Raw genomic sequence first — 60,948 nt, forward strand, 5'->3', positions numbered from 1 at the left:
GTGTGTACCACCAAGCCCAGCAATTGAATTGCTTTTATTGAGGGAGTTACAGAGGAGACTGAGGTTTAGTGAGATTAAGTTCAAATTGATGGTTGTTTGCCTGATCAATCATAACAGTGACGGCTCCTCTTTATTGAATTATTGTCACACTGTAAGTAGCACACAATATGTGGTCTCATTTAATCCTCCCAACAACCCTGTGAGGTAAGTACTGTAATTATCACTTCATCTTTTCAGGTGGACAGAGGGAAGCTTTAAAAGTCTGGGTACCCAGCCCAAGGTACCTAGCACAGTTAGCAAATGGTGGGCCTGGGGCTGGTGCCCAAGCAGTGAGCTCCAGACAACTTGTCTAGCCTCTTTGCCACAGTGCCTTCTTGTTGTGACAAAACATTACCAGGACCCACCCCCAATGGGCCCTTTGTGGAGGCCAGGTCCCTTCCTCTTGGTACAGACAGGATTGGCTCTGGTGGAATTCCCGGGCTGCACACATGCACACAGGTGGCACCCAGCGAATGTCTGCAGGGTCTGAATCATCCAAACCCCATTTCCATCTGTCTGTCAGGCACCCCAGCCTACAAGGCAAATGAGGAAATCTTCCTAAGAAGGAGTTGGCTGCCATCGACGGCTGAGGTTCCCTCATCCTGCTTTTCACTTCTGTTTTGGATGCTGCAGACTGGCTGAAAGGACATCCCAGTCAGGCAGGGAGCTAGACTGGCTCCCAGCACTGCCATGAATCACTTCCAGGCCATTCTGCCCTGCGTCCGGAGACTGCTCTTGGATCAGCAGCCCAGGCAGGTTCAGGCACTCCTGGACAGCCTGCTGGAGGCCCAGCTCCTCTCCCAGGAGTACCATGATGCCCTGCTTCAAGAGCCAGATGGTGAGGCTCTAGCCAGGAAGATCTCCCTGAGCCTTGTGGAGAAAGGGGACCTGGACTTGGCCCCCTTGGGTTGGGCCTGGAGCTGGCTGCAGGCCCCACTGATCGAGTGGGGCCCTAGCTACCAGAATCATGGTGGTAAGTTGGCATCCCTTGGACCAGGGCCAATGACAAAGGGTGGGCAGCTCAGGGGTTTTCTTCCTCTCTGAAAGGGAAGTCAGTGCACAGGAATCCGGGCATCCGGTGAGCTGGCCAGAGCTCCGAGTTCTTGGAAGATCTAGTCCCTGTGGCTGGGAGGCAGGCAGTGTGCGTCCTGCGCTGCTGGGCAAAAGCATCCCAGGGCATGTGCCCAACACCTGCTCCATCCTTGCCTTGAGGCCCCTCAGTATGCCAGCACCAAGGGTGCTCGTGGACAGATCAAACCCTTCCTGAAAAAGGCTCACTGTCTAGGGGAAGACAGAGCCAAGCGCAGTGCAGGCCAACAGTAGAGAAATGGGGTGCCAAGGACAGAAGGGGAACTGGGGAGCAGAGGACACTGGGTGTGCACAGGCATGTGTGTGTACATGCACTTGTGAGGGTGCATGGGTATATGTGAAATAGAGAGAGAGGGAAAAAAAGACGGAAAGATAGAGTGGACTGACAGAGACCAAGAGGAGAAAAGAAAAAGAGAGGAAGGAAGGAGGAAGATAAAAAGGGAGGAGGTGGCAGGGAAGGGAGAGAGAAAGAGAAGAGAAAAGAAGGGGTCAACCTATAGGGAAAGACAGAATGAGTCTTTTTTCTTAGCATTTTTGGTGCTGGGGATGGCAGCAGGGCCTCTGGCACCCTGTGCACACACCCCTGCCACTGAGCTGTGCCCTCCAATTGTGTCTCGCTTAGGTCAGGAGGATAACTGCTCTGTTTCCACCGCCATCCCTGGTGCCTCCAGCATCACGGGCTCCTTCCGGGGTGCAAATTGGCCCATGCCAGCTCACTTGCACATGTTTGTCTGTCTTCTGTCTGTGCTGTGCTGATCGCAGGACTCCGTGGGTGTAATTTCCAGCCCTTTCTGGTCCCATTATGCTTTCAGAGTAACTTGGAGACTTGAGGCATGAACAGAATTAGCCCCCCTACTTGTGACTTAGCTGTCCCTCCCACCCTCCCCTGTTCTGTACCCTCATCCAACACAAAGGGGAGACTGGGCAGGAGCTCCCAGGTGGGAAGTTGTGGAAGCTGGGTGGGAAGACAGGCAACCTGACTCTCAGGGGCTCCAATGTCTTTCTGTGGCCTTGAAGCACCCAGCACTGCCGGTGTCGCTGATGTTCTGTCATGTTATGTCAGCAGGGTTCCTGTTGGTTTATGGGGTGGCTCTTCTTGGGGCATCTTGGATGCGCTTTCATTCTCTACCCCTTAACATTGCCCCCTTACTACACAACCATCTTTCAGCTTCTCACCTGGGGCGCAGGCGGCCAGAGTGGTCCAGTCGGGCGCAAATGGCGACCCCTGATGGGGAGAAGTGAGAGTGCCCCCCTCACCCCCACTGCTGCTCCTTCTCACGCTGCTGCCCACACCTCGGCCCCTCCCTCCCCCTTTCTGAGAGCCCTGGTTCCTGTTATTTAACTCTGTTTCCTCCCTGGGGATGTAATATTTTTATTTCGGATCCCATGTGACTTCAGAAAGTGGAACTGGGCTCAGGCCGTGTGGTCCTCAGGGGGCTGGGAGACAATGCAGGACAAATGGCCTTCTTCTCCTGCTCCTCTCCCTGTTCTCCAGGCCAGCTCCTCCCCAGGGCCTCCAGGCTTGGCCAGGACAGTAAGCAGATGATCTGTGTTAATGGTGCCCATCCATCTCTTGGGTGAGGGTAGAGCAGCCTTCAGAGGGAGGACACTGAACAGGGACACAGAGTTGTGTGGTTTGTAAATAACAGGCCCTGCCTTAATTTCAGCAAAGGGCTCAAAGCAGGAAATCATCCATGCGGGGTTTTGTAACATCCTCTCAGCCACCCTAGAATGATCTAGGCCCTCCATTGCTCTAAGGATTGCACTGGCTCCCAAGTCACTCAGAGCGAAACTGAATCTGGACAATCGCCCACAAGGCTTTCATCACCTCTCTGCCCTCGTGCTCTTTCTCCCTACACTTATCTACTCCAGCCCCTCTGTGACCTCATTCTCCCTCCCACACACCTCTGCCCCAGGACCCTTGCGTGTGCTCTTCCCTCTGCCTGGAGCTTCCAGCCCTGCCGACTTCCTAATGTCCCTCACCTCTTTGCTCAAAGTCACCTCATCAAAGAGGCCTGACTTGGCCATCCCATTTAGAATTGCAATTTCCCCCGCCCCACACGCTCTGAGCTCTGCCTGCCCCCAGCCTGACCTCCTTTCACCTTGCATAGAGTTTACTTTTGTACTGTGTGTGTTGTTTATCAATTGCTTCTCCTACTGGAGAACCCATGGACATGGATCTACACTTCAATCGCCACACATCCCAAAGGCTTAGCAAGGCGCCTCAGCACAGGGCAGTGTGAAATAGATATTTGTAACGTTGGGTGATGGATGAATGCATTGGGTGGGTAGATGGGTGGATGGGTGGATGGGTGGATGGGTGGATGGATGGATGGATGGAATGATGGATGGGTGAGTGCGTGGATGAATGGATGGGTGAAGGATGGATGGGATGTTGTGGGTGGATGAATGAGTGGACAGATGGATGGATGAGTGGACGGATGGATGGATTAGGTTATGCATTACCATTTTCTCACTTTACAAATGAGTAAATAGAGGCAGAGAAGTGCCACGATCTGTGTCAGGGCATGACCTGGGAGGGGCCTCTTGGGTCTCAAGTGTGCAGCCTCTGCAGCCTCTTATGCATGGCTTCTTCTTCTGAGCAACTCCAGGGGATACCGTAACTCTACCAAGAACAGGTTAGCCATCTCCAAACTGAAACCGGTCTGATGATTCAGAAGGTACCTTCGACAGACAGCACAGTGTTCCCTGCAACAGTGCAGTTGGCTCACATCTGGGGAGGAAGCCAGGCGCTGGCTTTGCACTACACACCCCACAGAGCAGTCTGTGTGTGTCCAGCTCCAGGAAACTTCAGGGGAGACCTGGAGGCCTGCGAGTCAAGGTCATTGTTCCAAGGGAACTCAGTGGGCTCCATGGGAAATCAAAGCAAACATTTAGGTGGACATCAGTCAACAATGGGTGGTGGACTGTGAAGGGCAATCAGAAGCCAGGGGTGAGAGAGCCAGGATGGGGGATGATGGATAAAGAGCCAGACTGGGAGCTGGATAGCGTGGGGTCCGCAGCCATGCTGTGCTTCCTACAACCCAGGTGACCTTGGTCATGTGACTGACCCCCTCTGAACCTCAGTTTCTTCATCTCTAACATGGGAGTGGTAGAAATCTCTCAGGGCTACAGTGAGGGTTAAGTGAGACAGGAGCTGGGAAAATCTCCAGGCACTGAGTAACAGGAAGACACCTCTGACATCTCCAAAGAGGAGACCAGCCAGCCACACTCAGCAGGGAAAAGTAAGCCAGGCCTGGGTGCTGAGAAACCAGCACTTCTGCGATCTCAGTGGGGACCCCAGATAACGTCTAGACACCTGCTCCAAGTACAACACAGGGCTGGGTGCCAGGCGTCTGTGCCAAGCTAAGAAGTGAGTCCATTGGCCTTGCCCTCAGCATGGTGCATTGAATAATCACAAGGGTTTGCCCTCCAGCAGCATGAGTGCCTGCTTTGGCTCCCCAATTCCAAGAGGTACAACTTGGAACACTGCCCAGCTGGACCCTTCTGGGACTCAGTTTTCCCATCTGCAAAATGGAGGTGATAACAGTTCACAGAGTCACTGTTTCTAGGGGACCACAAGCCCAGTGTGAGTAGGAGGGGAGGGCATTTATCTGTGGACTAGGAGGCCCAGTGTTGCCTTTTTGTCTGCTTTCTCCAGGCTCCAGGACACAGCTGCCAAGCATCTATATTTTCTGGTTTTCTTTGGCTCTGCTTCACTGTCTTTCTTGCTGTGTAGACTCTGTTTTAGGGTCAGAGAACCAAGGCTCCTTCTAGGATGTCACCTGATTTACTGGAAAGGGAGATACATGGCGCAGTGTCTCCCTGCAGCTTCCTTCCCCATTTGGCACTTGGGGTGAAGGAGCCTCAGCAGAGAGGCTGCACCCCTCCTTCCCAGAGCCATCCTGCTCTCAGCTGGGGCCTTCTGTCTCCTGGGAGGAGCTGGGCTTCAAGGAGGATGTTTGTCTTTCCTCTGGGGCTGCCCTGTGCCCCAGGGACACGCCCCCAGGAGTCACAGCACGAGGAGAAGCACCTGCCGTGGAAGTCGGCTCTTCCCTGGGCTTTCCCAGGCCAGCTACTCAAATCCGCTTACCTGGTGCCAACCCAGCCAGGACCGGTTTCTGTTTCCTGTTGCTAGTATCTCGAGTGACTCACTTGTGTCCTTACCAGCCACCTGTAGCCACCTGCCTGTGCACACACCTGTCTGCCCTTCAGCTTCCTGGATCATCTGCCTACCCACTCAGATCCACTTCTCAATGAATCCATCTGCAACTCTCTCTCTCTCTCTCTCTCTCTCTCTCTCTCTCTCTCTCTGTCTCTCTCCCTCTCCCTCTCCCTCTCTCTGTCTGTCTCAGTACTGGAGATTGAACTCTGGGCCCCAGTTTTGCTAGTCAAGTAAGTGCTCTACCACTGGAGCCACTCCCCAGCCCTTTTTGCTTAGTTTATTTTTCATATAGGGTCTTAGGCACTGGCCTTAGACTATAATCCTCCCCCTTCTGAATAGCCAGGACTACAGGTATGTACCACCATGCCTGGCTTATTTCTTGAGATAGAGTCTAACTTTTTTGCCTGCTGGCCTCAAACTGCAATCCTCCCATTTCTGCCTCCTAAACAGCTTACAACTACTGTCTCCTTACCGCTTGTCTTGACTTACCAATTTATCAGTTTTTTCTATCTACTTAATCAAACATACGTGTATATAGACACACACATACATATATGTATCAACTCATTTTCCTACCTTCCCATCAACTCTTGTGTCTACATGCACTAAAAGACCTGAGTTCTCACACACCTTACCCCCTACCTATTTTGGCAGGTATTCCATCTCCTCACCTGCCTCTCTATTCATTGATCTCATTTCCTTTCCTTCCCTCTTCTCACTTATCCATTTAGCACCTGCTAGGGAATCACAGTGGTCACTCAAGAGCATTAGAACAGGCACTTACCACATATCAGGGGAGAATCTTTGTCCCCTGGGGACTTGAGACTGGCTTGACCATTCAAATCCCATACTCCACTAACTGTGTGTCTGGGATGGTCAGAAGAAAAAAAAAGACCTCATCCCAGATGTTAATGGCTTTACAACCTGATTGGAGGTAGAAGAGCTGTACATATAAGACAGGAATTTGATGGATTTTTTTTTTTGCCATATAACATTGCAACAAATATCATGAAAATGAAGTGGGAGATGACCATCAGCTGGAGGGGAGATGAAGGCAGGGGCCTGAGTCTTGAAGGATGATGGAATTATTGACCAAGAAGGAGGAGGCAGGAGAGGGAATGTGGGAGAGAGCACTGTGTGAGCAAAGGTTGGACTGAGCAGATGCCACAAGGACTGAAAGCTTTCTGGAACATTCTTCTTTATTTGGAAGATCCAGTTCCTCCCATCTCTCCCTGACACTTGGCCTCCAACCTAGAATGGAAGGTACAGGGTTTCTGTGGCTCACTGGTGGTCTCTGTCAGACCAGATCTTGACAAGGGAACTTGGGTCCCCAGGGCAAGGCGGGCTCCTACAGTGCTGAGGGAACCCTTGGTGGGGACAGGAGTTGGCTTTATTCCAGGGAGACCTGGGCTCAGGAGAAAGGTCACTACTGGGTCTCAGGGGCTTAGAGAGCCGACAATGTAGTAGGTGCTTTAACAGGGAGGAAGCCTAGGGTTGCCTTGGCCCCTTCTCCTGGCTCCTTGCCCTTCACCCAGTCCCAGGAGATGGTCATTTGACCTGCGAACCATCCTGCCTTGCTTCTCCATCTCTCTGTCCCCACTGATCTCTGTGAGATTCAGAGCCCACGCTCCTGGCTGGGTACCACAGCTGGCATCTTCAAGTCTCTCTGCTTGGTCCCTCCGAGTACCAAGGTGCAGATGCTGCCCTTAGATGGGCACTGTGGGGCAGCCTAGTCACTGCCCTGCCCAGAAGCCCAGGCAGGATCTGATAGGATCCTGGAGGGACTCAGGGACAACACAGACAGACTTGGTGCAGCAGCTGCTGTCATCCAAGTGAGCCACAATGTAGTAATCCTAAGCTCTGTCCTGACACACAGCTGCCTTGGCACAGGTAATGGGTGAATGAGATATCTTAGGACTTCTACCAGTCACCACGTCTGGTCTTTTAGCCAAACAAAGGCTGTTTCAAATTGACTCTTAGCATTTCTTGTTTGTCTGTACACTTCCCCATGGGACTTCTGAAAGCAGTGATGGCTTTAAAATAGTCACCGTATGAAGACAGATATCACATTTACTTCACACATGGAGAAACTAAGGCTCACAGATGGGAAGCAAGGGTCCAAGGTCACATACCTGCCAGTAACAGTCAGCTCTGTCAGTGACAATGAATGAGCCTGTAAGTCACTGTTCCCCAAATTTCATTCATTCTAGCACCTTGCTGATGATTTGTGCTTTTCCTGCACACTTCTCACTCTATTATTTAAGTGACAGTTTTCCCCAAACCTCTCAGATTTGCTACTCACTTTCTTTTCTTTTCTTTTTCTTCTTTTTGATGAGATTGAGGTTTGAACTCGGGTCTTTGCACTTGCAAGCAGGCACTCTACCACTTGCACAACACCTCCAGCCCATTTTATTCTGGTTATTTTAGAGATGGGATTTCATGAGCTGTTTGTTCTGGGACAGCAGTCCTCTCAATCTCAGCTTCACAAGTAGCTGGGATTATAGATGTAAGCCACCACTCCCTGCCTTGCCACTCATTTTCAAATGAAACTTTCATGTCCCACAATACAGGGACAATAAATACTCAAATAGCAGGTAATTATTAAACAAAATGCAGAGTGATGTTATTAGAGTATAGCCAGACACCACAATACTGTGGACCAGGGCTGCTTTCTGTAGAGGATAGTCCCTAGATTAGAAGAGGCATTAAAACCAGCTGGATGTGGGGGCTTGCCTATAATCCTAGCTATTCAGGAGTCAGAGATCAGGAGGATCATGGTTTGAAGCCACAGCAAATAGTTGTTGAGACCCTATCTTAAAAAAAAAAATTCATCACACACAAAAAAATGGACTGGTGAAGTGGCTCAAGGTGTAGACCCTGAGTTCAAACCTCAGTACTGCAATAATAATAATAACAATAACAAAATCAAAAAGGGCTGGAGGTGTAGCTCAAGTGATAGAACACCTGCCTAGCAAGCACAAGACTTTGAGTTCAAATCCTAGTACCACCAGAAAAAAGGGGGAGGGGCTTAAAAACAGATTTCCCCCCCAAACTGAAACTTTTACCTGATGTAATTGGGAGGAAGGGCAGAGATTGGAAAAGGTACCAACTTTCTTCCTGTGTGAGTCAATATTACTTAACACCTGTGTGCACCTCAAACCAGCTGGTTATAAGGGTGCCATATTCAGTGGATACTCTTTCGTGCATAATTTATGTTTTAGCCTAATGTCTCAGAAGAAAAATGAGGGTGAACCAGTCATGATCTCCAGGGACTCTGTGTGGTGGCATGGTGTTTGAAAGGGACTCTAGCAGTCTGCTGATCCCCAACAGAACTCAGAGCCTGTCTTCATGGTATCCATGGGGCTCTGATACTAAGTCCCATCCTGCAGAGGATGGCACATCTGGTAGCTGGCTTCTGTGTGGCTCCACTGTGATAGTCATTTCAGAGTGTCAGAGCACCAAAGGTCCCCCCACCAGACAACTGGCAACATTCTGTGGTCACCCACTTTGGTTCACAACAAGGAACTGAAATTGACACAGAGGCATGGGGAGGGGTGAGGGTTAAGGGAGTGTGGGCAAATTAGAAGGCATCCAGACACAGGAAATCTGACAGCTTGGGCCACCTTGGAAGGGAGAGTTTTCTGTTGGTCCCTTACTTACTTCCCTCACATGCTGGCTGAGCTTGGCGGGCTCCTGACTGCTTCACACAAGGAGGCAGGCTAGTGATGAGGCTGCCTGCCTCTGCTCTGAGCATCTGAAGGCATCCTTGGGGAGGCTGAGCCACCAGGAGGGGCTGCCAGACTCCAGGTGCTGCTGCCTTACCCTGCTTCCCACACCATGCGTTGTCTGGCTCCACGCCCTGTGGGGTCCCATCGGCCTGAACCCCAAGGTAAAAAGATGGGGGACAGCAATGATACTGAGAATGCATCCTTTCTCAGAGTGAGGTCCTCTCTGGTTCCTCCATGCCAGAGAAACTGAATTGAGAAGTGAGGGTGGGAAGAGGGGTCCTTGTCCCACTGGGGCAGGCTGTTGGGAGATGTGAAGCCAGTGTCTCTTTATGACTTTATGAGGGACGCTGAGATCAGCCAGCCATCTGGAATGTGACAGGGCTTTATCAGCACTCAAGATTCCAGGGAGGCGTGTCAGCATCTCTCAGCACTGCTGATCTGGCCAAGGCCAACTCCAAGGTCCTGTGGCAGCCAGGTCTGTGTTTGGGTAAACACTGGAGGTGCCTCCATAGGTCAAGACCTTTGCGGGACTCCACCTTATCCCTGGGGAAGCAGGAAAACCCAAGGAATTAGCCCTGTGGTGCAGCCGGTGAACATCAGGCATCTGGACACATTCTACTCTCTCCTCAGTCTCTTGCGAAGAAGTGGTGGACAGGGACAGATAAGGGGAGAAGTTGATGGCACAGACATTTGTCACCAGCACAGAGGGCAGTGTAGCAGGCTTTACTCCCAGCTGCACACTCTTGGCTGGGTATGACATGCCCTTGAGCTAGTGAATAACCTGAGTCTGTTTTCCTCAGCTGTAAAATGGGTTAAGAGAAAAGTCCACATAGTAGGGTCATGGTGAGAAACCCAATATTTCTGGTGTTGCTGTTGCATAGCTGGAAGGGGTGAGACCCCTTTTCTCAGCCTCCCCTGAAGTGAACAGAGCAGGGTGGCAAGTGTCCAGCTCTGTCCCACACAGCTGCAGGTTCCTGTGTGGGGAAGTACTTCAGGGGGAGAGGGAGGTCAGAGGCCACTGATCCACTCCTTTATTTGCAGATGAAGAAATCCAGGCCAGAGAAGTGAAAGGGACCTCTCCAAGGTCTCATGCCAGGGTGGATCAGGAGCCCAGACTTTTGCCACTAGGAGGTGTGGCCTGGAGACACTGGGTTTTCACCCAGCGCAAGTCCTTGTAGGAGGGATGAACATGGAGGAGTGAATGGTTGAGCTAGTGAGAGTCTTGAGTCTATGCACCCCAAGGAGTGGCTTGCCACCTTCATGGTTGGGCTGAGCTGGAGGGAAACAGAGCCTCCAGGGATCGGATGCGCTGCCTGCAAGCCAGCACTTGGGGAATAGCTGCCCTGGAGCTCGATGGGAGCACCAGGGAGTTGCGGTGAGGGAGAGTCAGGATGCCCTGAAGATGTTTCTAAGAAAGCACGTGGTTGGTGCAGCAACGGGAGGCTGGATGCCTGCCTACACCCCAGTTTGGCCCAAGCCCTGAGGTTCAGAGAGAAAGTGAAAGGGAAAAAGAGCAGCCAGCGGGGGAGGTGGGGTGGCCTGGACTGCCCGCCCCAATCTCGACACAGCCCCAGAGCTGGCAGGAGGGACAAGCCACCAGCAGCACACGGGGGAACGGCGTGGGAACGGCGGTAGGTGACCAAGGTCCCCTCTGCAGTCCCAAAGTTGGGCTGGGAATCGAGGATCCCAGGCTGGTGGCTACCTGCGGAGATCGCATGGCCAGGCTGGGGAGCGGGAGAAAGGGGAAGGGCGTGTGCAGAAGGCAGACCCGGGAAACTCCTCGGATGCTGGATCCACTCCACTCAGGACCCGGGAGCCGGGATCCAAGCTTGGCTGCCATGCCCAGGGCGCAGGGCGAGAGGAGGCGGCGGGGACAGCCCGGAGGGGACGGCTGTAGAGGTTGGGACACTGTAGGGGCGCTCGCGGGAGCAGACACGCGTCCCGCCATCCCTGGGTAGTCCCAGCCTGGATCCTGCGAAGGCGCCCGAGGGCGCGCCGGGAGAGACAAGGGACTTTAGATCAGCGCCGCTCTTTCCTGAGCCGCAGTTTGCCTGTTGGGACAGATTCCCCCTCTGGTGCCTGGGTACAGAGCCCTCCTGGTGGAGACTTTTACGCAGGAACAGCGTAGGGTGTGGACTCTGTAGCCCGAGGACTGGAGATATCCTCCCTTCTCAGACCGTCTTAGGGGGACAGGGCGGGGGGCCGGTTCCGACCACTCGCACCTGCGCCTTGAGGTCCGGAGCGACGTCCTTTAAGGAGAGTAGCTAAGAGCACGAAAGGATCTATCCCCAGGGCCCCAGAAAGTCAGCATCGCAGCCCCCAACCCCAGCTGTGGATGGGATCCTTAAAACCCCGGTCTGCTGAGGCCCACAGCTGCTGTTGCCACCCCAGGGGCACTGGAGCGGGGACGCAAGCTTAAAAATCCAGTGCTCCTGCCCCAGTCCGAACCAGGAGCTCCAACTTAGGCAGGAGCTCTTCCATCTGTGCCACCCGCCTCATAAATCAACACTCTTCCCCAGGCCCATGTAGGAAACCAGGGCTTCCTGCCCCTGGCCCTGATGGAACCAATGGGAGAGGAAGGAAGGCAGTCACCCTCCAAACTGCAGGCCAACTTAGGCGAGGCCCTGCTCTCCAGGAAGTTCAGAATGTGGGTGGAAAGATTTCCAGAGGTGGCTGAGCCAGGGTTCCAGAGTCCGCAGCAGGTGGGAATCCCCCGGGAGACTGTCTGGTTCCAGGCCCCGCCCCCAAATTACCAAGCCCCGCCCCGGCTCCCTGGCCTCACCCCCAAACTACCAGGCCCCGCCCAGGCTCCCAGACAAGGCTCTCAGGTTCCCAGCCCCACCCCACCCCCAGACTTCATGCCCTGGGGACAGGCTGGGAACCTGAGAGCTAAACCACCTTTCCCAGGTGACTCCAGTGTCTTCCACTGAGAGGTTCTGATGTCCCCCCACCCTTTTACTCTGTGATCCAGAGGAAATAGTTTGGGGAGGTATGTTTTGTTTTATTTTGTTTTGCATGGTTTTGCCAAAGGCCTTACAACAAGCCGTTGGTACGGTCAGGATTTGAACTCAGATCTCCTGAGAGCCCAGTCTTGTGCCTGGGCCATCTGGAGAAGCTTCTAGATTTGGTTCTCAGGCTTGCCTTAAGTCGCCTTGGCTAACAAATGGCTTCCCATCTTCACCGATCTTCTACAAAATGGGTAAAACATGAGAGCTCTCTAGGCAATCACCTGTTTCTGACAGCCCAGAAACACTTTGGAAAACTTGCAGCGAATACATGCACTTCAGAGTAACTATTGCATCTCTAAGAAGATTGTTTACAAGGTTCTAAGAGGCGGTGGTGTGAGACGCGCAGGGGAAGCTTTCCAAAGACTGGGATGCGCTATGAGTGGGTGGCCGTCCAAGGACAGTACATAAAGAGGCAGCGCTAGCGGCCACTGGTTCCCACAGGGAGGAAATAGATCTTTTCCACATTCTTTATATCCATCCAAGCTCAAGAAGAAAGTGTCTGATTTTGCATGCCTGTGTCTTTAAACTGGACTCTAGTGCTTGCTAATGCTTCTTTGTAACCAAGTGGTAGGGCAACTGTTATTTTGATAACATTGTTTTGTTGCTTTGTTTCCATTTCAAGATAGTGATAAAAAGTTTTCTTTTTGTAAAATTGTGGTTTCAACATACATAAACCAGGACTGTACACAAGCCTATAATCTGAGCTACTCAGGAGGCAGAGGTAGCAGAATCTCTGTATAGCCCAAGCAAAGTTAGTACAAGACCCTATTTGGAAAACTAACTAAATGCTAAAGGGCTGGTGGAGTGGCTCAAGTGAGAGTGCCTGCCTAACAAACACAAGTCCTTGAGTTCAAACCCCAGAACCACAAACAAATAAAAACCGTAACTAACATAAAAATTTACCATTTTAGTCACATTGTTGTGCAACCATTGCCACCATCTGTCTTCAGAACTTTTTTATCTTCCCACAGAGACACTGTAGCTATTAGGCAATAATCTCTCCAGCTTCCCTCCTGCAGCCTCTGGACACCTCCATTCTACTTTCCGCAACTTTGGCTACTCTCAGCACCTAGTGTAAGTGCAACCGAACAATATTTCCTTGTGTGCGTGTGCTTGGCTTCTTGCACTTTGCCTAAGGTTTTCAAGGTTCACCAACTTGTAACATGTGTTAGAAAGTAATGGGAAATCGTGTACTAACAGAAGGGAGAGCTGTGTTTACTCGCCCACAGGACACTTGAGCTGTTTCTGTCTTTGCACTATTGAGAATGATTCTACTGTGGACCTTGGGGTCCAAGTACCTGTTTAACACCCTGATTTCAACTCTAGAAAGTTTTCTTTTAAAATAGATATACTTAAGTTTGTTGAAGATCTTTATTTAACATGTTAATTTATTGCCCCAAAAAAGAAAATATAGATTCTTCCACTAGAGAGTCACTGAATTAGAATGGCGTTGACCAGCAGCTGGCTGGGACACCTGCCAGGGAACTCCCATCCAGAGCCAAGCCTCACAGCTATGGGAGTCAGTTGTCAGCTCTCAGCTGGCAGGGCCAGCAAGTAGTTCACATTGGGACTGCAGCACCCAGCAGGGAGCCTGGCACCATGTTTGGTCCAGCAGGGGTTGGGGGTCAGGCCTGGAGTTTGGGGGTGGGCTTTGCTTATTACAGCCACAAGGCCATCCCCTCTCCCTGACCAGCACCTGGATTGGGTTTCCTTCCAGAAAAAGCTTGTCTGACTCTTCCAGACCACTAACTGCAGCTAAGAATGCTGGGGCCTGTGGAGAGAAGGCTGCCCACAGCTGTGAGGGGCTCTGGTCCCCACATAGCCTTCTGAACAAGGTCACAGGCGCCCATGTCTCATGGCTGCAGCTCTTCCCACTTGTCTCCACCAATAATTATGGGTCCCCACCCCCACCCCAATCCCTGCCACTCACCAGCATGTGACAGCTGGACAGCAGCTCCAAGCTGCTCTGAGGTGAGTGCCCTCAGTCAGGGTCCAGGGCAGAGTCGGGACTTGCTGAGGTTTTGGAGGTGGTCTCCAGGGATCCTCTTCGTGAGGATCTGTATGATTTCCTGGTGGCGCTTGAAAAAGAAACATAACCAAATTGTCTTAGGTGACATTCTCTAGAAAAACTAGCTCAGAGCTGGAGCTTTACTCCCTGGAGCCTGGCTGGGGTCACTCACAGTAAGGCATACTAGAAGGGACAGGGAAGAGGCAGAACTGGGCAGAAGGAGGAGTTAGGCTGCCATGTGGTCACTATGGAGCTGTCAGCCAGTCTCCCAGGAGCACTGGAACTGAGTGTCCCAAATTGAGGCAAAGAGACCAGACCTTTGTACCCTATGTGGGTACTGTCCTTGGATGGGGGCTACCCCAGGTGTCTTAGCTCAGTTCCTTTTGCTAGCACTGCTTGTCATAGCTGGGATATAAAGAATTGAGACTCTGAAGGCAAGGGAGGTCTGAGAACACATTGCCCAACAGCTGATGGAGGCTTCTTACTGCATGATAACACCAAAGAGGGCGTCACATGGCCACACAGAGCCAGTGTGCCAGCTTGGGTCTCTCTTCCTCTTTATTTTATTTTTTTTTTTATCTATTTTTGTGGTACCGAGGTTTGAGGCCTACACCTTTTTTGTTGCTGTTGTTTTAAAAGTTTTATTTTTGTTTTTCTCTTTTTTTTAATTTTTATTGTTTTATTATTCATATGTGCATACAATGCTTGGGTCATTTCTCCTCCCTGCCCCCACCCCCTCCCTTACCACCCACTCCACCCCCTTCCTCTCCCCCTTACCCCCTCCATACCCAGCAGAAACTATTTTGCCCTTATTTCTAATTTTGTTGAAGTGAGAGTATAAGCAATAATAGGAACGAACAAGAGTTTTTGCTGGTTGAGATAAGGATAGCTATACAGGGAGTTGACTCACATTAATTTCCTGTGCGTGTGTGTTACCTTCTAGGTTAATTCTTCTTGATCTAACCTTTTCTCTAGTTCTTGGTCCCCTTCTCCTATCGGCCTCAGTTGCTTTTAAAGTATCTGCTTTAGTTTCTCTGCGTTGAGGGCAACAAATACTAGCTAATTTTTTAGGTGTCTTACCTATCCTCATATCCCCCTTGTGTGCACTCGCTTTTATCTTGTGATCAAAGTTCAATCCCCTTGTTGTGTTTGAGGCCTACACCTTAAGCCACTCCACCAGCCCTTCTTTGAGAAGGGTCATTTTGAGATAGGGTCTGGTGAACTACTTGCCTGGGTTGACTTTGAACCATGATCCTCCTGATCTCAGCCTCCTGAGTAGCTAGGATTACAGGCCTGACCCACCGGCGCCTGGCAGAACTTTGATAGGTTTTTTATTTTTGGCACTACTGGGGTTTGAACCAAGGACCTTGTGCTCACTAGGCATCTCTTCCTCTTTTTAGAAAGCCACTAATCCTTCCACGAGGGCCCCACCTTGACATGCATATCTAATTCTGATCACCTCCCCAAAGCCCTACCTCCAAACGCCATCAGCATACGGGTTAAGTGTCCAGCCCGTGAATTCTGCCAGGCACCAATCAAGCCACACACCTGCAAAGGGGTGCGACAGGGAACTGTGAGCTGCAAGCCCTGGCAGAGGCAGTGACCCAGCTGTCCTGAAAGGGCAGATCTGGGCCGCACACCCCAAATCCACTAGGTTAGTTGGAATTGCTAAGTCAGAGCTGATCTGGAGGCGGGGGCCTAAATGATGGTGCGGAGCTCTGGGTTTGCTTTTGTTTTCTATTGGTAAGAATGGTTCTAGGTTCACAGTAATATCTAGCAGAGATACAGAGATTTCCCATACACCCATGTCCACTCATGCACAGCCCCCTCCCACCCCCAATGGACCCTCCAGCACGGTCCCTTGGTCAAGGCCTACATTTGCACTGGGGCTCTCTCTCTCTCTCTCTCTCTCTCTCTCTCTCTCTCTCTCTCTCTCTCTCGGTCACGCACAGTCTTTGGGTTTTGGATGAGTGCATAATGACACCTATCCACACTGGCTGTGTCATGAGTAGTTTCACTGCCTCTAAATCTGCAGTGTTCCAACTAGCATCCCTCTCTCTCCCCGCCAACCTCTGACCTTTCCACTGTCTGCAGACATTTGCCTTTTCCAGAGTGACCTACAGGGCTGGGCCGGCGGTGGATGGTTCAGCAGACAACCTTTCAGAGTACCTTCTTTTGCTCAGTGCACCTGTGTTTTTAGACTGAACTCTGTGAAGCCCCTTTTGTTGAAAAGAGGTTGTGGGTCCCACGATGCTCTCTAATTGAACAGCTCCATCAACCCCTGTGGAGAGTTGGGATCCTTGTAAAGTCCCACTTGAAAGTCACTGCTCTCGTGTGACCCTCTTATTTAACAGATGACTGCCCTGGGGACCAGAGAGGGGCACAGGCTTGCCCAAAGCCATACAGCCTGTCAGCAGCAGAGCAGGATCCTCAGGGCTCCTGTGTTGTTCCTGTGCCATCGGGCTGTTGTTAAGCAGCTGTCGCCATGACTGTGTCACTCCTGCTCCTTTTGCCCTGCCTCCAGTTTCAGACAAGCCCTGTGGATTGTGACCAGGGACTGGAGCCAATCTTGCTTCTATTTTCAGCTGTCCTGCCCTGAGGTCACTCCATCCTGCTAGTTGAGCCAACCCAGATGGAAATGCCAGCATTCTTTTTGGTGGTGGTGGGTTTTTTGCTTGTTTGTTTGGTTTTTGGTCTATGTTTTTTTTTTTTTCTGCTTTAGTCATTTTTTAGGTAGGATCTCCTGTGTTTGCTGAGGGGCTGGCCTTAGGCTGTGAGCCTCTTGCCTATGCCTCCCAAGTGTGTGGGATGATAGGCATGCACCACCACATCCAGCTTCTTTGTTGAGATGAGGTCTCACTAACTTTTGCCCCAACTGGCCTTGAACTGTGATCCCTCTGATCTCTGCCTCCCAAGCAACTGGAATTGCAGATGTGAGCTGTTTCTCCCAGCCTGTTAATGCCAGCATTCCTGAGTGTGCTGGGATGGGGGGGGCAATGTGGGCAGCAGGCTGGTCAATGAAGAGTAAGTTGGGGGCCCGCCCAGCACCCACATGCTGCCCCTCCACACTCCTTCTCCATCCCACACAGCACTGGCCAGTTTGGGTGCTCAAGCCAGCCCCTTCCAGCTGACCCCAGAGAAGAGGACCCTCCTGTGGGTCTCAGTTCACTGCATGGTGGAATAGAACAGAATCCTGTCACCCCGCCCAGTCACGCATCCATTCCACACCATCATCCACAGCAGGGCGATGCCAGGACTGTAGAGGACCTCCAAGGCAAAGGGGACAAACCCAGTTGCCAAAGGGACTGTGACTGTGAAATGGCCAGACAGAAGGAACTATGGAACAGCAGGGCTGCTGGCGACAATTAATTATATGTGTGCTTCAGAGCTGTTGTGAGGAGTTGTGTGACACAGTACACACACACGCACACACATGCACACGCACCCCAGCTTGGGAAACAAAACCACTAGGTCTATGAACCTGATTTGGCCTCCTCTGTTTGAAAGCCAAGCCCTGGTGGCAAAGATGAGCCTGAAGTTCACAGTGGCGCCCCAGAGCCTTCTAGACCTCTCCTGGCCTGGCCTTTCTCTCTCTCTCTCCCTCTCTCTCTCTCTGTCCCACACTATCTCCCAGAAGTGTCCAGAATCATTTCCCTCTGCCTTGCTCAGTTTCCTCTCATCTCTTATGACCTCCTTAGGCCCCTGCAGGAAGTGAAAGTCTTGAGTGAGAGCACACTTTCCTTCCGTCCTTTGTCCTATGTTTCTGGGATGCCCACGCTGGACAAAGCCCCACTTCCTTCTTTGCAGATGGTGACTGTCTCCCTGGGTCAAGTCCAAGCTCACCAGGTCCTTGTCCCCTGCTCAGGACAGTGAGCTCTTGGACACAGACCATCTGATCCCCAGACAGCCTGCAGGACTGCAGAACCTGCAAGAACACAAGCTTGTGCTTTTGTAAAATTATTGTTATTCACACACATCTGTAATCTCAGCTCTTCAGAAAGAGAAGCAGCAGAATCTCGAGTTCAAGACCAATCCAGTCTCAAAACAAAATAAAGGCCCGGGTTCAATCCCCAGAATCACACAAGAAAGTATTATTATTATTTTCAGATATCTAATGGCCTGTATGTACAACCTCTCCCCGCGCCTTTCTGGGCCAGGATCTCCCTATGTGGCCCAAGCTGGCCTTGAACTCCTGGGTTCAGCAATCCTCTTGCCTCAGCCTCCCAAGCAGCTGGGACTACAGGCATGCCCATTTGCAGCTGCCTGCTTCTTTTTGAACTTTACAGGCATGGGTTGGGCAGAGGCCCAGCTGGTGAACCACAGGGGTTCCCACTTCACCCCAAGAAACCTCCCTTGCTCTTACTTTTGTTTTTCCCTTTGAAGCTTCAGGAGTCTTTCTGTCTTGGGTCAGTTGAACACTTGGGTTCATAGCACACTGTATATTTGGTTCATGTAACACCTGTCTTCTGACCAACTTCCCTTCGTCTCTGCCCTTCTGGGCACCATTCTAATGTATGCACAGTGAGTCCTTTTTTGTGTATGCACTTTTGTAAAATATGTGCTGCTTTTTTTTTTTTTTTGGTGGAACTGGGGTTTGAACTCAGGGCTTCACACTTGCAAAACAGGCTCTCTAAAGCTTGAGCCACATCTCCAGTCCATTTTGCTCTGGTTATTTCAGAAATGCCAACTATTTGCCTGGGCTGGCCTTGAACCTCCATCCTCCCAATCTCAGCTTCTCCCAGGTAGCTAGGATTACAGATGGAAGTCACAGGTGCCTGGCTCTGTGCGTTGTCCTTTTATGTGCACCCGTGACCCCTGCACACCTGTTTCTTGCCTTTTCCCTTTGTGCTATGTTAAGATTTGCACGGGTTGCTTCTTCTGCACTTGGTCTTTGCTTTTGATCACCATGTTGTCCTTCAAGGAGTGCTGTGGCCACTTTCTAGCGAGGAAGGTGACCCAATGTGAGCATCCTCAGATGTGTCTCTTCCTGGAGTTGTGTGACTGAATGGATGGGTTGGTGGATCAACACATCCTTAGGTATTGTAATTGATTCTAGATGGTTCTCTGGAGTGCCACACCAGTAGTATTCCACCCACCCGTGTGACCAACACTTGGTATTTCCCAGACTCCCAGTGTTTGTCAGTAGGACTGTGTCAAGTGTCACTTTGCTGTCTTAATTTTGGATTTACATCTTAGTGCCACTTTCTGGATATATCACTTGAGGCAAGTTGTGCAACCCAATGAGGTAGACACTCTGCTGACCAAATGTAGTTACTCTAGAGCCCAGAGAGGCCAAGTAAATCACATGAGGTCACACAGCATGGAATGGGCATTTGAACCCAGAGCCATGGTCAACCATCATAGCATGGTTACCATGTTTTATCTGTTTTGTAAGATATCACCTGGGTCTGCAGCCCAAGTTCCTTGTCAGGGCTGGGCCTAAACCCTGTCTAGGGTCCTTAAGAACTGAGCCAGTGACTTTCATGAAGGAGCTGCTCAGTAAATATCATTTCGTGAATCGTTTGGAAGGGGAACTGGAAAGACTTCTTTCCACTTGGGGTTTATCTGGAGGACCTCAGGGCACCTGAGGAAAAGGGGGACTCATGAGATCTGTTGTCCTCACAGAGGGAGCTTGGGGGATCTCATCATGATAGATGAGTGTTCTTGAGTTCCTGGCTTTCCATCCCCATCCGTCCTCTGGAAGCAGCTCGACACAAGGCTGGAGAGCGGTGGTTTTGGGGAGAGCTTGCTGGAGGCTGAGGGTTGTGTGCTGGATGGACATGGTCCCTGGACTCACAGGGCTCTGACCTGTGCCACGTGCCCTGTGCTGGACAGCTAAGCGGGATTTCCCCTCTGCAGTGGAGTGATCAAGGTCACCTCTGTCACCAACAACTGTCCCCTGCAGGTGGGGGAAAGAATCCAATTAGGAGCCTTTGCAGCCCTCCCTGAGCACGTGTAGGCATGGGCAATGTGGCTCGGGGGACACCGGGAGGTCCCAGGCCAAGACCCAAGTAGAGCTCAGCATGGCAGCGAGGCAGCCTGGGTGTTGTGGTGAGATCTGGTCCAGATTCCATAGACATCTCAGCAGAGTCCCCACTCTGATGCCCCCTAACACAGAGAGAGAGCTTCGTTTCACCCTGGGCCTCGTGTGTGGCTGGCACGCGATGCAGGGACCACCCTTGGACTTTTGGTGGCCCTGCCAGGGAAGCTTCTGTCTCCAGAGCAAACAGTGGGAAAACTGGTGCTCAGAGAGGGTGAGTAACGTGCCCAAGGCCTCCTAGCTGCAGTTGAGCTCTGGTCTTCTCCCACCACCCTAAGCACAGAACCTTGGTCCACTTCCTTGGGCTGCCTTGCTCCGGCCCTCACCAGCTCTCTAAGTTTCTGCAGCACCCTGTGACACACCCGGGTGTGTCTTTCCTTCCAGGCGGTGGACAGCTTGCAGCCATGGAGCTGGGGTTGCCAGAAGGCGGGTATCTGGAGCTCCTGCACAGCGACATGGATCCCCTGCACCTCTTCCACTTCTATGACCAGATGGACCTGGCCGGTGAAGAAGAGATTGAGCTGTGCTCAGGTGGGTCTCCTCCCTCTGCCTCTCTCATCCCTCGCACCTGTCAGCCCCCAGCCCAGGGCTCCGGTCAGCACCACGGACAGCTCCCTCCTCAAGCCCAATGTCCCCAGCCTGCCCGCCCCTCCCTCTCTCCCTCCCAGCCCTCTTCTCAGACCTTCCCTGCTTCATCCAAGGGTCTTCTCCCCCCAGAGCCTGACACAGACACCATCAACTGCGAGCAGCTCACTAGGCTGCTGTGTGACGTGGATGGGGATGAAGAGACCAAGGAGGCTTATGCCAATATTGGTAAGGACACTCCAGAAGGACCTTTTCACCCAGAGCCACGGCAGAAATCACAGCAAGGGAAACAATGCAGAACTAGGGCTGGAAGAATGGGACGCAGGGAAGAAGGGAAAGTAGCCAGGTGTGGTTGTGCATGCCTGTAATCCCAGCATTTGGGATGGGTGGAGGCAGGAGGATCTTGAGTTCTGAGTCTGCGGAAGGAAGAGGAAGGATTAGGATCTCAGCCTGACAGATGAGGAAACAGGTTTGGAGGGCGCAGGCTTTGTGACAGATGATAAGGGCCAGGTCTAACGCAGAGCTTCTTCATTTCAAAGTCCCCGGGTTGAGCCACAAAAAGGAAGTGACAGATTTGCTAACCGTAAGTTGCAGAGCTGGTGTGTGGCTTTAAAAAGAGTTCAGCTTTCCGACAGGGCAGGACTCCAAGGAGAGCAGGTGATGTCATCGGTGTGGGTATGGCTGACTTTGGGGACACGTGGCAGAAAGTCAGAGAATCCTTTCTCACTAGGGTCACCAGAAAAAAAGTGACCCTCTTTTTTGGTTTTGGATTTTTTTTGGGCAAAATGCATCTGCTCCTTGTAAGGAAGTAACATCTTGGCTGGCAAAATGTGATTTTGGATTTCTGCCCACTTGCCCTCTTGGCTGGGCACCTTGTGCAGTGAGCAACCTGAGCAACTGTTCTGAGTAGCTTTCTTCCTAGCAAGCCAGGATCTGCATGGCACAGATGTCAGCAGTTAGTTGAATGCCACAAAAAAAGCAGAAATGGAGGGATCAGTAACTGTGTGTGGAACTCACAGCAGTAAAGGCCTCCATGGTCCCGATCCTGCCTTGGAATTTGCTGGCTGCCTCATGTAGGGTCTGCCCCAGCCTCCGGCTGTGTAAACATCCGTTAGGTGTCAGGTCCCACCGCAGCCTCTCCTTCCTTGTCATTATCATTACCGCCTCTGCTCCATCCCTCAGCTCCAAAGTCTTCCATGGCTCCCAGTTGCCCAGCATGAGATGCTGTGTTGTCATTTGTCCCTCAGTTTCCCAGACACTCCTGAATACCTCACCTCGCTCTGCACCCCTCCACACACACCCAGAAAGCCCTCCACTCTCCTCTTCCGTCACTCTGCCCCATGTGTTCTGAGCCCCTTCCTCTGGGAGGTCCTCCTTGGTTTCTCCTTGGGTTTTTTTTTTTTTTTTTTTTTTGCCAGTACTGGAATCTGAACTCAGGGCCTTGCAGTTGCAAGGCAGGTGCTCTACCACTTGAGCCACACCTCCGGCCCTTTTTGCTTTAGGTATTTTTTAAGTAGGGTCTTGTGATTTTTACCCAGGGCTGGCCCAACCATGATTCTACTAGTTATGCTTCCTGATCCATTAGTTGAGATGGGGTCTCACTAGCTTTTTACCAGGGGTGGTCTCAAACTATGATCCTCCCAATCTCGACTTCCTCAGTAGCTGGAATTACAGGTGTGAGCCACCAAGCCTGATCAACACTATACACTCTTTTTTGTGACCTGCTGCCATGACAACTGTCTTCCTATTGGCTCCAAGTTAGGCAACACTTCACACAATTAACCACCATTTATGGAGTGCCTACTGTGTACTGCTGCTGTGCAAATGGTTTGGATGCAAAGCATTTGTTGTCACCATTCCTCTCTGGAAAGTAAGCATTATTTGTTCTCCTTACATGGATGAAGAAATAGGGACCCAGAGAGGTTAAGTAACTGGCCCAAAGTTGCCCAGCTAGCGTGGCCACTGGAGAAGAGAGGTAGAATTTGAACTCAATCCCCAAGCCAACTCTACAGCTCTGCCTCGTACTAGTTAATGGCAACAGGTTGGTTTTCATGGCATGCTCCTTGTCCCTTCAGTTAGATTGAAAAACCTGTGAAGGGTCATTTGTTAATTCATTTGATCATTTATACATCCAGCAGCATTTATTGAGCCCCTACTATGTGCCAGGCACGAAGGGACGAAGCTCCCCAGCGCTTAGCCTGAGGCCTGACACGCAGGAGGCCATGGGAGAGTTTGTTGATTGTGCGTTTCCTTGTCTGCTCAGCGGAACTGGACCAGTACGTGTTCCAGGACTCCCAGCTGGAAGGCCTGAGCAAGGACATTTTCAGTAAGTTGAGGGGATGTCGTGCATTTCTTCCTGTGTGCATGGGGATTACCATCAAGTCTGAGGGCCACCCTCCCCAGGGTGGGGACAACAGTGGCTTTTGGGGGCTTCTGTGATTATGAGACTTGGTCTCTGGTTTCTCTCCAAAGTAGAGCACATTGGATTGGATGACGGCATCAGCGAGAGTATGGAGGTGCCAGCAGAAGCCGGGCAGAGAACCCAGAAAAGACGTGAGGAAGCCCTCCCTGGCCAGCCCCCTTTCCTTGGCTCCAGAACCTGCTGCTGCCCCCAGTAGCTTCTCTTGTCAAGCCCTGTCCACCTCCCTTGGGTTTGGGGCCCCGCTGGCTCTTCCTTCACCACTGCTCACTGGTGACCCAGGGAGTAGATAGATGGCCTAGGGACAAATGGCCACTGTCCTGGAGGGGTTCTGCCCCTATGGCATTGATCACCACTCCCAAAGTAGTCTTTGGATTCTGGCTTCTCCCTCGCTCTGACAGCTGAAGGATATCAGTCTCTGCAGGAGAGATTTGGGCCTCAGCAAGAATGGGGTGGAATCTGGGTCTGCTACCTATGGGCAATGTGACCTTGGCAAGGACTGAGCCTTCTCCCAGGCTCCCTGCCTCCTTAGTCTGTCCTCACTTGGTTACTGCCCTGTGTGATCCGCTCTTCGTCTCTTCATTTAACACGGCTGGAGGGCATTCTTAGATTACTGTCCCACTTCCGGGGCTTTCCTCTTTCTTTCCTCTTTCCTTTCTTTTTCTGGTGGTACTGGGATTTGAACTCAGGGCCTTGCACTTGCTAGGCAGGCACTCTACCACTTGAGCCACACCTCCAACACTTTTGCTTTAGTTCTTTTTCAGTTAAGGGCTGTGATAACCTCCTAACTGTGCCTCCTGTGTAGCTGAGATTACAGAGATACCCCACCACACCTGGTTTGCCCTTCCTTCCTTCCTTCCTTCCTTCCCTCCTCCCTCATCCATCCCTCCCTCCTTTTCTCCCTGCCTCTCTCAATCTCTCTCCCCTCTTCTGTCCTTCCTTTCTTTTTCCTCCTTCTCCTTCTCCTTCCCCTCCTTCTCCTTCCTGCCCTCTCTTTATTATGAAAAATTTCAACCTACAGGGCAGGTGACTTCCGTACACCCACTACTTGGATTCTACAATTGGCTTCAGGCTGTATTTTGCTTTCTCCCACCCTGTCCACCTGTCCATTCCTCTCTGCATCCACCCATTCACCTTTCCATTCTATTTTGGCACATTTTAAAGTAAATTTGGGGCCCTGGTGCTTATCTCTCAGCCTCCTTGTCCTCTATTAAGGTTGCTTTACTGAGTGACGTCCATAATCTGCTTAATCGGTCCCTTACTAAGGAACACAAGGGACTTAATTTTTTTTCTTTTTCTTTTCTTTCTTTCTTTTTTTTTTTGGAGGGCAGTCTGGGGTTTGAACTCAAGGGTGCTGTACCACTTCAGCCCCACCTCCAGTCCATTTTGCTCTGGTTATTTTGGAGATGGCCCCCTTTCTGGGAGCCACTGATCTCAGTGTTCTCTCTGTAGCCTTCCCAGAGGAGCACCCCGCAGACCTGAAGCACAGAAAGCTAGGTGAGTGGGGCAGGTGGGCCCAGGGGAAGCTGGGAAGCTGAGACCTCCTCAGGTGCCATACAACCCCTCTTTGAGAGCTCAGGCCCAGAGACATGCAGTCACCTATCCAAGATCACACAGCTGCAGAGCCAGACAGGATGCAAACCAGGATGGCAAACTCAGCCACGCTCTGCTGTGCGTGGGCTGCTGGGAGATTCCATTTCTCCCACTCTGCCCCCTCCTGTCAGTCTCTCCCTTAATGCCTCCAAGTCAGAGCTGAGTGCTGCCCCTGCCTCGCCCCTCACTCACCACCTCCCACCAGGTGCTTCCTCCTCCTTCCACCCCCCTTAGTTGTTATTATGGCCAGGGAAGAGGAGACAAAAAATGAAAGCCTGGTCCCCGTCCTCAGATGGCTCCCATCTGGTCACGGGCACAGGGATGCTGCCCTTGAGATGCCAGGACGATGGAGAAGTGGTCACAGTCCTCCAAGGCCTCCCAAGTGATGATGGGGCAGAGGCCTCTGGCCTGGCACATCCTACTTAAATGGAGATTTACACCCCGCCCCTGCCCACCGAGCAGATGGGAGGGCAGGGGGACACATGGTGCAGCCCCACCCTTCTTTGAGCAGAGCCCGAGTGCTGGGGCCCTTTAGAGTCCCCCAAAGGACATGGGAGGGGCTGGCCTGTTCATAGGCTCTGTTCTAGCCCAGACCTCTGCATGGGACCTCTAGTGTCTTTCTCTGGGCCCAAGTGCAAGGACAGAAGGGGAGGCTGCCAACAGAGCGGTGATGATCAGCCCAGCTGCAGCTGGGGGCCAACAAGGGGGCAGGCATTTCCTCTAACGGCCACCCCAGAAGTCCCCTCCAGGTGTCCACCCAACATCTAACAAAACCTCATCCCCCACAGTTGAGTCCCCTGCTGTACCCATAGTGACTGGCAGTTTCCTAGTTGGGCCAGCCAGCAGCTCCACCCTGATCTGTCCGCCACCACCTGCTCCATTCAGCCAAGAGCCAGCACTGGGCCAGACTGGCCTGGAGGAAGCTGTCCTGGTGCCCGGTATGTTTGGGGACTGGAGAGGGTGGGCTTCCTCATTCCTGGGAGCTGGCTAAGGAGCTGGCATCTGGTTAGGAACAGCAATCTCCTCCAGCGGGGTCACCACCTCCTCTCCGGCTGGCTGCATCCTCTGATCCCATCCCACTCAGCCCCCAGTGGGAAACACCTTAGAAGGAATTGCCTCCATTAGTCTGTCCGTCTATTCGGATGGGAGATGGGAGGGAGTCCCCACCCATCAGGGAATTCCCCTGCCAGCCCCGTTTCTCATCACCTCTCCAGGGGACACTCCCATGGATGGGACAGGCCTGGCCACGGTTCTCAGGGAAGTTAGATTTGGACACTCACCATAGTCAGAAAACAGAATGGCAAACACAGTGCCAGGGAAGGTGCCACCTCATTGCCTTTGTCTCTTGCAGTGCCCCCATCCTGGTCCTCCGTGAGCTGCCTCAGTCTCCCTGCTGGGCCCTTGCAGTTCATCTCCACTGTCCCCACCCTGCCCCAGGGACTCTGGGAAATCCCAGGAGTGGGGACAGGGCTCTCGGGTATTGTTATCTGCCATGGTGAGTGTGTGACCCCCCAGCCTCCTCTCCCTCCCACCTGATGACTCCCTGATCTCGTGCTCCCCAACCTCAGGCATTTGACAAGTGTGGCACAGCAGTTTGTCATGACCCTCCCTCCCCCGCACGTTTCTGTAGCCCCTTCCCCCCAAAACCAAAGCAGGGCAACACTGCTCCCTGAAGTGGTCTGGTTGTGTGACGGCGTGACTGAGAACTGCCACACAGCATTCCATGTGTCACTTTCCCCCTCTGACTCATAGTTTTTTTCTTCTTTTTTTTAAACTTTATTTTCAAGTTGTAACATGAATACATGCTCATTAATAAGACAAACAATAAGAAGGCTTATGAGAGTTAACTTTTTTTTATTGCTGTGCTGGGGTACATGGTGACATTTACAAAAGTTCTTACGCTGTATCACAGTTGAATTTACCCCCCCGTCATTCTCCCCTATCCCCTCTCCCCCCATTCCTGGAATGGTTTCCTTTTTCCATTTACATTCATGTGCTTAGTGCTAACTCTTTCAGTATGCCGATGTGAACATTTTGGTGTGCATCCTTGCATAGCTTTTTCTGACTTTTTTTTTTTTTTCCTGATCTGGCAAACTGTCCCAGCTGACTAGCCAGGCTGAGAGGCTGTGGACAGGCCCAGGGAAGGCATGTCTGGACTGTCACAGACGAGGCAGGAGGACGCTTCTGCTCACGTTGAGAGCATCCTTTCTTGGCTCTGTGCCAGTTTCTGTATACAAAAAGAAAGGAACAGGAAAACGAACACTGGCCATCTGGTGGGAAGGACGCCATAGCAGCGCCTACCCCTGGGCTCGCTGTGAGCTGACTGTGTCCATTTCACAGGGCTGTCACTCCACAGCCCTTTCCTCTGTGTCACCCTGAAATGTCTTCCTTGGGAAGTTCCCGCTGCTCTCCAGAGATGTGCCAAGCTCCCCAGCTTGCTTTGGGGTAAGGGTGACCCACGTGGCCTCCTGGATCGGTCCCTAATGACTGTCACACCCTCTCTACTTTCCTTGTAGGTGAGATGCCCCATGCCAGCCAAGCACCCCCTTCCAGTGGCCCTGCTGTTCACAGTGTCCCAAAGTCCCCAGACCGGCCTGGCTCCACCAGTCCCTTTGCTCCATCTGCCGCTGACCTGCCCGGCATGCCGGAACCGGCCCTGACGTCCCGTGCAAATTTGGCAGGTGGGGATCAGGGGCCTGCAAGGGTCACTAGAAGCAGAAGTGGGGTCCAAGGAAGGCAGTCAGAGCTGCCTGCAGCAATAGGCAGATCGCAGACACAGGTGAACAGGTAGAAGAGAGGGTCTCAGGGAGTAGAGGGTGTGGCTGGGGATGGGGTGACAGCTGGAGGATCTGTGTACCCAGTGTGGCCACCAGCCTCCAGCAGGAAAACAGGCCCAGGGTGGCCAGGGCTTCAGAAGCTAGGAATCAGTTTTTACCCGGCTGCAATGATTGTTTAAAACATTGGGAAGTTGTTTTTAAAAGCACAGCCAGCCAAAATAAAGATGTCAGATACAGATACAGAACTCGGGGGACTCAGCCACGTGGGGTCTCTGCCCTCGGGGTGCTCTGAGGACTAAGTGGCTCAGAGGGAGGGAAATCCCTGGGTGCTCCCCAAACCTTAATGTGACATTAGTTTCTCCATCTGCAGAGGACAAAATGTCCTCCTCCCCACGCCAAGTGTGTCCAGAAGTCTCCATCAAGCTTCCAAAATGGTCTGGTGAGTGGTGGCAGGGCCTGATGTCCTGGGGATGCTGGGCACAAATCCCAAAGCAGCCTGCTGACTCATTCATCATCCATGCACTCGCTCCTTAGTTTTGCCATCATTTCATGTGCACCTCCCCATGTGACCCAGCACGGGGTTCAAGGCTGAGATAATGGAAGAGTCCCGGGAGAGTGGATGGCTGAGTGAGTGGATGAAAGAAGTCGAGGAGTGTGGAGTGATGGAAGGAGGTGCAAGAGAGAAGAAGAAAATGGCGAGCTGGGCATGGTGGTACATGCCTGTAATCCCCACACTCGGGAGGCAGAGGCAGGAGGATCTCCAGGTCCAGGCCAGCCTGGGCTACGTAGTGGGACCCTGTCTCAAAAGCAATAAAACCTAGATCTGTAAGCGCTGCCTTCCACTTGCCCCATGAACATTTCATAGTTCAGTCATAGACATGCCTGCAATCCCAGTCTTGCCCGTTTTATTGGCGAGGATTCTGAGGACCAATAGGGTTCCTAAGGCCCTCAACACCACGCTGCATGGTGGAGCTGGGATTTGAACCTAGGCCCGTGGGCTCAACTGTCTTAACTTTTACAAAAAATTTTTTGATGGTACTGGAGTTTGAACTCAGGGCTTTTGCGCTTGCTAGACAGGTGTGCTACCACTTGAGCCACTCCCCCCAGTCTTTTCTTGCTTTAGTTATTTTTCAAGTAGGGTCTTGAATTTTTTGCCCAGGGCTGGCCTCACACCTCAGTCCTCCTACCTGTGGCTTCCCCAGTAGCTGGGACCACAGATGTGGTCAATAAACCATGCCCAGTTTATTGATTGAGATGAGATTTTGCTAAGTTTGTTTGTTTGTTTGTTTGTTTTTGCCCAGGCTGGCCTCAAACTGCCATCCTCCTCTTTGCCTCCCAGACAGCTGGGATAACAGGCATGAGACTACACCTGGCCTCTCCATTGTTGTAACTCTTAAGCCTGTCTATAGGGGAGTGAGTGACTAAAGGAATGAATCCTGGCATGAAAGGGGCTGGGGCGGAGCTCATTGGCAACACTTGCCTAGCACGCTAGAGACCCTGGGTTTGAGTCCCAGCACTGCACAAAAAAAGAAAAGGAAAAACATAAAAGGAATGACTAGAAGATGAGTAAATGGAAGCATATGTGAGTGAAGGAAGGGAGGATAGATGGATGGGTGGATGGATGGATGGGTGGGTGGGGGCTGAATGATGACCCCATGAAGACCATGTGGGGAGAGGATGGTGAAGCTGGCTGCCTGCGCGTCCCCATCCGCGACAGACGCACCCCTTGGCCTTTGCAGAGACAGTGAAGCAGTTCTGCCACTCACTGCAGGACAAGTATCGTGCTGAGCCCACAGGCCCGGAGGGCTTCCTGGTGGAGGTGGGGCTGATAAGGGCCAGGCTGGAGAAAGGCAGCAACAAGAGCCAGGAGAGGGAGCTGGCCATACTGGACTGGGCGGAGCGGCAGCCGGCCAGCGGGGGTCTGGCCGAGGTGCTGATGGCTGCGAATGACCGCCGACGACCACGGCAGACGCGAGTGATTGCCGTGCTGGGCAAGGCTGGCCAAGGAAAGAGCCACTGGGCCCGGTCAGTGAGCCGGGCCTGGGCCTGCGGCCAGCTCCCACAGTATGACTTTGTCTTCTACGTCCCCTGCCATTGCTTGGACCGTCCAGGGGACACCTACCGTCTGCAGGACCTGCTCTGTCCCCCGGGCCTACAGCACCTGGCCTTGGACGACGAGACTGTCAGCCATATCATAAGGAGGCCCGGCCATGTCTTGCTCATCCTGGATGGATTTGAGGAACTTGAGGTCCAGGATGGCTTCCTGCACAGTGCGTGCGGACCCGTGTCCCCAGAGCCCTGCTCCCTGCGGGGACTGCTGGCTGGCGTGTTCCAGGGGAAGCTGCTGCGAGGCTGCACGCTGCTCCTCACCGCCCGGCCCCAGGGCCGTCTGGTCCAGAGCCTCAGCAAGGCCGACGCCCTGTTCGAGGTGGCCGGCTTCTCGCCGGAGCAGGCCCAGACGTACATCAGACATTACTTTGAGGACTCAGGGACAACAGAGGGCCAGGAGAGGGCCGTGGCACTCCTACAGGACCAGCCGTTTCTCCTCAGCCATGGGCACAGCCCTGCCCTGTGCCACACGGTGTGCCAGCTGTCCAAGGCCCTGCTGGACGGGGACACAGAGGCAAAGCTGCCCTGTACACTCACGGGACTCTATGTTGGCCTACTCAGCCCTGTGACCCGGGACAGTCCCCCGGGGGCCCTGGCAGGGCTGGCCCAGCTGGCCTGGGACCTGGGCCGCAGACACCAAGGTACCCTTCGGGCAGCTCAGCTGCCATCGGCAGAGGTGAGGACCTGGGCGGTGGCCAAGGGCTTGGTGCAGCCGGTGCCTGGAGTCTTGGAGGCTGAGCTGGCCTTTGCCAGTTTTCCCCTGCAGTGCTTCCTGGGGGCCGTGTGGCTGGCCCTGAACAGTGACATCAAGGACAAGGAGCTGCCTCAGTACCTGGCATTGACCCCGAGGAAGAAGAGGCCCTATGACAACTGGCTGGACGGGCTGCCTCGCTTTCTCACCGGGCTCATTTTCCAGCCTCGTGCCCACTGCCTGGGGGCCCTGCTGGGGATGGCGGTGGCCACGGTGGCTGACCGGAAGCGCAAGGTGCTCACCAGGTACCTGAGGCGGCTGCAGCCGGGGACACTGCCGGCCGCGCGGCTGCTGGAGCTGCTGCACTGCGCCCACGAGGCACAGGAGCCCGGGCTCTGGGAGCACATGGTGCGCCAGCTCCCCGCCAGCCTGTCCTTCCTGGGCACCCGGCTCACGCCCCCCGATGCACAGGTCCTGGGCACGGCCTTGCAGGCGGCCGGCCGAGACTTCTCCCTGGACCTCCGCAGTACTGGCATTGACCCCTCTGGACTGGGGAGCCTCGTGGGACTTGGCTGTGTCACCTGCTTCAGGTGAGGGCAGGGGCTCAGGGAGCTCTTGTTCTATGTGCATGGTGGCAGGTGGGGTGGCAGGAGACCTCCCATTCTTAAGATGAGGACCAGGAGGCTCAGAGAAGGGTGTCTGCTTGCCTAGGGCCACACAGCCAGGGAGGGACAGTGCCACTCTTCTGACCAGTATTCGAAGGCTTGCTACATGCCAGACACTGGGACATGTCCAGAATCGAAGGCTGACCTGGGTTCAAATTAATTTTCTCCCCTCCATTCCCTGATTCAGCCTCCATTTTCTCATGCTTAGATTAAAGCCTCTATCTTCACCTTGGCCTCTCTGCCTCCATTCTCTTCTCTTTCACTTCACTTTATTTATTTTTGGTGGGACTGGAGTTTGAACTCAGGGCTTCACGCTCGCAAAGCAAGAGTTCTACCGCTTGAGCCTCCAGTCCATTTTGCTCTGGTTAATTTGGAGATGGGAGTCTCGCAAACTATTTGCCTGGTGAATGAATGGTGATCCTTCTGATCTCAGCCTCCCACATAGCTGGGATTACAGATGTGAGCCACCAGGCCTGGCTCCACTCCATTTTATATTAAATCATATCCCCCCTCTGCCTCAGGGTCACTCCTCCCACATTCCCCTCAGGATTCCTTCATTTGGCTTGCTTAAGTCCTGCTTTCTCCCCCTCAGCATAGTCTCCAGAGAACTGCTCTCTAATTCCCCCCCAATCATATTTTACCCAAGCTGGAAGGTCTCACATAACTGAACCCAGAATTTAGCTTCCTGGTGGCCAAGGCAAAAAGGAAAACAAAACCACTGTGAGAATTTTGAGAAAGGAAGGATCAATCAGGGTTGGAGTAGTCACAGACGGCTTTTTGGAGGAGGTGTCCAAGTAGTAGGAAGCCCCCTCATGGCGCTGCCTGGTCACTGAGCCCTCTCTCCACAGGGCCGCCTTGAGTGACACAGTGGAGCTGTGGCAGTCCCTGCAACAGGGTGGGGAGACCCAGCTCCTCCAGGCAGCAGAGCAGAAGTTCACCATTGAACCGTTTAAGGCCAAGTCCCCGAAGGACGTGGAAGATCTGTGCAGCCTGGTCCAGACCCAAAGGTGAGGGAGGCGGGGACGGGAGGGTCCAAGTGGTGCAGGACAAGGACCTGTGGGACCCTTGATCACGTTTGCTGTTGCTTTTCTAGCACCTGCTGTGGACAGGGGTGTCCTATGCCCTCCCCCTGGACAACAGCCACCTAGGACCTCCACTGCAGCTGCCACCCAGCCCAGGCTGTCACAGTTTTACCCTTTGCCCCTTCAAAACCTGCCGTTAGGTGGTGCACACCTTCCACCCAGCTATGTGGGAGGTGGAGACCGGAGGATTGGGGCCCTGGGCAAAAACGAGAGACCCTACCTGAAAAATAGCTAAAGTAAAAAGGGCAGGGGCACAGCTCAAGTGTCACAGCTCCTGCCTAGCACGTATGAGGTCCTGAGTTCAAATCTCATTCTCGCCACAATAAAACCAACCAACCAAACCAACAAAACACAAGCTGTGGTAGCCCTAGCTCTTTCCCAACCAAAGCCACAGAGAAAATTCCCTGCTGTGGCCCAGTGAGAACAGGTAACAGAAGTGACGCTACTGCTCCCTCTGGGGGACACAGGACCAGGGTTACCCCCATTTTATACGTGGCAGAGCTGAGGTGCCAGGTGCCGAGGGCGGAAGAGACCTGGCTCATTGCGTGAGCGCCTGCTGTGTGCTGTGTGAGCGAGTGCTGTTGACTGCCCTCTCTGAGTCTCTTCTCATAAAACTCGGCCCCAAGATGCTTCTTTCTAGCAGAGGGTCACCCACAGCCACAGGGAAGGCCATCTTCCTGGGGATTTAGGGGACAGGGACATTGAGGGGTGGCCCCGTGAACATGGCCGTCCCCTCCAGGTTGAGAAGCTCCTCGGAGGACGCAGCTGGGGAACTTCCTGCCATCCGGGACTTGAAGAAGCTGGAGTTTGCGTAAGTGGAGGGAATTGTGTGGGCACATGGTGGTCCCCAGAATCATTCTCACCCTCTGGCCACAACGTCAGGAACCAGCCACCAGCAGGTGGGTGTGGCTCACTGGGACAAGTGCTGGGGATTTTTGGATTGGAAGTAAGTCAGCCCCTTTTGCTCTGGTTATTTTGGAGACAGTCTTGCTTTTAGACTTGTATTTGCACTTCCTGTGTAGCTGGGGTCACAGGCATGTACCACCACACCCAGCTTGTAGCTTGAGATGGGGGTCTTGCTAACTTTTTGCTGGAATTGACCTAAACCACAATGCTCCTGAGCTCTGCCTCCTGAGTAGGTGAGACTACAGGCATGAGCTACTGTGCCTGGCTCCCAACAGACTTGTTGAGCACACACTTGAAAGACCAAGGCTATTGAACGTGGTGAGCTTAGCTAGTGAGCTCCCTTCAGGAGGAGGTCTGGGGGCTTCCTGGAGGAGGTGACATCAGCATGGAAGCTTGACGGAGGATTAGGAATGAACCAAGTGGGGAGGCCAGGTGGGGATCGGAGGAAGCCTCCCACAGAAGGATAGCACCGTGACAATAGTGGGGCAGACCAGGGAGGGTGGAACTCATGGTTTGCTCATTTGCTCTGCTGTGGCCAGGGATTGAGTTCTACCCTTTGTGCCTGGACATGCCACACCCATGGCCAAGGGCAGGACACCCTGGGTGGGGGAGAACAGCCTGGTTACCTTCTGCTGCCACACGTCTGTTCTACCTGACACGCTGGTTCCCACGGGGCTCCACTCTCCACATGCTCAGCCCACCCACCCCAGTGGCCCTGGGCTCTTGTGACAGTTTGGAGGGTTCCTGAATGAGTAGCTCAGGTGAAAACCTTTGGTGACAGGCGAACTCTACATGGGTCACCCTGTGTGCAGCCAGGTCTGGGAGCCACCATTCTGGGCCAGGCTACCTGGGAGACAGAAATGGAGACACAGTGTGTTCTAGGGAGCCTGGGTGCCTGGGTCACAGTGGAGGGGCAGCCCTCCCTCAATACCAGGCCCCAGGGAGCCCAGGAGTTATGGTACTTGGAGCAGAGATTTTCAGTTGCAAAGCACTTTCACCCCATTATCCCAGGCAACCCTTCCCCCATATTACCATCTGTCCATTGTTCAGAAGGGGACACTGAGGCCCAGACAGGTTAAATTGTTTCCCCAAAGTCATAAAAGTCAGATGAGCCTGACTCTGAGCTCCAACCAAGGTAGAAATTCAATCAACCTGGTGATGTGGCTCAAGTGGTAGAGCGCCTGCCCAGCAAGCTCAAGGCCCTGAGTTCAAATCCTAGTACTTCCACAAAAAAATCAGTGTTTGGTCTTTGTTAGGAAGGGGTCATCACCACCTAGAAGGTGCTCAGAGCATTTTATACAAAATCCCATTCGTAGCAGGTACGGGTGGCTCACGCCTGTAGTCCTAGCCACTGAGGAGCAGAGATCAGGAGGATCGAGGTTCGAAGTCAGCTTGGGTTTGAAATAGTTCACGAGACCCTATCTCAAACAAACCCATCACAGAAAAGGACTGGTGGAGTGGCTCAAGGTGAAGGTCCTGAGTTCAAACCCCAGTACTGGGGGAAAAAAATGCCATTCGTCACAGGAGGTGCTCTGGAAGACGGTCATTATTGTTCCTAGTGGACAGATAAGGAAACTGAGGCCTAGCCAGATTAAGGTGAGCCAGGCCCAACTCATCACTACTAGCTAACAGTCCCCCCAACATTACAGCTTCCCAGCACCCCCAGAAAAAGCCAGACACATCTTGTTTTCAACAGAAGATTGAGGCAAATGTGTGCAGAGGTAAAAATATTGCTGAAAGGAGGAAATGCCTGAAGACCGCTGCTGAGGCCTTCGTAGGCTGGGAACTATTTTCAGCCTAAAAAGCCCCGAGCTCAAGGTCGGAACTGCGCTCTGGGGAACAGCAGCCATGGGGTGGAACAGCCAGGACAGCGAGGGCCGTGCGACAGCAAGCTGGGGGCCAGAGCCCCAAGCAGGTTCTGAGGAAGGAAGGAGGAAGGAAGGGGCTATTCTGGGCTTCTGCCGCCGCCTGGGGCCTCTCAGAACCCCGCAGGGAAGGCACACATGCGGGGCCTTCCTTTCACCCCAATCCTCACCTCCTCATCCCCACCCTCACCTCCTCACCCCCAATCCTCACCTCCTCACCCCAATCCTCACCTCCTCACCCCCACTCTCACCTCCTCACCCCCATCCTCACCTCCTCACCCCCACCCTCACCTCCTCACCCCAATCCTCACCTCCTCACCCCAACCCTCACCTCCTCACCCCAATCCTCACCTCCTCACCCCCACCCTCACCTCCTCACCCCAATCCTCACCTCCTCACCCCCAATCCTCACCTCCTCACCCCCACCCTCACCTCCTCACCCCCAATCCTCACCACCTCACCCCAATCCTCACCTCCTCACCCCCACCCTCACCTCCTCACCCCCAATCCTCACCTCCTCATCCCCAATCCTCACCTCCTCACCCCAATCCTCACCTCCTCACCCCCACTCTCACCTCCTCAACCCTATCCTCACCTCCTCACCCCCACCCTCACCTCCTCACCCCAATCCTCACCTCCTCACCCCCAATCCTCACCTCCTCACCCCCACCCTCACCTCCTCACCCCCACCCTCACCTCCTCACCCCCAATCCTCACCACCTCACCCCAATCCTCACCTCCTCACCCCAATCCTCACCTCCTCACCCCCAATCCTCACCTCCTCACCCCCACCCTCACCTCCTCACCCCCAATCCTCACCTCCTCACCCCCAATCCTCACCTCCTCACCCCAATCCTCACCTCCTCATCCCCACCCTCACCTCCTCACCCCAATCCTCACCTCCTCACCCCCAATCCTCACCTCCTCACCCCCACCCTCACCTCCTCACCCCCAATCCTCACCACCTCACCCCAATCCTCACCTCCTCACCCCCACCCTCACCTCCTCACCCCCAATCCTCACCTCCTCATCCCCAATCCTCACCTCCTCACCCCAATCCTCACCTCCTCACCCCCACTCTCACCTCCTCAACCCCATCCTCACCTCCTCACCCCCACCCTCACCTCCTCACCCCCAATCCTCACCTCCTCACCCCCACCCTCACCTCCTCACCCCCAATCCTCACCTCCTCACCCCCAATCCTCACCTCTTCACCCCAATCCTCACCTCCTCACCCCCACCCTCACCTCCTCACCCCCAATCCTCACCTCCTCACCCCCAATCCTCACCTCCTCACCCCCACCCTCACCTCCTCACCCCCAATCCTCACCTCCTCATCCCCACCCTCACCTCCTCACCCCCAATCCTCACCTCCTCACCCCTAATCCTCACCTCCTCACCCCCACCCTCACCTCCTCACCCCCAATCCTCACCTCCTCACCCCTAATCCTCACCTCCTCACCCCCACCCTCACCTCCTCACCCCCAATCCTCACCTCCTCACCCCCACCCTCACCTCCTCACCCCCAATCCTCACCTCCTCATCCCCACCCTCACCTCCTCACCCCCAATCCTCACCTCCTCACCCCTAATCCTCACCTCCTCACCCCCACCCTCACCTCCTCACCCCCAATCCTCACCTCTTCACCCCAATCCTCACCTCCTCACCCCCACCCTCACCTCCTCACTCCCAATCCTCACCTCCTCATCCCCAATCCTCACCTCTTCACCCCAATCCTCACCTCCTCACCCCCACCCTCACCTCCTCACCCCAGTCCTCACCTCCTCACCCCCAATCCTTACCTCCTCACCCCCAATCCTCACCTCTTCACCCCAATCCTCACCTCCTCACCCCCAATCCTCACCTCCTCACCCCCAATCCTCACCTCCTCACCCCAATCCTCACCTCCTCATCCCCACCCTCACCTCCTCACCCCAATCCTCACCTCCTCACCCCCAATCCTCACCTCCTCACCCCCACCCTCACCTCCTCACCCCCAATCCTCACCACCTCACCCCAATCCTCACCTCCTCACCCCCACCCTTACCTCCTCACCCCCAATCCTCACCTCCTCATCCCCAATCCTCACCTCCTCACCCCAATCCTCACCTCCTCACCCCCACTCTCACCTCCTCAACCCCATCCTCACCTCCTCACCCCCACCCTCACCTCCTCACCCCCAATCCTCACCTCCTCACCCCCACCCTCACCTCCTCACCCCCAATCCTCACCTCCTCACCCCCAATCCTCACCTCTTCACCCCAATCCTCACCTCCTCACCCCCACCCTCACCTCCTCACCCCCAATCCTCACCTCCTCACCCCCAATCCTCACCTCCTCACCCCCACCCTCACCTCCTCACCCCCAATCCTCACCTCCTCACCTCCAATCCTCACCTCCTCACCCCCATCCTCACCTCCTCACCCCCATCCTCACCTCCTCACCCCCAATCCTCACCTCCTCACCCCCAATCCTCACCTCTTCACCCCAATCCTCACCTCCTCACCCCCACCCTCACCTCCTCACCCCCACCCTCACCTCCTCACCCCAATCCTCACCTCCTCACCCCCAATCCTCACCTCTTCACCCCAATCCTCACCTCCTCACCCCCAATCCTCACCTCTTCACCCCCATCCTCACCTCCTCACCCCCATCCTCACCTCCTCACCCCCAATCCTCACCTCCTCACCTCCTCACCCCCAATCCTCACCTCCTAACCCCCACCCTCACCTCCTCACCCTGACTCCTGTGCTCTCTTGTGCTCACTCCACTCCCACCATGTGGGTCAGTCTGGCTTGGCAGGATCTGACCTCAGGGCCTTTACACTGGCTGAGCTCCTAGCTGGAATCCCTTCCTCAGAATATCCTACTGGCCCACACCTGTGCTTGCTTCTCTCTCCCTCCCTTCCTTCCTTCCTTCCTTCCTTCCTTTCTCTCTTTTTTTCTCTCTTTCTCTTTCCTTCTTTCTTTCTTTCTTCTTCCTCTGTCCCTCCCTCCCTCCTGTCCTTCCTCTTTTTTTTTCTTTACAGCACTGGGGTTTGAACTCAGGGCTCATACTTGCTAGGCAGGCACTCTTCCTCTTGAGCCACTCCTCCAGCCTGGTTCCCAGAGTTTGGGATCGCAGAGACAGAGAACATTTCAGAATGAATGTTGTGCACTCATCTCGTCATTTTCATCAAGTGTGTTCTTCAAACAAACAATAACATACGTACTGTTGGCGCCACGGTTTAATCAAACAGTGATCATTTTTAATATGAAGAAGTTCAAAGGATGTAATTTTAAAATAAAAGACCCTTCTTAGTCAGGAATAGTGATACATGCTTGTAATTCCAACCCTTAGGAGACCGAGGCAGGAGGATCACAAGTTCGAGGCCAGCGTGAGCGACATAGCTAGACCCTACCTCAAAACAAACAAGTAAACAAACAAAAAAGCAAAACAAGACAGTTCTTTAGACTAAATACATGTAGCCATAAAAAGCATAATAAAACAGCCTACACTGTCCTTCTTGGTTTTCGTTTCCTTGAAGTCTGGGCTAAATGGCAATCCTGGCTGTGTGAGCTTGCAAGAGTTATTTATCCTCTGTTCTAGCTTCCCCATGTATAAAATGGAGGCGAGAAGAATAAATGAGATCTAAACTGACTGAAGGGCCCAGCATGTGCCTAGCATAACAAGTGCTCAAAAAAATTAAAAGATTATTTTTGTTATTAAAAATGCAAAAAGAAAAAAGAAAAGAAAAGGTGTGTGGTGTGCCCCTGGGGTGGGGTTTGGGGACCCTTCCCCAGGCCAGAGCAGGAGAAGGGTGGGTGTAGGCTGATGTCAGCAGGAGTGAGAACTGGCCTTCTGCTCAGGGACAAAAGTGGGAGCCCAGCTGACCTTTTGGGAGGCTTTGTGAAATCGTCCCCCAGCAGGAGGCATCAGGGGAGGACGAGGCTGGGGTGGGGGGACGGGGAAGGGGCGACTGCAGATGGGCCTAGCTTCCTTGTCCTGCCTCTGCCCACCTGGGCTGACGAGAGCACAGTGATGGTTTCGGGCTCTCACCCTGCTCTTCGCCTCCTAGGCTGGGCCCCATCTTGGGCCCCAAAGCTTTCCCCAAGCTGGTGGGGATCCTGCCGGCCTTCGCCTCCCTTCAGCACCTGGAGTGAGTATGGCCCTGGCCTCCCCACCTTGGCCTCTGACCCCCCAGACCCTAGCCATGTGCTGAGATCTTCTCTTTGTTCCTCTTTGTCTCTGTCCCCCACTGTGTCCCCAGCGTGGCCTGGGTGAGGGACCGATGGGAATTCCCAGTAACAAGAATGTTTGGGGTCATTGGGGAGCTTTACAAGGGCGTTGTCCACCCCCTGGGGCTCCTGAGTGGAGCAGAACTCCGTCCACCTGCCCCTCACTGGCCAAATGGCGCCCCCTGATGGTGACGACCTGCCCTTGAAGACTAGGAGGGGCTGGCCACCGGTGGTGTCTCCAGGGCTGGGGACTGGAGGGTCAGGAGGGTCAGGCTGACCTGACGCCCCTCCCCCTCTGATCCCCCCCCCCCCGTAGCCTGGACTCCCTGAGCGAGAACAAGATCGGGGACGAAGGCGTCTTGCAGCTGTCGGCCACCTTTCCGCAGCTGAAGGCACTGGAGACCCTCAAGTGAGTTGAGTCCCCTGCTGCTGGGTCCCAGGGCCAGCGGCTTTCTGGTTCTTCATCTGTTCCCTCATCTCCAGTCACTTAGCTTCTGGCCACTCGTCCAGTCATTTCTATTTAATCGTCAATCATGTACAAATCCAATCCACACATATTTAAGGAGCACTCGTGGTCCCGAAGATCCAGCTTTCAAAACCACGAATTCCCCAGGTCCCAGGATCTTGAATTCCAGGGCACCCGCACAGTAACCCAGTGACAGCAAGGTTATCATCAAGACAGTGCATTTAAAAACTGTTTCTGCAGAAGGATCAGCTTGGTGTTTTTCACCAAAACTATCAAAATCTTGCTGTCTTGGTGTGGCATGCCTGTAATCCCAGCTGGACAACTTAGCAAGTCTCTCTCTCTCTCTCTCTCTCTCTCTCTCTCTCCTCCTGTCCACACCTTGTCCTGTCATCCTACTCAGGCCGTAATGAGACCCTCTTTTAATTTTTGGTGGCACGGGGATTTGAACTCAGGGCCTGGCACTTGCTAAGCAGGCACTCACCACTCAAGTCACGCCCCTCCTCTGTTTTTGCTTTAGTTATTGTTCAGGTAGAGTCTCAGTTTCTTCCTGGGGTTGGCCTTAGATTTTAACCCTCCTATCCATGCTTCCTGAGGGGTTGGGATGACAGGCCAATGCCACCATGTCTGGCTTATTTGAGATGGGGGTCTCACTAACTTTCTGCCACCATCCTTCTGATCTCTATCTCCGGTGTAGCTAAGATTATAGGCATGAGCCACCACTCCCAACCTGACAGGCCCCTCTTCTTCATAAACTGTTAGTGTGGGTATATCCACAGCACGCCCACAGCTTACTACCCAGGACCACCCTCGAGGTCAGCTGTCACATGTTCCCGACTGCAGGCCACTCTGCGAGAGGTAGGCAGGTGGATGCTGCGGGGAGGGGAGCACACATTTGGTCCTGAGCCGCCCCCCCTTGCTGTGTCTTCCAGCCTGTCCCAGAACAGCATCACAGATGTGGGTGCCTGCCAGCTTGCCGAAGCTCTGCCCTCCCTTGCCACGACCCTGCTGAGGCTCAGGTGAGCCGGGGCTTGGGGAGGCCGGGGAGCCCCTGGTGCCGGCTGCAAGGGCCGACACCCCGACCCTAGACGGAATCACTGTAGACTGTTACGCTGCATGACCCAGGAGGCTGGGGGACAGCAGCCTAGAGCCTAACTGGAGTTGGCGACAGGACCCAGGGAAAGAAATCTGGGCAAGTTGCTCACCGTGCTGAGCCTTGGTTTACTCGTCTGGAAATGGAAAGCGTGTGTCACTATGTCAACCCGAGCGAGCTGTAGGTGGTGCCCCCTTCCTGGGCTGGACTCAGGATGGAGGATTCTGGAAGGAAATTGTGCCTACAGTGCCACCTGCTGGTGTACCTGGGCATAGCCCCACTTGCTTTGGAATTCCTTCCTGGGTGCCAGAGCCTAACCAGTAGCTTGGCACAATGTCCCTCTCCATCCCCAGCCTTCTCCTGCTGAGGACAGCTCTGGTCACATCCCAGTAAAGATGGCTCTGCCATCCCTGTCGATGTACCCATTCGAGTGTCCTAACAGCCAGGACCGCCTTCCTTGTGCGGATGAATGGGTGTGCACTGCACAACTCATGGTCTGTGTGACAATGGTGCCTCCTGCAGAGCTGGGCCAGGCACCCGATATTCCCTACCACGAACCCTGGGCCAGAACCTGTGCGAGGATTAGCGATGTGGCTGTGAACAACACAGACGGGGTTCTTGCTTTCAAGTTTCTTGCATAGGAAAGTAAGGCTATAGCTGGGCACGGTGGCTCACACCTGTAATCCTAGCTACTGAGGAGGCAGAAATCAGGAGGAGCATGGTTCAAAGCCAGCCCGGGAAAATAGTTTGGGAGACCCTATCTCAAAAAAAAAAAACCCTTCACAAAAAAGGGCTGGTGGAGAGGCTCAAGTGGTAGAGCACCTGCCTGGCAAGCCTGAGGCCCTGAGTTCAAATCCCAATGACATAAAAAAAAAAAGAAAGTAAGGACGTGTAAATAAAATATTTTCAGATAGTTCTGGGAAGGAAACTAACAAGGACCCAGTTCACCAGGAAGGGCAGGGTGCTCTGAGAACGTGGCCACGCCATGGGGAACGGCTCTGCATGAAGAACCGTAGCTCATGTTGAACCAGCTCCTTCCATCATTGCTCCTCCCTGCCCATTTCAGAGATGAGTAAACTGAGTCTTGGGGGAGTTCAGTGACTTGATCACACGGGCAGAAGAGGCACAGTTGGGGCTGGAACCTGGGATGTCACTCCACGCTCTCAGCCAGGAAGCCACTGCTTCTCTGGAGTTTCTGTGTGACCACACAGGAATGGCCTCAGCTCTCTGGGCCTTGGTCTGCCCCTCTGTAAAATGGGATGGTGATCCCAGTGGAGTCTGGATCTCGCTGGGCCCTGACCACCCCCCTCCCCGGCACCCCCATGTCCTTCCCCAACCGTCCCCTGCCTCCTGCAGCTTGTACAATAACTCCATCTGCGACGCGGGAGCCGAGAGCCTGGCACGTGTGCTTCCCGACATGGGGACGCTGCGGGTGATGGAGTGAGTGTGGGGGCTGGCGGGGGGCCGGGGGGGGGCTGGTGCTGGGCCCAGGGAGGCCGGGGCCTCCTGCTGGCCTCATGGGAAGAGCCTCAGGTTGGTTTTGGTTTTTTTTTCTGCAGCGTCCAGTACAACAAGTTCACAGCCGCAGGTGCCCAGCACCTGGCTGCCAGCCTGAGGAAGTGCCCGCACGTGGAGACCCTGGCGTGAGCCTCCAGGGCCCCGGTTGTGAAATGGGGGAGGGTCTGTGGGGTCAAATATCAAGACGTAAGAAGCTTTAGGCCAGTCAGTGCTCACGGAGTGAGCCGTGTGAAATCGCCTGCGTTCAACCATTCCTGGAACACAAGATCGCCAATTTCGTATAGTTCAAATACAGTATTTTAGTTTTACTTTTTTGACACAGGATCTTGCTATGTAGCTCAGCCTGGCCAATCCTGCTTCAGTGTCCTGAGGGCTTTAGTTTTCTTCTTCTTTTTTTTTTGGTGGCACTGGGATTTGAACTCAAGGTCTCACGCATGCTAGGCAGGCGCTCTACCACTTGAGCCACTCCCTCAGCCCTTTTGTTTGTACTTTGTTTTTGAGATAGGGTCTCAGCTAACCTTGCCCAGGCTGGCCTCGAACGCTTGGTCCTCCGGACTCTGCCTCCTGTGTAGCTGGGATTGTAGCGTGCTCACTGCCCCCAGCTCTTTATACGCTTTCAAACACTCTTATCTCCTCAGTCTTCTAAGGTGTGTAGGATGGGTCTCACAGGGCCCGTTTCACACCCCTGAGGAAAGGAAAGCCAAGTGGTGATCAACATTTTTGAGGCCACACAGCCAGTCAGTAGCCAGGAAAGGGCCACAGAGCTCACAGGCCTCTGCGTTCCCCACACTGGTCGGTTACCTTCCAGGCGGGAAGTCGCCAAGGCTCCAGGCTGGGCAGAAGGAGTAAGGTTGCTTAGATTGGGGATCGGGGGCCATCTTGTCTCCTCTAACCTGGCCCTGGGCCCGTCCCCTGCAGGATGTGGACGCCCACCGTCCCCTTTGGTGTCCAGGAACATCTGCAGCAACAGGACTCTCGGATCAGCCTGAGATGACCATGCTGTCCCCTGGACAAGGTGACCAGGGTGGGCACTGCTGGGGAAAACTCCAGGGTCGCCGTGTGTCCCTATGAAATGAATCCATGAAAAGAGGGTGGGGCCGGGGGGGGTTGCTGGGTGACCATTGGGCACTTTCCGTCCCCACACCTGGCCAGGTGAACTGTCCTCCGGGCCCTGGGGTCTTGGGCCAAGGGTTCCCCTGTGGTCTGGCTTCAAGGAGGACAGGCTGAGCTGGCCCTCCACCTCCCACAGCCTGGGAACTGGGAAGTCCTTCCTTTGCACTTTAAATCTGTCCTGCTGCTGTTTCAGCCGCTTGGCTGCTGTGATGGCCTTGGATTTGTCTTCGTAGGAACTCAGCCTCTGAGTTTCCTGCCTCCCACTAGGAAGATGACTGTCCCCAATCCCTGCAATCCCCCAGCCCCTCTCCCATGCCCCCCTCCAGAGTCAAGGCTACCCTCCTCAATCTTCCTGGCTTACCTTTCTCTCAGGTCACTGACCACACTGGACCTTGAACAGGAGACTCACTTGTGGACACAGCGCTTCTCTGGGTCCTATCCCATGAGCCCTGCATCCTGGCACCCCGCCCCTGCCAGCTCAGGGTTGGCCCCTGACCAGCTGCAAATGGACCCAGGCTCAGCTCCAGGCTCCTTAAGGGCCCAGGTAGATGCCAGCCCTGTTTGGCTGCTATGACCCCTGGCAGACTGATGGGCGCCTTGTGGCACCTATGGTCCACACAATGTCAGAGGCACTCCCTGCAGACACATGATACAGCAGTGACCAGGCCAGAGTGAGGGTCCGAGGCAGCCATGTTTCAGCCTGCCCAGGCTCGGCCAGCCCCACGAGGAAGTACTTGTCCATCCTCAGACTAGACACTTGATAGACCCACTTGGCACTCCGAAGATACCGGTGGGCCACCCCCGCCTGCTGATCCCCAAATGTGACAGGGGTCCTGTGGCAGCTGCTGTCTGTCGGGAGCACTCACTATTTGCACTGACTTTTGGCTAAGGCCATGCTAGGCCCTGCCAGAACACTGCACCTTTGCTGGGCAGCATCAAATGTTACACTACAGGAGGAAGGAGGGGACAGCCTGGAACCGCTCCTGCCCTTCCCTTCGTTTTCACTACACTATAAATGTTCAACACAGGTCTGGGGCTTGATGTCACAGCATGGGTTCCATCCGGGGTACCTACTATGCTGGTCATGTACTGGGAAAACACACACTCCATACCATATCTGAGAACAATGTGGGCGTCAGTTCTGCTCACACAGTTCTGGCATTTGGGCAGGGTCCCAGGGACGACTCACCTGTGCCCCTGGGCATCAGCTGGGGCAGCTTGAAGCCAGCCTGGGGTCATTGGAAGGCTCCTTGGCCTGTGTGTCTGGTATGTGACATCAGCTGTTGGCTGGGGCCTCAGGTCCCCAAGAGGGATAGCTGGCTGGAACCGCTCTATGGGGCTGGTTTGGGCTTCCTCATAGCATGGGGGCAGGGTTGAAGGTGGGTGATCAGAGAAAGAGGAAAGAGGAAAGGGGAGACAGAGAGAGAGACAGAGAGAGAGAGGAGAGAAGAAAAAGAGAAGAGGAGGAGGAGAGGAAGGAGAGAGAAGATAGAAGGGAAGAGAGAGGCCATCAGAGACCACTTGTGTCCTCTTCATAGACTTAGAGGTCACATTGTCACATTGCTTCTGCCACATTCTGTTAGCTGCTGTGACAGAGCAGGGCCTCCTTGTCCCATCCTGTACCACGCATACACACGTGTGCACACACACATTCACACATCACACACACATCACACACATCACGTCACACACACATGCATACATATCGCATACACATCACACACATATCACACGTGCATATCACACACATACACATCACACACATCACATGCATGCATACTTATCACATGCATATCACACACATATACGCATGCACACACACATACACACACATCACACACGCGCACACACACGCATGCACGCATGGGCAGAGTCCACCTCCACTCATGTCCTGTCTTTTTGGAAGGTTTTCTTCTTGGCCTCCTCACTCTGGGGTGGGAGAGGCAGAGGCATTGTCAGCTGTCCTGCAGGGATGTCTCCCTTCACGATGGTGCAGCCCTGGCCCAGGAGCTGGTTGGTCCTCGCCAAGTCGGAAAGGTGCCCTGGCTGCAGCAACCAGAAAGGGCCCACAGCTCCATTTTCCACTCAGCCGGCCACCAGTGAGGCTGTTGCTGTTCTTCACTAAGGCCCTGCCTGCTTGGTCAGAGTGCTGATCCATCCATCCGTCAGTCTGTCTGTCCATCCATGCACCCATGCACCTGCTGGTCGTGTGAGCCATCTGTTCACTGCCAGCCTGCCAGCCCTGAGCTCCCAGGACCAACCTGGTGCCCAAGTTCTGTTCCTCTCTCCAATAAGTGGGAGTTGGGGACAGGAGGTGTCTGCCCAAGGTATTTGCCCAGTGCCTGAAGAGGACTGCGTTGGCCCAGCTGCAAAGGGCGTCAGTGCTGTGGTCCAAGTTTGGGTTGTAGATAGCTCAGCGGCCTGTTTAGGGTCTCTGCATCTGTGGCCTCCACCGTGCGGCCTCGGGTGAGCGTGGAGCCAGTCTCCTAGGCAGGCGTCTGATGCACCCATCAGCCAGGTGGGCACACCTGTGTCCTCTGCTTTTCCTCCTTTCGGAAATGACAAAATGAGGTCAGAGACTAATTATTCATGATGAGTTTTCACGATGACCATGGTGAGCCAGCACGAGACCATGGTGAGCGCCTGATCAATCTTGGTGACTGTGACTGCTATGCCAGCCGATGTGCTAAGCCCTCCCACTCCACAGGGAGGTAGCCCAGGGGTCAGGAGCCCAGACTAGAGCTGGACCATCTGGCCTCCGTGCCAGCCTGACACTTTCTTATGGAAGTTACTTCTCTGAGCCTCGGCCTGTACAATGGGCGAAATCCCAGTACCTTCTTCACAGGGTCCTGTGAGGGTCCAGTGAGCAGAAGCCTGGCACACAGCTCAGTCTTTTCGTGGCCCTTCTTTCATCTGGCCTTGTCTCATTCTTGCTTCTGCCTGGAATGTTTGTCCTTCACAGGGCTGACTTCTGGCTCTCTAGGACTCACTCTGGGGGGTCGGTCTATCTGTCCACTGTACTCCACACAGAGCCCCTCTCCCACCCGATCACTAGATTATCTTCACACTTATTTGTGTCACCTGCTCCTGTCGTGGGATGGGACGTGCGTTCCTGGAGGGCAGGGAACTAGCCTGCTTTCTTCACTGCTGAGCTTTGTGTGCCAGCAAGGGCCTTTGCTTTATCCATTCGACAGCTGTGTACTAAGTGCACAGAGGTAAGATGTTCCAGTTTCCTGAGCTGGCAGGTTGGTCTCTTAGAAAATTTAAGTGGCTATATGGACAGGGCAGCCAGGTGTGGTTGGGCAGTCTGTGCACTGTGCAAAGGCATCTGGCCAAGGGGGTAGATGAGGACTGAGCACCGGACTGAGCTCTGCTTGACAAGTTGAGAGTCTTGGTGTGGAGCTGCCGTTTTGTAATTAACACGCAGTCATCCTAACAGGTGGGTAAATGACCCCGTGCCAGAGACGGGACATTTAGAGGTCGTATCTTTACAAGAGAAGGAGTCGATGTGAACTTGACCTCTGACTTCTTTGGAGAGTCTACTGGTGAGGGTGCCCTGTGCTGGAATTGGTCTCTGAGCCCCGACCTATGGGGCCGGAAGTGAAGCTCAGGCATGGCCACGTCTGCAGGGTCCGTGCACCTTCTCAACCCTCACCTCTCCCCCAGGCCTGTCTCCCAGCACAAGCCCCTCCCTCCCTGTGCTCGCTGTTTTCCTGGTCCTCTCCACTGTCTTCATGTCCCTTTCCTTGGAGTCTCAGGAAGACACAGCAACATGGGCTTCCCCTAGGGTCACATCCACCCTTCGGTCTCCTCAGCTGCAAAATGGGCCTCATTGCTATTTCTTTATGTTTTGTTTTGTTTTGAGACAGGCTATCACTATGTAGCCCATGCTGGCTTTGAGCTGGAGAGCCTCCTGTCAGCCTCCCGAGTGCTAGGATTACAGGCGTGCACCACCACACCTGGTTTCATAACCTGTTATATGTGAAGGTCCCTTGAAAATCTCTGGTGCTCTGAACATCAGAGAGAATTACCACTCTTTGCCTGACACTGCACTATTTGTTTATTCCCCTCCCTCCCTCCTGCCCCTCTTTATTGGAGGTCTGCCACCTGTCCATGGGGACTCCACACTGCCCCTCCCGTGGGATCCAGGTTCGAGTTTCACACGGCTGCTAGGCTTTTCCTAGCACATCCCAAAGGCTGCCCTTGGCCTGTCAGACTGGCAGAAGCTGAGGAGGGGCCAGTTGGGGAATCTCATGCTTACCCTGCTAGGGTGGCTTCTCCCTACTGGATCTCCAAACTGGGCCCTCTGACCTTTCTGCCCTCTGTCAACCACAAAGTCCCCTTTTCTAAAGTTCAAAGGAAATAAACCAGGCAGGGCACCAGAGGGACTGGAGTTGCATACATTTTTTAATTGAAATAAGTCAGCCTCCTAAGTATTGCTTTTACAGGTTTATCGAAATCAAGTATTCACACAACTCACATTTTCAAAAATATATTTCTGGCTGAGGAGCAGCATGGTATCCCCAGCCGGGATCTCAGTCCTGCCAACCTGATGAAAAACGAGCAACTTGCAATGATGAATCAAGCCCTACCCTGGCCCCCGACACATCCCCGGCCTCTTCCTCACACCACACCCTGAAGTAGTAACTAAGGCCAGCCTCAGGCCAAACCCAGCCAGGCATCAAACAGTGGCACTGGGAGTGGCTTTTGTGTGCGTCCTGATTTGAAGCATCTTCTTCGAGGGTAAGTATGGGAAGAGGTGAGGTCAGGGCTGAAGTGCAGTGAGGCAAACTCTGGCTGGGTTCCTGTAAACACCCATTGCAACAGCGCACAGTCATGAACCAAGGCCAAGACCACGTGGCCTGAGTGCAGGAGGAGGTCTCCAGATGCTGGTGACCTTCCCCATTCTGCAGAGGCAGGCACCTTCCCCGCCCTGGCACACAGTCCCAATCTCGCCTTCTCTCCTGGGTCGGCACGGAAGCTGCTCTGTTGGCACGAAGCTTTCGGGGGAAGCAGGCCTAACAAGAAGACAAAGAAGTGTTACCAACTGGAAGGCAATGTCCTTCCACAGGCCTGACAAAGCCAGCCCAGGAGGCTCTGGTGGGGCAGGGAGGGCTTCCTCAATCCTGCAAATCCCAGGAACCCCTGGGATCCTGGGCTCAGGCTGGGACGCTTTGCCATAATTTTTATTACAGATGTTTTTCAATGGGTTTGCTTCATTTCTGAGCCCTGGGGCTGGAGAGCCAGGTGATTTGACATGGAATGGGGATGCTGGGGCCACAGGAAGGGGTGCAGCCACAAGGGGTGCCACCAAGGATCCACTGGCCAGCCTGAGGCTCCAAGCAGCTGAGTAAGCGCAAGAAGCCAGGGTTTGGCAGCTCCTCCTGCCTCGCCCAGAAAGCGCCCTGCAGTCTGAAGGAAGGCTTTTGCTGCTGCCAGGCTACCCAGCAGCCCCTCTGGGCTCTTGTTCCTAGGACACAGCATCAGTCCTAGGCCCAGCCTTGGCAGGTCCTCTTCTCATCCCCTCTAGTGAGCAGCTGGTGCTGGCATCTCTGCCGTACCTTGCGTGTCCAGGCCTACCCTCCTCATGGCCCCCTCACCAATGCCATGTCTTGTAGCGTCTTCCTTCTACAAATTTATCAAGCATGGAACAAAAGTGCTATGCTAACACACAACATGACCTGGGCAACAGGACATTGGAGCAGGAGAATCCAAGGGTGTAGAGGACTGTTCTGGGCACTGCATTTTCGAAGCATCCCTGGCCCCTATCCACCAAATGCCAGTAGCACTTCCAGTCGCTATAATTACTAAAAATGTCTCCAATCCCATTTCCAAAGCCCACCTAAGAGGACAGGACCATTTCCACCGGGAACTATGTATCGCCCCATTTTACGGGCTAAAATACGGGGGCTCAGAGAAGCCAAGTGACCCGCCTGTGGGGGCGTAAGAGTGGGAGGCACAGCAGGCACATCGCTCAGGATGACGGAAATGCTCACAACAGGGAGGCTACCACTTCCCAAGCTCTTGCTCTGAGCCATGGGCCTGGAACAGAGCTTGGGGGTGCTCTGCCCCCCTCCACTCACCCTTCCCAGCACAATGGCCTGGCAGCTCAGCTCCACTGGAGGGGGGCCTCTTTCCTGGGGCCTTTCTTTCCGCGTTTGGAGCCTGCCTGGCCCTGGCTATAAGCGCAGGAGAGCTGAAGTCTCTGCAGCAGCTGCTCTCCACCAGGCAGGGCTGGAAAGGTGTCGTGCCAACACCCAGCTCCCCCACCTGTGGCTAGGGCAGCCTGTGCACCCACTCTGGCTCCCTAGCAGGACACAGCCCTGGGCGGCAATGGCAGCTTCCCGGCCAACACGCCCCTTCCGGTCTCCCTTCCCTCCCCATCTCATTTCCCACTCTGCACCAGGAGTTCCTACAATCCTCTCTAAGTAAGCAACTTCCACTTAAATCCTGTCTCATGGTTATTCCATTCCCGCCTCCTAACGAGGATGCCCGCGAATTAGGCTCCATTATGACTCCACTTGCCAGGGGAAGAATCGAGGTTCAGAGAGGGTAGCACACTCGTCTAAAGATGCTCAGCCCAGAAGTGCTGGAGCCTAGCTCTGACCCCAGGGCTAGGCAAGTGCTGTGCCACTAGGCTACATCCTCAGCTCCACCTCAGGTTTTAAATACTGTTGAGCAGCCCATGCAGCAGACCCTGGGTGCAGTGTGATTGGCAGAGCAGCTCTAGCTGGCGAGACACCCACTGAGCATTTTCAGTCCACGGGATCAGACCTGCTCCCTTGACAGGGCGCAGCCAGGACGATGACTGAACACTGGCAGCAGGCCTAAGTCACAGAGAAGGGCATCCAGGGAGACAGAGGGCTGGGGAGAAGAGGGCCTGGGAAGAGAGACTGGGGCAGGTCTAGGGGCCTCCTGTGGCTCAAAACAGGGTATGAGGGGCTGCTGTGAGACGGGGACAACCTGGCCATGTTTTCCTGTTCTCTGCTAGCAGCCAGCTGGCAACATATCCTGCCACTGCTCAGAAACCTTCCCTGGCTCCCACTGACCCGAGGCAGGCCTTTCCACCCCTGGGGCCTCTCCCACTCCCATGGAGAGCCTGCGGGAAGCAGAGGCTCAAGACTGGGCCTCATGGAGCACAGTGTCCTAGAAAGGTGTGGTGGGGTTCCCCTCCTGCCCTGCCAGAGCCCAGATGATGCTAACCTCCCTCCTCCAAGGACTCTGAGGGAGCGGAGTCACAGTGGCGCTGAGAGCCCTGGTGTCCAGGAGCTGGTAGCAGAATTAGCTAATTGTGAGTCACCCTCCCAATGCCCACTATGGGGAACCCCAAGGCCCAGGGGGAAGCCCCCATGAGGCCTCACTCCCGCCAGCCTGTGACTATAAGATCCCAGCAGCTTAGGGGTCTGGCTGGGCTCCATTGCCTCACGCAAGCCCATGTCTGTCTGTCCAGCCCTTGTCCTGGATCTAGCTGGGTGGACTACGGCATTTCCTTCCATGTGTTGATCTGCAGGGTTGCCTTATAGTGACAGCCAGGGAAGCCAGGATTCTGCTCCTGGTAGCCAGAGGCTCTCAAAACATTTATTTCGCTTTAAAAAGAGCTGGTGCACGGGTGGGGATGGTGGCTCAGCAGTACAGCACTTCCCTAGCATGCAAAAGACCATGGGTTCAATCTCCCAAGCCTAAAAAAAAAGCTAAGAAAAAGAAGTGATTTAAAGAAAAAACTGAAGACAAGGTCAAAGATGAGCAGGCGGAGTGTCAACTGAGGCTTGGGACCCTGATGCACGCTGGTTCCACTCACTCCACAGCTTCGAATGAAGGGCCTGGGGAGGGCAGTGACCTGCCTAACATCACACAGCAGGCTGAGGACAGAGACATGACCCCAGGTTTCAGTGTGTGCAGCTAGAGGACATCCTGCATCACAGTCCCACCTGTGCCACCCACTTTGGCGATAAGAGACCAAACCCCTTGTTCCTCTGACGTGCGATGCAGCCTTGGCAAAGCCCCAATACCAAGCGCTGACAGCTGACATTTCTCAGCCTTCCCTTCCCCTCACCCTGTGCTGCCAGCTCTAACTCATGTCTTAGCTTGTTTCCTTAGAACTGCAGCAGCCCCCACCCCAGCATTGGGGCTCAGAGAGGTTAGGTGGAATGGGCAAGGCCACACAGCTTGTAAACACTGGCACCAGGTCTGAACCTCTGGGGTGTAACCCCAAATCTTTCACTCCTCTTGGTGCCTTAGGGTCATCCTTCTTCAGGTGAAAAGCATCCCAGAGCCACCGCTCATGGAGTCTAGGGCATTAGGGTTTGACAGGTGACTCACTGAGCACTAGTAACCTTCCATTACAAACCATTACAGCCACTCCCAGAGCTGAATGGAGGGAGTGGCCGGTGGCTCAAGTAGGCTGTCAGGATAGCAGTGTGCACCTGGTCCACTTCAAGCTGGATGGCTGTGTGGAGAAGCTGCTTGGGAGATGCTTGGCTTCAGTGAGGAGGGTCTGTGTCCTGGGGTGCTGGTAGGTGTTGCTGCAGACCTGCTGTCCTCTGGGGTGGCCAGTGGAAGCACAAGAATCTTCCTGTCTGGGTGAATTCCAGCTCTGCCTCCCCCTAGCTGTGACCTTAGGCAAGTCTTTCTCTCCAAAGACCTGGCCTTCTAGAAACCCACTATGCATCCCTTTCCCCATGTACCAATGACCAAAGAAGCAGCTGAAGACATGTCACCCAGACACAACCTGTCCAGTGTCTCCACTGCCTGCAGTCAGCAGGGTCCTGTGCCCTAGAGACTGGCCATCTCCCTGGTGGCTGCAAGGGCCTGGGAGAGGAGCTGCCTGTTCCCTCAGGAGTCCGTCTCTGAGGGGAAGCCAGTACCATCGGAGGAGTACAGGCCATTTTGTCAAGCTTGCATTCCAATTCCACGTTGGCAGTAAAGGTGCGTGACCACCAGCTGTGTGAAGACGCTCGGGTCTCATGCCTCCAGCAGCCACTGACTCTGGCCTTTGGGAAGGGTGGCGTTTGTCCAACACCTTCATGTGTCTTGTCATATCAAGAACCACCCGAACTATTTATTTAGTGCAGGCCGAGCATCCCCTGTCCAAAACGGTCAGGAGAAGTGTTGCAGATTTCGGATTCTGGAATATTTGCACACATGCAGTGTGCATCTTGGAGAGGGGACCCAAGTCTAAACATGAAACTCACTGATGGGACACAAATGAAGCTAGACACCTTTAGACACATGCCTGAAGGGAGTTTTGTACTTTCACCTGCACTGACAGCAAGTTGTCACATGAGGTCAGGTGTGGAATTCCTACCTGTGGCACCATATTGGTTTTGGATTTGGGAGCCAGACATGGTGGCACTGTAAGGCAGATACTCTGCTCGAGAGGAGTCAGGAGGGTCATGGCCTGAGGCTACCACAGCAAAAGTGAAAGACTCTCCTGAAAAACAAACTCCAAGCACAAGGACAGGGGTGTGGCTCACATGCTACCAAAAAAAACAAAAACAAAAAAAGATTTTGGAGCATTTTAGATTAGGGATGCTTGACCTGTATTTCAGCACTTTTTATCTCTTAAATTTTAAAGGGAACATTTATGTCACTATAATGAATAAAAATAAACAAAAGGCAATGCTAAGAATACAAGGAGACGGAAACCACGTGTTCTAGGTCTATACACCTGGACTGCAAAGCTGAACCTGGGGCTGCTCAAAAGGAAGCAGGAAGTCCACAGAGCATCTCACTCGGGGAAGCTCACTCGGGAGAGTGCTGCTATGAGGTCCAACGCTGCCACCTCATAGCTGGGCATCTGGAGTGAGTCACTGAGCCGCCGCAAGCCTCAGTTTCCCTCCTCATCTAATGGAGCTAACAAGCTGCCCAGCCAGCCTCATAAGGCAACAGTCAGGAGAAGCTATAGAGACGTGGGAGAGGAACTATTTTTAACCATGCAGCCACGCCTCCGCCAGGAAGGAGTCCTGGTAATGAAGCCTTACCCTTGGGGCCTGGGATGACAGCTGAGGGGGCTCTAGCATCCCTCAGAATTCAACTGGTACCAAGGATCACAGATGGCCCTGGGGCTGCTTGGCGGACACTCACACAGACACGCCCTCCTTGGGGACTGGCCCAAGTAAACAGGGAGGCCTCAGGGACCAGAGGCCCCACATCTATTAAGCACCAACTATGATGGGGCACCAACCCAGCAGTTGGCACAAGCCCTTAGGCAGGTACTATTTTTCCCATTTCACAGGGAAGAAGCTGGGGTTGGCGAGGTGAAGACTCTTGTTCAAGGTATTGGTGGAGCTGGGATTTATATCCAAATTCGTGTAACTGCAAAGCCTCCAAGAAACAACTTTAGGGGTGCACGGAGCTGGCCTTAAGTGTCATGTACACAAGCGAGCAAGCGGTTTGCTCTGGGGTTCTCAGCCAAGCCTTGTGAATACTTCAAGGAGAAGGTTCTAGTTTGGGGCTGATACATGTTTATTACCAAGTTGTTAACCTCCTTTTCACTGAGTAAGGGAGAGAGGGGGAGAGAGAGAGAGAGAGAGACAGAGAGAGGAGAAGAGAGGAGAGAGGAGAGGAAGAGGAGAGAGAAGAGAAGAGAGAGAGAGGAGAGAGGAGAGAAGACAGGAGTAGGAGAGGGAGAGGAGAGACGAGAGAGAGGAGAGAAGAGAGAAGAGGAGAGGAGAGAGGAGAGGGGAGAAAAGAGAGAAATGGGAGAGGGAGAGGAGAGAGAAGAGAAGAAAGAGCGAGGAGAGAGGAGAGGGGAGAGATAAGAGAGAGGAGACAGGACAGAGGAGAGAGAAGAGAAGAGAGGAGAGGAGAGAGGAGGACAGAGGAAAGAGGAGAGAGACAGGGAGAGGAGAGAGGAGAAGGAGAGAGGAAAGAGAGAGGGAGAGGAGAGATGAGAGACAAGAGAAGAAAGAGAGAAGAGAAAGACAACACGTAGTCCACAGGCCCTGTGCCTTTTAGCTGGTTTTTCTATTTGACAAGAAGTTAGTGACTTCGGCATTTATTTTTATTTATACTAAAGTGATGACGGTTTTCTTTACAGTGACACACACCTTCTTTTAACTAAACCCTCATAGTTTAGAGGTGCAGCTCAGTGATAGACTGTGTGCTTGGCATGAATGCCCTGGGGTTGGTTCTCCAGCACTCCAAGTAAATAAAAAATAAAACAAGTGAATAAATATAAATTCACATTAAAAATTAGATTTTTTTGGGCTGGCGGAGTGACTTAAGTGGGAGAGTGCCTGCCTAACAAGTGTGAGGCCCTGAGTTCAAACCCCAGTACCACCAAAAAAAAAAACAAAAAACTACCCTTTTTTAACAAATGAAGCACTAAAACTAGTATAATCCAACTTAAACTATAAATTATAATGGGAAAATAGCAACTTGACAGTGGAGAGGTGTGGCAGCCACCACCTCAGCCAAGTGACTGATGCTAACATGACCCAGTCAAAAGATGAAAGCCTCTTGACGCGGTGCCCGAGGACATTGCTTTGTGTGGCACTCCTACCAGGAAGCCATCACCGAAGTCTAACCCCCGAGTCAGCACCAGCCAGACCCAGACTGAGACAGCCGACCAGACATCGGCCATGTACTTTTCACAATGCCACTATGGCACAGACAGCCTGTGGCCATGCTCCAGCCTGAGGAAGCCTGAGACAAATGTGCAGGGTGACTGGGGACTGGGTCCTTCCACCTTGGAAGGACACTACGGGGACAGATGACAACAATTAAATAAGTTGTAGATCAGACTGGTCATAGGACTGCACCAATGTTGACTTCGTTAATTTTGACAACTGCACTGTGATTGTGTACATCTTTGATCTGTGGGAAACGAGGGGAAATAGTCAGAATAAAGGGATCTAATGCCTGCAAGCCACTTTGAAATGGTTTAGACACATGGGTCACATATGTGTACAGGTGCACACACATGGACACTCGCACTGCACACATAAGCAAAAGGGGTGGTTGAGAATTGCTGGTGTTCTTCTTGGATCTTGTAAGTGTGGGATTATTCCAAAATACAGTTTATTAGGAAGGTTCGAAAAAAAGGATCAAGAGTGCAGTTGAGACAGCCTGGCAGAAACTGAGTTGGTGCTGGAGGAAGGAGGGAGAACCCCATGGAAGGCCCCTGCCCCAGGGGCAATGGTGCTGTCAGGAGGTGGCTGTCTTCTCTCTGCATTCCCTTGTTTGACTTTTCTGGGCCTGTAAGATGGGGATAAAGGTGTCTGTCTGTTTCACTGTGATCTTGGTTTTCCAGAAGCAGGCGATTCTTTCCAAAGGTCCAAGGTGATGATAACAGATAAAGCAGACAGGAATGGTGAAGTCACAGATGCCCTTTCTCTCAGTTCAGAAGAAGGAACCCACGCCTATCTAGGAGTGGTGTAGCCCCTGCCTCTTTCTTGGCTCAATGTCCAGTTTGTCAACTCAGGGCCAAGGAAGCAGGGTCCCTAGCATCTCAGCTGTCCTGAGACATGTACTGAAGTCCTCTCCTGTCCAAAGGGGTGGCCAACACCAAAGCCAGGGTCTGTCTGGGTGAACCTTATGTCAGGAACAGGGCTGAAGAGTCAGCCAGACCTGGGGGTGCACCTGTTTTGTTCATCTGGTGACAGTCCCAGCTTCCTGCTTGATCACTGCACACAGCCAGCCCCCTGCCCCAGGTTCCACAGGCTGCCTGTGGGTCACCCATGACTTGAAGCTGATTATGCCTTCGTCCCTGTGGAAGGTGTGGGCTTCTGAGCAGGGCCCAGACACCCATTCTGCGTATTCAGCTGACAGTGCAGGCACAGACTAGCAAAGAGAGCCGAGGGCAGGGAGGTAAGGAAGGTGCAAATGCAGTCCCAGCCAGGCGACAACTGAAGTCTGGGAGCCTTGAAATGGAAAGACCACGGAGTTGGTCACCCTGGCTCCAAATTCCAGCTGCCCTGGCCTCATGGACTCTGGTTGACAGCACCTGCCCAGGCTTCCTGTTTCCAGCTCAGACATGGCACCTACTCCCCCAGGACCCCCGGCTGCCAAGAGAGGGCTGGCAGGCACCCACCTTCATTAGGAACTGGGACGTTCAAGGCAGCTCAGCTGTCTTTAAACCCCAACAGCTGCGGCATGAGGGTCCTCCCAGCTCCTAGGCCATCTCTCCCGGGGAGGAGGGAGCTCCTATTCCCCGCCCTGCTGCTGTGCACCAATGACCACTCTAGGCAAACAGCAGAACCTGCTTCCAGAGCTGCAGATGACCTGGTGTCCTAGAGAAAGGTGGTGGGAAAGGTCTCGAGGTCCTGGGGTAGGGAGGCAGAGCTGGAAGTCTGTAGGGTAGACCACACCTGGACCTTTCCTGTGCTCAGGCAGCCAGTCCTTTCCCTCATCTGGGACATAAATATTCATGCACGACTACATGTGCAGGCTTACACATTTGCACACGCTTCCCTGTGTATCTGGCTTAGGCAGATTTTCATTATCCCTGTTTTACTGAAGAGGAAATGGAAGGAGGGGGAGGGTGAAGAGCTTGTCCAAGGTCACAGCTTGGCTTGGGATTCGAACTCAGTCTGAACCTGGGTCCTGGCTCTTAACCTTGGCCCTCCACCCTGTTTGCAAATAGGTGTCAGCAAACCCATGATGGGCTGGGCTACATGGCTGCATACGCAAGAGACAGACGTGGAGGGGCACACGTGGGTGCCCCTTTAATCGTGAGACCTACCGCATGCTCACCGTGGGCATGTCAGTGCCCTTTGTCAGCACTTCCTGCGTTGGCTTGTGTGGAACGGGAGAGTGCAGGTGAGAATGAGCGGCTAGAGTGGGATTTGACCACCACCATTCCTCTGCTGAAGGGAGGAGCCCAGAGGTCAGGCCAGGTCAGCTCCAGGTCTCTCACACATGGTTTTCCTGGGGCTTGGCACCCCATGTGGGCTTCCTGGGCCCTGGGGCTAAGGCCCCTAGGCGGGGCAAGTGTGATGCAGCACAAGTCTCAAGGCCTGAGGCCGGGGTGGGGCGTTTCCCATAGCTCCTGGCCCACTTCCCAGGGTCAGGCCTGTCACTTGGAAAACTTTGAAGGTATCTCCAAGACACACTTCCTGGAGTTTCTGCTCAAACAACATTTGCTGGAAAATATGTCAAAGCATTTGGGCTCCAGTTTTTGGTTCAGAATATGCCAGTGTTTTCATTTGGAAACGGAAGTGTTTCTGTTGATGTGGTGAGAAGATAAAATAAGACCTTCTTCTCAAGTTACACTGTCTGAAATTTAAGCACTTGGCTCGGGGACAGGGATTCATCTTGCGATCACAGGGGCCTAGCACAGACCTTGGCAGAAGAACAAGCAGGACCAATGTTTGTTGAATGACTAAATGAGTGACTAAGTCAAAGGGCTAGAACCTGGAGTAGCAGATGGTCAATGTTCAGTACAGATTTTGAGTGGATCCCAGAAGTTCTATTTCTGATAGGTGTTCTAAGTCTGGCCATGTTCCCCCATCTTCACTGACCTGGCCTGGTCAAAGCCTCTGTCACCCTTGGCTGGACAACTAACAGCCTTCTCACTGGCCTCCTGCTTGCACACTTGCCCCCGAGCCTGTTCTGCTCACAGCTGCCAAAGTCACCTTTGCAAAATGTGAACTGGATTGTGTCATCCCCTGCCTCAAACCTTCCACTGCCTGCCCACTGCTCAGGTCCTGCATGGCGTGGCCCCTGCCTCCTGTCACTGGCCTCTTTGTGGTCTCTCCCACCTTCAGGTCTTGGCATCAGCAGCTCCCACTGCAGGGACCACTGTTCTCTGGATCTTGGTGTCTGGCTCCCTCTATCAATCTAGAACTCAGCTCAAATATGTCATCTCCGCAGAGAGACTTTCTCTGACCTCCCCCAGAGCAGCCTGCCCCTATTCTTGTGTCTCACTTGGTGGACATAGAGTGTTTTCCCAGACGCTATGCACTGTTTAAGTTTCTTTCTCACAGTTCCCATAAGGGCACTAATTCCGTTCACGAGGGCCCCACCCTCATGACCTGACACCTCCCGAAGCCCCACCTCCTCACACCATCTTACTGGGAACAGGATTTTGGGTGACCGCTGTAGTGGGTGATTCTGTTGTGCTCACCTGAGGACACAGCAGTGAGCACAGGGGAAGCTCGAGTCCTCACACATCTGCACGCTCTTAAAAATCTCATTGGGTGTCTGGGTGTCTGCTAGTCTTCCTCATCAAGTGCCAGTCTGATGAGGATGTGCCAGGGCTCAGCCTGTCTTGCTCACTGAGTATTGAACACATTTGTTCTCACTGAGCTCAACCAGTGCTTTGTTCAAAGAAATCTTCCTCAATATGATGGTGTTAGGAGGTGAGGCCTGTGGGAGGTGGCAGGTCATGAGGGTGGGGCCCTTGTGACTAGGATTAGTGCCCTTATGGGAACAGTGAGAAAGAAATGTATGCTGTTTAAGCCACCCAGCCTGTGATACTGTTACGGTACCAGAACTGACTACAGTACCTCTGCTTATGTTCATGCTGGCAAAGATACACGGTACAGAAGAAGGGCAAATGCCTGCCTGGGGTGAGTGGCAACAGTGTCTGTTTTCTAAAAGGAGCCCCTGCCTGCCATGAAGCATCTCCTGCTGTTGTTGCTCAGGCCCCATGCCTGGCAGAACTCCCAGCATCACTCAGCCATATGGCTTGGCCACAAAGTGTTCCTGCTTGCCCCATGACCCCTCAATGGACCTGATGGCTACCTGGTGAGCCCGCTTTCTCTCTCGTCTAGGCCAGGTGCCCTTTCTCTTTGGCTGGCCTGACTCCTCTCTGGACTTTAATTTCCCTACCTCTAATCCGCAACATGCACCATACACAAAAGTCCCTGGTGCAGGCCCAGAGACAGGACTCTGACACCAGTGCAATGATCCTGTGGCCCCTTCTGCTGACCTAAGAGCCTCCCAAGGCCTTGAAAACCCAGATAAAGCCATCCTGGGCATCGACCCCAGCTTGCCAGTTCTATGAAGGCAGATTGCAAAACTGGCAGCCTCTGCAGATCTGAGCTGCAGAACTGACGCCGGCCACGCTGAAACCTGACTCCAAAACAGCAGCAAAGCCAAGGCAGAAAGGAAGTGCGGGTTCCTTGCTGAAGGATCCTCTTCTCACAGGCTTGGGCCCAGCCCCTGCATACTGTTCCCTTCTGGTCCTCCAAAGGGCCACAATTCAAAGGTGACCATTGCCTAGCTCCCTACCTCTTTTGACATCCCCACGTCTTTATTCTTCCTGGACTAGTGAGAACTCCCAAAATGCCAAGGTCATCCTCAAGACAGGCTGAGGCTGGGGGAGGGGGACCTGACAGTTCAGCCTCAAACATTTGGTGCAAAGGCTTTTTCTACAAGTCATGGGTGTAAGTTCCATGGCTACCCCAAAGGTAATTTTGGCCCTGGGTCCCCTCCCTTTTTCAACAGCTGTTCCCGTCACTGGGGGAAACTTTCCAGCCCAGCTGAGGGCCTAGGATGGTCCAGGAATCCTGGCACCCCAGTTGGACTTAGAGTAGGTGCAAAGGAGTCAGAAGCCTGGGGAGAAGTGTGGGTGTCTGTCCTGGGGACGCTCCCCTCTCCCTCACCCCAACCCAACCCTTATTGAGGGGGGCACTTACACGCTTTGGAGGCCGTGGGGGGCCTCCTCCTGGGGTCCCATCCCGGTCCTGACAGTGCCCCCCTAAACAGGGGCGGCACGGTGTGACCGGCTGGTCCAGGATGAGGGCTGCAGATGGTGGAGAGAACGGTAGTCCAGACCTCACTCCAAGTACCCATCGAAGACGTCAAGCTCCGAGTCAGCATCGTAGAGGCCGGAGCCGGGGTCGGAGAGTACGCCGAGGTCCACGAGCGCCTGGTCCAAGTCCTCGGGCAGGAAGACGAGGCCCACGTTGAGGACGACGTACTCCATGAGGAAGGCGTAGTACAGGATCAGCACGTTGACGAAGAACAGGCCCACGTAGAACATAGAGGGCAGCAGCGGCGGCTGCACGGAGGAGACCAGGGGGCCCAGAGCGTCCAAGTGGGCGGCGACCCGAGCACCAGGCATGCAGGGGGCGGCGAGGGCGGCGGCGACCGGGCGATCCCAGCAACCTCAGCCGCTGCGGGGCCCGGGCGGCCGGCGAGGGGGCAGTTCAGCCATCCAGGGCCACCCCGGGGCTCGACCGAGGCGGCGTTGGGCCCCAGGTGGCCTCCGGGGATATGCGGCGGCCTCAGGAGACCCTGGAAACGTGCCACGGGCGGGAGTCACAGTTACCCTCTCCCCACCCCGCGATGTGTCCACACGTCCAGGAAGGCGAGGCGGAGCCCCCGTGAAGTGGCCAGTGACTGCCTGGCTCCCTCCGTGCGCTGCGCTCGAGCTCACGGGCCCTCGCGGCGCCAGGGGAGTCCCTGCCGCGACTCAGCGTCGAGGGCCAGTCCCGGCTGCTGTCTCCCCAGCCCTCCACGGCCGCTCCTCGAGTCCCCTCGGCGCCCCCGCAGGCCCTGCGCCCATGGCTGAGGCCGCCGCTCCGTCCTCCTGGTCCGTATCCCAGCACCGCCTCCCGAGCGGCCCTGCGCTCATTGGCCTGCCGCTTTTTGCGCGCGCTCATTGGCCGGCTCAACGTCCGTGCTCATTGGCCAGAGCCGTCCGGGGGGGCGGGTACTCCTTCGCTCCGCCCCCTCGCGGGTGCCTGCCGGAGAGTTGCTTTTCAGTTCTTAGGGTCTGCGCGCGCGTTTTGCGTCCGCTTTGCTCCGTGCGTCCCCCGAGTAGAGGGACGGAAAATAGAGTGAGAGCATGCAATTCAGACTTAGACGTCCCATAGGCTACAAAAG

At 53.9% G+C, this 60,948-nt stretch overlaps 2 protein-coding genes across 8 annotated transcripts; one reads left to right on the forward strand and one right to left on the reverse strand.

Annotated features, from left to right (window-relative positions):
• Positions 1 to 646: 646 nt before the first annotated feature.
• On the forward strand, positions 647 to 49,512 carry Ciita (class II major histocompatibility complex transactivator). Of its 6 annotated transcripts, none has more exons than XM_020179854.2 (20): positions 647 to 1,012; positions 20,462 to 20,608; positions 20,795 to 20,890; positions 22,926 to 22,988; positions 23,135 to 23,215; positions 24,534 to 24,578; positions 25,463 to 25,612; positions 26,026 to 26,169; positions 27,191 to 27,355; positions 27,822 to 27,890; positions 29,191 to 30,841; positions 31,765 to 31,923; positions 32,738 to 32,809; positions 38,827 to 38,907; positions 39,303 to 39,395; positions 40,382 to 40,468; positions 41,899 to 41,982; positions 42,102 to 42,185; positions 42,979 to 43,075; positions 43,546 to 49,512. In XM_020179854.2, exons 1-19 carry the CDS (start codon positions 730 to 732, stop codon positions 43,052 to 43,054), a joined length of 3,630 nt encoding a protein of 1,209 aa, XP_020035443.2. In that variant the 5' UTR covers positions 647 to 729; the 3' UTR covers positions 43,055 to 43,075; positions 43,546 to 49,512. The 6 variants fall into 6 exon arrangements, 5 of the variants coding, with proteins under 5 accessions (XP_020035443.2, XP_020035444.2, XP_073916166.1 ...); XM_020179855.2 differs by having other exon boundaries at positions 23,138 to 23,215; XM_020179857.2 differs by lacking the exon at positions 647 to 1,012 and adding an exon at positions 8,944 to 9,182.
• Positions 47,560 to 60,676, reverse strand: Dexi (Dexi homolog). 2 transcript variants are annotated; one of them, XM_020179852.2, is made up of 2 exons: positions 59,757 to 60,676; positions 47,560 to 48,191 (listed from the first exon to the last, which is right to left on the reverse strand). In XM_020179852.2, exon 1 carries the CDS (start codon positions 60,182 to 60,184, stop codon positions 59,897 to 59,899), a length of 288 nt encoding a protein of 95 aa, XP_020035441.1. In that variant the 5' UTR covers positions 60,185 to 60,676; the 3' UTR covers positions 47,560 to 48,191; positions 59,757 to 59,896. The 2 variants fall into 2 exon arrangements, with proteins under 2 accessions (XP_020035441.1, XP_073916167.1); XM_074060066.1 differs by lacking the exon at positions 47,560 to 48,191 and adding an exon at positions 56,048 to 57,338.
• Positions 60,677 to 60,948: the final 272 nt, after the last annotated feature.

The sequence above is a fragment of the Castor canadensis genome, chromosome 17, assembly GCF_047511655.1.
Source record: "Castor canadensis chromosome 17, mCasCan1.hap1v2, whole genome shotgun sequence".
Lineage (NCBI taxonomy): Eukaryota > Metazoa > Chordata > Mammalia > Rodentia > Castoridae > Castor > Castor canadensis.

What these genes read in the sequence shown, in the direction of transcription:
- Ciita (XM_020179854.2), top strand. Translation starts at nt 730, where the DNA reads ATGAATCACTTCCAGGCCATTCTGCCCTGCGTCCGGAGACTGCTCTTG. An exon ending in GGAGGCTTATGCCAATATTG is followed by an intron (nt 20,891 to 22,925) that starts GTAAGGACACTC and finishes TTGTCTGCTCAG; the next exon opens with CGGAACTGGACCAGTACGTG. An exon ending in AGCCTGGTCCAGACCCAAAG is followed by an intron (nt 31,924 to 32,737) that starts GTGAGGGAGGCG and finishes CGTCCCCTCCAG; the next exon opens with GTTGAGAAGCTCCTCGGAGG.
- Dexi (XM_020179852.2), bottom strand. Translation starts at nt 60,184, where the DNA reads ATGCCTGGTGCTCGGGTCGCCGCCCACTTGGACGCTCTGGGCCCCCTG.